Source organism: Equus caballus, chromosome 24 (genome assembly GCF_041296265.1).
Source record: "Equus caballus isolate H_3958 breed thoroughbred chromosome 24, TB-T2T, whole genome shotgun sequence".
NCBI lineage: Eukaryota > Metazoa > Chordata > Mammalia > Perissodactyla > Equidae > Equus > Equus caballus.
Genome location: NC_091707.1, coordinates 19,253,357 through 19,325,445, shown reverse-complemented (window position 1 = coordinate 19,325,445; position 72,089 = coordinate 19,253,357). Strand labels below are relative to the sequence as shown.

General features: G+C 43.2%; 2 long non-coding RNA genes across 3 annotated transcripts; one reads left to right on the top strand and one right to left on the bottom strand.

Annotated features, from left to right (window-relative positions):
• Positions 1 to 21,521: 21,521 nt before the first annotated feature.
• Positions 21,522 to 70,648, bottom strand: LOC138920640 (uncharacterized). Of its 2 annotated transcripts, XR_011432151.1 has the most exons (5): positions 70,574 to 70,648; positions 70,347 to 70,482; positions 37,412 to 37,621; positions 37,180 to 37,308; positions 21,522 to 27,316 (listed from the first exon to the last, which is right to left on the bottom strand). It is a non-coding gene; the product is annotated as an uncharacterized lncRNA (long non-coding RNA). The 2 variants fall into 2 exon arrangements; XR_011432150.1 differs by lacking the exons at positions 70,347 to 70,482; positions 70,574 to 70,648 and adding an exon at positions 42,646 to 42,802.
• Positions 32,329 to 38,422, top strand: LOC138920641 (uncharacterized). The gene is made up of 3 exons (XR_011432152.1): positions 32,329 to 33,736; positions 35,553 to 35,632; positions 38,122 to 38,422. It is a non-coding gene; the product is annotated as an uncharacterized lncRNA (long non-coding RNA).
• Positions 70,649 to 72,089: the final 1,441 nt, after the last annotated feature.

Sequence of the window (72,089 nt, the reverse complement as noted above, 5' to 3'; positions counted from 1 at the left end):
GAAAGGCATGGAACAGATTCACCCCTACGGCTTCAGAAAGAATATGGCCCTGCTGATACCACTTTGATCGCAGGCTTCTGGCCTCCAGAGCTGTGAGAGAATATATTTCTGTTGTTAAGCCACCCAGTTTGTGGTGCTGGGTTACAGGAGCCCCAGGAAAGTAAAACAGCCCATGAGGAAAAACGGAGAAGGAGCTGGAGGAGGTGGGAAGAGTCATCAGACTATGGTGCAGGACAGACTCCTGAGAAGAAAAGAGGAAGAGAAGGAAAGAGGGAAGGTGTTTTTGCTTGTCACAGCAGAGGGGGTGCTACTGCCTCTAATGAGCAGAGTCCAGGGATGCTGCTAACATCCTGCAATGCACATGACAATCCCCACCACAAAGAACTATGTGGTCCAAAATGCTCTTAGTGCTGAAGTTGAGAAACTCTGGGCTGGAACAATACACTGAACCTCTCCGTGTCCACAGCTGTAAAATGGGCTCATTTATTTATTGTATAGCTAGTGCATACTGTATGCTGTAAGAGAAAGAAAGGCCCTGCCCTCATGGAGGTTACATTCTAGTGAGGATAATATCACCTACTGTATAGGTCATGAAGCTTAAATGAGTTAATAAATGTAGAGCACTTAGAACAGCACTCAGGGCTCGAGATAATTTTAGTTGTTTGTTTAAAGCAATTGTAACAGTGCCTATAGCACAGTATATGTTTAATAAAAGGCAGTGGATAGTACTATTAAACGTAGATGAGTCAACATTTCTTAGCCAAAAGTTTGCTTCCTGAGTACATTGTGTCTCCTACACCTGTGATTTGTTCTCAACTTCCCATGGGGACTTAGAGGTACCATTTTTTTTCTGAACAAGAAATAGTTTCCTAATGGTCTCAAACAGAAGGGTAAAACTACACACAGGGAAAAGTTACTTGGCAAAGGCAGCGTAACACTTTCTCAGACCAAATTCCAAATTAAAGATACCCTTCCAGAGAGCTCAATACCCATCTAAGGGAAAAGAGTGGTAACAAGAACAAAATCATTTTGCTCCTTTGCACAAATTTCCCCCAAAAGTACAGATGCCAGGCATCATCTCGTACCAGGCATCCATCAGTTGATCTTTGTTTATGTTCTTCTTAGAGATTTGTTTTGTTTTGCAGGCACAGCCATCCCTGGCTTGTGACCAAGAGAGCCCTAAACATTTCATTCTGTGAACTCCTCATTGATTCGAGGGAGAGGCTGACTAAGGTGGCAAATCATGCAGCTCAAAGAACAGAAACTTCAATTCCTCACGGGAGAAGCTCTGACTTTTCACCTGGATCACTCCTAAATTGCTTGCTAGAGAATTTTGGGAGGATGAGTTGCTACTGAGAAAAGAATAGTCAAATAAAACAGCCTGCACGACCTCCCTGCATCCCCGTCAGTATAAGAGGCTGTGTCCAAAATTTGCTGAGGGACTGATAAACATGAAGAGCTCATTAGAGGAAGAAAAATGCAGAATTCATTGTTCTCCAACAGATCAGAGCTAATTAAATCAGCATCAGATTTTGGGGTAATTCTGAAATTGCAAAGAATCACCATTGAAATGATTTTCTGCTGTTTATGTTTCTCATGGAATTGTTTCTAGAAATGAAAAATGGATACTCTCTTACATATGCCCAAGAGAAAAGAATGACTATTTAGAAGATTTGTATGTTTAATAAGGACTTGATTAGGATTGATGTTCTTTCCAGCTGTGACTCTGAGTTGGGTCCAGAATGTGGAAGATTTGCATTCATTCACAGAGATGAAAGTTAACAATGGGCACAATGGAAAATAAGGAGGAAGTTCTGTGGATGCTAAGGGACATGGTCTGTCTCAATATGACTACGGAGTTGTGATTTCTATCATCTCTTCTAGAGCATCAGAAAAAAAAAATAGGGCTTCTGGCAGATTCCAACAAGGATTACAATAGAATTTTTTTTCCGGAAGACAGGTATGCTTTATTACCTACAATCAGTTCCCACAGAAGATTGTCCCATGATAGAATCTTAATTCTTTTGTTTCAAGATCCAAGAATGAAATTGTATTCCCTATTTTCTTCACTTAATTTTATAAAATATTTCATTATACTTGAAATAAGAACATTTATCCTCATTACCTTTACGGTATGACTTTACCTTATAAATGTCAGAGATTTGTAATTCTGTTATCTGAAAAATTATATGCCAAAAATGAGTCTTTACTTCATTTTTCTTAAACAGCACAGTTTTGCAATTCACTCCACCCTTCCTTAGAGGCATATGAGCTAACACAGCTCAAGGCCATTCTCCTTGACCATGTCTCCTCAAGGGATTGGGCTAGAGTGATTTACATAATTTTAAATGCTTTAGAGTATTTTCTGAAATTGCACATTTGATTGATAAACTTCTTCTGCCCTAAAGCTAGCAGAGTAATTTGCACATACATGAATATTTGAGTGGAGTTTAAATGAACCCTCACTTAGCAAAAATTTTTGCAGACCTGCCTCTTTGACAAAAGATAAAAATGACAGACGCCTTTTTGATTCTGGCACCAAATTTCCGGTCTTCCAGAGTTGTGAACGGCACAATCAGGATACTTTGAAAGTCAGGCTCTGAAAAACAACACAAGGGGCTTTTTAGCTATGCCACTTTTCTTTTCATGAGAAGTGTCAGAAAAAAACAACATACTGCACCAGAAACTTTGTTACAAGTAACCTAGCTGGTAGACGTGAGTCTGGATGTTTTCACAAGTTTCAAACTCTTTCCCTGTTTGATACTATGTAGAACTAAGCTTTTTTCTAGAGAATACAGAAAAATTGTTGCAATATGAATGGTCAAGAACATTTCATCATAATTTTCTTACAGATGGTTTATTTTAGTTATGTTCTCTAGGACACAACAAAGCTATATATGCTATGAGTGGCACAAATTTGAGGCCAATATACAACATGAAAAAGGAATATTAGCCGCCTCAGTTCTCATGTCACTTTCTGCAGACCTCTGTTAAGGCACACATAGTGTGATATTTGTCTACATTACATCATTACATTCCCACTAAGCACAGCTCTGGGAGAACAGAGAGCAAGCCTTGTTCTTCTTTGTTTTCCTAGGACCAAGCTCTTAGTAGGTGTTCAAATATTTATTAAGTAAATAAGAATCAAGTAATTCACTTTCTTTGTTACTTAGTAGCCAAACAAGGACTAAATTGAAAAAATTATAAATAAGTTAAATACACGTTTCTTGTCTAGTAACAACCTGAATAAAAATAATCTCAGGGAAATATCTAGACCAGCCCTTCGCAACCAGGGCTCCTCAAGAGAATTAAGCCCTACAGAAAGTGAGTTGAGTAGCTGTTTTCTCAATTCCCCCAAGGATGGTACGTTCCGGATGCATAGAAGAGAAGTTAATCCATCACACACAACAGGTGCGTTCGGGCGCTAGGGCTTAATTCTTTCGAGCTCCCGTTGAGAAGGGCTGGTGTTGACTGTTGTTGCACAAATTTAAACTATGAATATGAAAAAGACTTAAGTGAGTTTTCAGTCTGACCTTAAGAAAAATAGTGTCATATATTGATTAGGCCAATCTGTTAACGAACTGGTTCAATATTTACTGATTAACCTGGTGTCCAAAGCCCGGGTACACAAGAAAGCAGAGCCTAAGACAGGGACTTAAGGTGCTATCACTTTATTTGGGAGCTCTAAGCCCAGGGCAGTAAGGGAAAGAAGAAAAGGAGTTAAGGAACGATGCACAGCAATATGATACACTGTGCTACCCACCCTCCCCACATCACTCCCCCACAGGACCCAGGAAGAGCCCGAGCGGACCCCTCGGCAGGCAGGTTCACATGGCACGTGGGACTTCTCCAGAGGGCTGCAAGGAGGAATTGTATTCCAGAGCAGTCCATGGAAGATGGAATGGAGGGGGAGTTTATCTGCCCAGCCATCTCTCATGTCCCATCTCCCACTGGTCAAGGCTCACCCCAGGGGAGCTAACACCCACTCACTTCTTGGTTGCATTACCCAGCCCTTCAAGAGTCCCTCGAGACTCCAGATATCATGCTTGCAGAGCAGTGTTTCACTGAAGTCCGAAAGTGAAGGAGCAGCCAGGTAAGGGTGGGGTACCAAGCAAGAGAGGAAGAAAGCAGTTGTCGTGGAAATCTAAGAAATTACACAAGGCATATGCCCCAAGGCAGCTTGACTAAACCTTATTCGGGGTGAAGAAAAAGTAGAATCCACTTTCTCTCTGGAGACCAGAGATTGCTAAGGCATATGTGAAGCGGGATTCCATTACAGTAAGAAAGGATTCTCCCAAGACTCTCTGTCTTGCCTTTGCATCTTCTGGGGAAATGGCTCTGGTCCAAGACACACTCTCCTTTACCTTATCTTAGAGAAGCCTGGGCACTAGTCCAAGCCACTATTTTAGCATGTCTCCCAAAAGCTAAATTGCTCTTTCTGGGTATAGGCTGAGGAGAGCACTTCAGTGGATTGTTTAGCTTGGTTTGTTCTCAAAAATCTTATCCAGCTTAGTCTTTGCACAACTTTCAGGCAATTTGTGTTAAGACCTGGTGTAGCCATTTTCTTCTTTGTTTAGTAACTCTTGGCTAACTCATCTACTATTCTTAATTATTTCAAAGAGCCCTATCCTAACTCCAGATAAACTAAGCCAAATGAGAGTGAGTATGATCTGTCTCTTAAAGTGGGTAGGTGACCACAACTCTTACATACCTCCTGGAATCTGTTCTCCTACATAAAATTGAACACCTAAGAACTAGAGGCTGCACAAATGTCTAGGGGCATTCACTTTTCACCCAGCATAAACCACATTCACCAAATCTTTCCAGGCTTTGGTCCACTTTGGCAATCATATATATCATTCATCAGCCACTTTGTGGAACAAATCCACCTGCAAATCCTGCCACTCATTTGAAAGGCTAAATGTTGAGATCCATTCACCCAAGTCAAATCTTCCACCCAGATCCAATCATGCACAAGATATTGGTAGAAATCATCAGAATTTTGCCAAGGGTTACAAGTGTTGGGATTTACCAGCCAACCTCCTTAATCTCTTGCTATAACATTGACAATCCCTAGAGCAATTATCCACCTTGGAAAATTTAGATTATGAAAATACTTAAGTGTAGCAAAAAAAAAACCCTAAGAACATTTAGTGTTTTCGAGTTAGAGTTAAATAAACTGGAGAAGTGCATTGAACTAAGGTCTTGAGGAGGAGCAAGGCTGCCGGACCCCTGGAGTCAAGGAATAACTCCATCCCTGAGTTCTCACTCAGTGAAGCCATTTTTTTTGGCATCAGGCTTGCTTTTGATCCATTAGCCTTCATCCATTTGAAGGCTCATGACATCATCTGTGCATGCTTGCAGTGCTAAAGATTTCTTTTTGTGGAACACTCAACCATGTCCAGTCATTTATCAAAAGCAGCTGGTCTCCATCTACACCCTGATTTAGTCTGAACTGTGCCTAAGAGCCCTGCAAGCACTACGGAGACCAGCTTCTTACATTTCTGCTGAAATCTCGGCTGGGAGGAGTGATTGATAGCCACAGCTTTCCCCCTTGACCCATTTTTCCCAGTGGCCCCTTCTTCTACAACAGTAACTCTTTCTATTCAGCTGGCCCAAACCCAAAAATGTGTGACCATCTTAATAGGACAAAGAGTATTGTGATGAGACAAACACAAAATATTGGCCTTTGGTGCCAATCCTAGCTGGAAGGCCAAATGAAACTGTGATCTTAGGCAACATGATAGATGCAGTTTCATAGACTATAGCAGAACTCCTAGGACTGACATTCAGCCAATAGAAACTAGTACAGTCATACTGGTTGTCAAAGTATTGAAATACTCATATATGTCTTGGTTAGTAGCTGCTGCCCCAAGCTCCCCACTGCATTCTCATGTCCCCAACACTCCAGCCACCCTGGCCCTTCTCCCTGGATCTTTGATCTTCCTACCAGTCAGCAACTAAAGGCGTAATCCTAGTCCATTCCTTTGCTCTAGCATTAAAGCTGGCATCCACTCTGCCATCTTGACTCATCCATGCCTAAGCAAGACCAGCTGTTTAATCATTTGAACAGCATCCCTGAGAACACGTACTTAGAAGCTATGGCCTTAAAACTCTAGGGCCCTGAAGAATATTGAGAACAATTGAAATGACTACTCTAGAATAGATTTACCCTCCTTCTAAACATCTGTTGTTGATTTCTCTTGTCACTTAGCTGAACAACAGGGACTCTTTCCCCTGCTGTCATTTTGGCCTAGGCCATATTTTCACAGTGCCTATGTGATTTCAATCAGTTTCTCAAGGCAACACATGTGTTAACCATTTTTTGGTTACACAGTCACGTGTCGCTTAACAACAGGAACACGTTCAGCAAAATGTGGCATTAGCAGATTTTGTCACTGTGCGAACACCATAGAGTGTACTTACGCAAACCTAGATGGTATAGCCTGCTACACACCTAGGCTCTATGGTACAAATCTTATAGGACCATTGTTGTATATGTGGTCTGTTGTTGACTGAAATGTCATTATACAGTACATGACTGTAAGAATAAAGCCCTCTCTGAATTGATGTATTAACTCAAGAAACTGCCAAACAAAATTCCTATGACTTCTGGTAAGAGAATTGAATATGGGCAAAATGGAGCAGAGAGAAACTTAAAAGAGCCTGAAACAAAAAAGGTATTGTAAAAGAAAATCTGAGAATTCTCCCCCTAAACTTAGGCTACAGAAAGAAGAAATGGAGAAAGCCAAGATGCGCCGGCCTTCTCAGTAATCCAGAAGCAGAAAACTCCCAATTCCAGGAATGTGCATGGCTAAGCTCTCATGGCTCACCATGTGGGGCTTGCTCTGCCAAGAGGCCCAGTTTCTGAACAGACACAAAAATCAGAGTCACTGTCACCAAGGCGACTCGAGAGCAATATTTTAATAGAGTACATTTTGAAATAAAATAAAAATAGTCTCAGGATCTACAGACTGTTGCACTTCACAGATGTAGGAGAGAGGGGCATGAAGGAAAAAGCTGCTGAAATAGGCAGGCTCTGGGTGACTCTGTAGCTCCATGGGAAAGAAATCAAAGCGACAACCGCAGCCTGTGTGACCACGAGGGGCCACCAGTCCACTTAAACCACTGACTGAGCACTCACCATGGGCAGAGTCCCTAGAGAAAGAGCAGAAGACACTTTCTGGGCTGTGAGGATCTTGTTGGAGAGACCGACTACGTACCCACATAGTAATATAGTCTCAAAGCAGAATACACAATGGCCAATAGCCTAGGACATAAAGGTTGCTGTCTGCTTTTGAGACACTCTAAGATCTAACTTGATGTGCTTTACCGTGGTCCCTCAGGAAAAGGACCTAGATTCTACATCCTGCACTTTACAGAGTTTCCAAAGCAAGCAGTCATTTAAATATAGCTTTGAGGCTTGTTTCCCCCTCCCTCCTTTCGCTATCCAAGAAAAGATTAATTCTAGATGAGCACATTTAAGATCTCTCAAATGCTCTGCTTCTAAGTCATACTGCCAATGGTAGAATGACTCAGATATAATGAAAAACATGATGTGATAATTATAATAACAGCAGCAACTAACAATTATCATTCGTTCAGCAAACATTTATGGAATGCCTCCTGCATGGCAGGCTCTGTTCTAGGCAATGGAGACACAGCACTGAAAAGATGCGGCATTTACACTCTAATGTGGGGGAAACAATAAAACAATTGAGTAAATAAATGAAGGAGGTAGATCAGATTGTAATACATCCTATGAAGTAATTACAGAGAAAGATGTGAAAGACGGTGACAACGTGTCAGGGAGGGAGAGCCTCCCAGAGCTGGAGGACTCTGGGAAGGCCTCTCAGTGGTGGTGACATTTGAGCAGAGACCTAAGGGACAAGGGTGAAGCCTTTGAGGCAGAAGGAACCGCAGATGCAGAAGCCCTGAGAGAGGAAGGAGTTTGCCTTGTTCTAGAATAGGAAAGAGGTCAGTGCAGCTGGAGCACAGTGGCACGAAGTGAGCTCAAGGATATGGGCAGAAGACAGATTACCTAGGGTCTTGAAGGCCATGGAAGGAACTTGAATTTTACTATGTGTAAAATGAAAAGAAATCTCAAAGGACTTAAGCAGCAGCTCTGACTATGGGTAGTGAAGGGAACATAAGGAAGCCAGGCTGGAGGAGGAAGCCTCTTTGGGGACGCTTGCTGTAGGAAGATGGCAATGGAGAAGGAGAGAAGTGAATGAATTCACGATTTTTGAGGTAGAGCTGACAGAAGTGACCGATGAAGAGGTTGCAGGAACTGCGTGGGAAATACCTTACTGAGCGTCACAGCACGCTGGCACTGTGCTCAAAAAGCATTTGCATCCCCTCTCACGGTCAGTTTCCATAGCTACAATGATCCCATCTTAACGATGAGAAAACTTTAGCACAGAGAGGTAGAGTGACTTACCCACCACATCAGTGGGCTATTAAGTGGCAGAGCCAGGATTAAACCCAGTCACTTTGTTTCCAGAGACATCACTCCTCACCCAGATTGTAGAATTTAATTCTAGAAATATTAATACTCTACGACATTCTGAAAGTAGAGTTCCGCTTTAGTATTGGGCACGTTGTTCCTCTCTCCTGCACTTTTCCGGAGTTTAATCCTACAAGTTTCCAGCCACAGGAAGAACTAGTCCCCGTTACCCTGTCCTCTCAGTCAGTTGCGCCACCAAATATAAGTAACCTTTTAATATGAGGTCTTCAAACAGCTGTCTATTCTCTTTGCAGCTGAACTCCCCACTCCCCTTGGTGTCCTTCTCCATGACCTCTTCAGACCAGAATTAGCAAACACAGTCTTCACTTTCTCATCTCATGTTTCCTCCTCAGAAGGACAGCACTCAGTGAATGACTTCCCTGTCACCGTCAACTGCAATGCCAGCCGAGCAGAAGTGGCGGGGATTGTTGTAACATCTATTAAGCAGCTGAGCAGCTCGTGATTTGTCCTAAGCCAGTTCAGTGCTGGCTGGATCTTGGGAAGGTCCATTCTCATCCTCCGTAACCCGAGCCATGCTTGCAAGGGCTGTGTGTCAGAGCTCAGGTCACCAGAACTCTGAAGGCAGGCCCGGGCGGGCCCAAACCCAGCGAGGAATCTGAACCCTGGAGGAAGATGAGAAAACATGAAAAACTGGGTTCTCCTCATAGAGCCCAGACTGAGATGATTAATCCAAACCCCTAAACTGAAAGTAATCAGGTAAAACCGAGCTGACCTCAGATAGAGCACATCTCAAGAAAACCCCTGAATCCTCTATCCTTATTTTTTGCCATCGTTAATGTGTTCCTTTGACTGAGGACTAGCCCCGTTCCATCGAGCAGGGAATAACATCTTCTGCCTTGTTACATTGCTTTTCTGCAGTGAAGATTTAACCACGATCAACAAGGTATCTCCAGGTCATACCGTGACTTAGGAGAGATTTCTATCTGATCGACTAACTGTCACACAGTCGTAAGAATCTTCAAATCCTTGCTCATGTAGAGTTTTGAGCACATTTCAAGTAGTAAGTTTTGTACTGCTGAAAAATTTACTTTTTCACCCCTATTTAGTAATCTCAGGGATATTTCACAAGAATTACATAGCCTGAGGCTTCTATAATTTTGGAATATGTCATCTATTTTTTTCTTCATAACATAATAAGTCACCAATTGGCAATCATATGCATAAAACTAAACTATTTGCAAATTCTATGCCCTCGAAATACTCAAGTCTATCAAATAATTTTTACTTACAAGAGACATGAAATAACCTTCTCTAAACTTTCTTCTTCTTTCTCTTTTATGTGAAATTTCAATTTTCAATCCCAAGATTTAATTTTATTTAGTTGCGGTATTTATATTTCACTAAATGGATCCAGAACTGCAAGTGTAAGAGGTATGTTTCAATATATATAACTACGTAAATATTTCCACCACCACTTGATTCTTCCCAGTCCTTTCTCTTCCCTCTCATTTACTCCCACACAGCAATTCCTTCAACAACTCTTAATTTAATACAGGAAAGTTGATCATTTCTAACACTGAAGTATCCCCAAACACTGACAAACCAATAGCTATTTTAAAACAAAATGCCACAAAGTAGAACACTATGTAAGAAATTAAAGAATCAAAATAACCATTCATATCCTCACAGTCCCCAATCTACCTCAAAAAAAAGGAAATAATGAGGGGCAGGCCTCATGGCCAAATGGTTAAAGTTCCCTGCGTTCCACTTCAGTGGCCCAGGTACGCAGGTTCAGATCTCAGGCACGGACGTACTCCACCCATCAGCCGTGCTCCAGAGGCGTCCGACATACAACATAGAGAAAGACTGGCAATGGATGTTAGCTCAGGGTGAAACTTCCTCACCAAAAATATAAAAGGGCAATAATGTGAGTCTCTAAGACTATCTTCCTAATTGGCGCAAGAAGAATATGCCCATGCAGACATCTTGGTCGTCCATCATTTCAGCATCGATTTATTCATTAGTCCAAAGTTATTTGTGTGCCTTCTCTTTTGCACTAGTGATGCTTCGTTTTTAAAATGGAGATAATAGGTGAACATTATTATCTTATGAAGATACGGTTTGTGAGGAAAGTGCTGTGTTTAGCACAGAAGACATGCCAAATAAAAGTGAAAAATAGATGACAGTGGTGGGGGATGGCAACGCAAACATAAATATTATTTTATTAACCTCACTTTGCTCAAAATCTGGCAGGGCAGACAAATGTAAGTCTATAACAGGAGTACAAGTGGCATCATAATTACAGAAACAGTATATCCTGGCTTCTCCAGGATAATCCAGATTTCAAATATTCTGCCCTGTTGATAGACCTTGAGTTCAATACATATCTCATTATCTTATGCATGAAATATGGCTTATACAGCAATAATAAAAGACAAATTGAAATAACAAGAGAACATTGAAGGATTAGACTCTTCGGCTTTTAACTAATTTACAGTTTTGTTGAAGAGCATTATGCACATGAAACCATTAAAAAGCAAAGATAAAACAGCATGCAACCAGGCTCACTACTCAGACCAGACAATAAGTGCTAAAAGGGCTATAAAAATTCAGAGGAACTTTAGGGAGAAGTTGGACTTTGTGGAGAAACTGGGACTTGAGTTCAATCTTAAAAATGGGTAGGAGTTTTATAGCAAGAGACGAGGTTACAGGGAAGAGGCTGAGCATCACGACATTGAAGAGGACAGTAAAGGAACAGGTCCACCTTTGGATTCTAAAATCACTCCCTCGGAGACGGAAAAGCAGCGTGTTGTGTACAGTGGGGGAAGACAGCTCCGCTGTGGGTACAGTGGTCAGGAACGACGTCTTCAGATAACATATTTCCTAAAGCAGCTTGAGAAAAGGAATTCACTGGTTCCTGGGCAGCTTGGTGGAAACTGAAGTTATGAAAACATTTTATTTAGCTGCAAATCCTCTTGCATTTATATAGTACTTCCGTCTTTGCAAAGTCCTTGCTATATGGTCTTGCTTGAGTCTCACATGTGGCTGCAGCTAGTGACTGCGTACAAAGCAAGCTCCCCTTCCGGCCCTGGGCTGTGTCTGCCGTTCAGTGTTCACAGGCCTAAAATACTGGCCAAGTAATGCATGTCTCTGCCTCGCTGAATAAGAAAGCAGTGCTCTAGGAATTGGCCCCTAGGAACTGTAAACTCTACCTTGATTTAGGAAAGACGTTTGGCTAATGTCGTACAATCACTGATTAATTGATTGGTTTCCTTCTTAAGTTTTGGATCTGACTTGAGACCCTATGGAAGCCAAATAGAGTCCCACATCATGGATTCCCTCACGTAGTGAGTAGTAGGCATGTAGCTATGTTCCAGAAGTATCCAGAGGAAAAGAACTGCAAAGCACTGAGAGCTTTCTATTGTCCAATGCTATAAAATAGTAAAGGCTGCCTTTCGATTATGGAAATAGATGTACCGTTGTATACGCAGCTCTCCACAAATAGGTCCTCCTATTCCTACTTGTTAGAGAAGTAGAATGTCCCCCTCTACCAGGGCTAGGAAGTGTTCGGAAATGACGCAGGTCAAGCAAATTTATAGTATCCCCAACTGCTCCTTAGCACTTTAGTCTGTAGTAGCTACTCTTGGCAAACCAAGAAGTCTGGCTTTAAGTGGCGTTAACAGCACCACATAGACCCAACAGAGCCCTCATGACCATAAGCCTGTGCCTTTCCCTTCTGGCAGAAAACAGTGCCTTGAATTTCAAGAACAGCTTGACCCTGTTCTCTCCAAGTATATTTGCAGTTAAGGCATTGGCTCTTTTTGTAAATCCTTCCAACTTCCTCATCCCTGCTTTTTGAAAAGCTAACTTAAATATTTATAAGCTAAGTAATTTGCCCCAAACCAGCTGAGAAGCCAAGACTTGACTAAAATAGTCATTGTTGGAAGCCACAGTCAGGAGCTCATAGAACTTATAAAGATGGGAAAAGGCCTCTTTAGAGTAAGAATCAATATGCGTGGAGTTTAGACTGCTATAGAAGCGGACACCCCTATGAAATAGCTTACAAGTATATTGTTCCTGAAACTGGGGAAAGCAGCAAATATCCTCAGGAAGATAGCTGAAATGTATTTGATAGAAAAGAAAACTCGTTGAAACCTCCCTAGCATGGGGCTAGGATGGCTTTGGTGAAAAGTTTTAAAGACGATGTAATGGTGAGAATTTCTTCATTTATCAAGCTCTTTTGAAGGAGAAACAATACCAATTCAATATAATAATTCAAACAACAATTTGAGGAAACCATCCCTCATAAACGTCCATTCTCATTCTGTGTTGACTAAGACACATTTAGGCCCCTAACTTATATACCTGCCTGGAGGTACTCACCAGGAGGAAGACCCCTAAAACCAGGTATAACTACAAAGACTTATTCTGACAAATGTTGTTCATCATCCCATAATTTAATACATAGGAATTTCTGGTTTGTACATCAATGTTTTATGAGTTTCATTAGTAACACCCTGTCTCCTGTGGGCTGGTCATCTCTATGTAATTGACAAAATTGCTTCTACACCTGTGAAGCTGAGGACCAGTTCATCATGTGTGAGGCCCTCTCTTTCCATGACTCGTGGAGTTCATAGCAGTATTTTAGACATCTTGGGAAAGAGAAAAACTTCTTTGAAATGAAAACAAGCCGCCTAGATTCCCAATATTCAGTATCTGTGAGTGTATTTGTATATGTCTATAATAGAAACAGCTGTTAAGCCCAGACCTTTGAAAGTTCAGATTTTCTCTAGGGAAGTTCCAAAAAATAGCACATACCTCTGGCTCATTGCCTCTGCCAGAGTGGTACCACAGCCTCATCTGTGTGATCAAGGGTGAAGGGATGTGTCTATCACACTGCCAGAGTTTCTAGGAGTTGCTCTTAAACAAATTAGTTAAATTTTAATGAGACATGGAAGAGATCCAGGTAAAACATGAGGCAGTTATGAAAAGATGGAGAGAAGTTCCTCTTTCCTTCCTGAACTCCTCTTGCCCTTATTCAATTTAATGCATATTAAGATCTGGTAGAACAAGTCACCTAAATGTGTAATGTTAAGGTATATCCATTTGACGGGGTGTTGTATAGCCATCAAAATTGTTTATGAAAAATCTATAGTAACAATGTGGAATACTCACATTCCAAGGAAACAGAAATATGAGATGAAAATTTTCACAGCTATTAACATATATGCATGGGGAGGGGGGAAATGGAGTGAAAATAGCCTTAAAAGAGTAACCTGTTTTTGAAGAAAGTCCACAGGTGCAATGTTCCTGAATTTTCCAAGTTTACTACAATAAGCATGTATTTATATTGCTTTTACAAAAGGAAATAAATTACAAAGAAAAACGTAATATATTTGATTTAAATGAATGTTTGCCTTGTTATTTATAGAAATAATTTAAAAGATTAAGGTAAACTGCAAGTGTGGATTCACCTATAATCTCAGGACATGGCGACATGACCATTTTACTTTTAGTGTATTATCACAAGTATATTTGGAAGCTTGAAATAAAGGAGTGACTGCCCCTTCTAGAGGGAAAACAGTCTGTGGCTGAAGTGTTAGGGTGTAATACTCAAAGGAAGCTGTAAGAATTTATAATTAAGAAAAGAATTATGTTAATTCAAAACCCATCTTCACATAAGCTCAGGACTTCAAAAAATAGAGCAAAGAATATGCTAGTAGCCAGAAGACTATGCCCACTTCTGACTGGAAAAGAACTGGTGCAAGGGATTCAAACTGCGGTGATTCCACAAATTATTATAACATCTTTTTTCCAGTTTTAGGCCAGCTGCATGGAACAAAAAGCCAATCTTTCCAATGTGTGAAAAGACCTCATAATGATGATAATATGAATAACAATGACTGAGCACCTTCCCATTTACAAAGCACTTCAGTTGATTTTAACTTATTCTTCTCAACAACCCTGGGAAGTTGGTATAGTTATGCCCACTTCACAGATTCAGACACTGAGGCTCAGAGACATTAACTGACTGGTCCAAGATCACATAGTTAGAATGAGATTCAAATCCAGCTCCCTGCAATCCAATTCTCAAGCATTTCCATTACTGCTACTTGTAGAAAACTGAATGTTTTGAAAATAAACTCTTCCCTGCCTGTCAGAATAAGAAAGTTCGTGCCATCGGGAGCCTCCCAGGAAAGCACAGTGATTCTCAGAGGAGCACAGAGGCTTAGCAGAATCATTTGGAGCGGACTTTTCCAATGGCACCCCACACCCCACGGGGTTCTCTTATCCTTCCTCAAGGCACCATGTTCCCTTCTCCCGGAGAGAATCACTCCTCGGCTGCACTCCAGCGTTACTGCCGTGTGCCAGCGTGTCCCGGTGCTGTGTTCTGTCATTCACATGTGTTGAGACAGGAAAAAGGTTTTAAAAATACTGTTTGGGTAGAAGAAAAACTCTCGGGAATGAGAAGGCAAGTGTAGCTGAGAGTCTTAAAGGTCTTAGAGCCTTAGACAGAGCCTGGATACCCCAGGAAAGCTTCCGAAATGGAGTAGCTTTTCTTAAGGAAGGGTCAAAATTCACTAGAATGAGACGCTCGTTCTCTTCCATTTACACCAGCCCAGGCCCCTTCTCTGTGCTCCTCTGGCCACCTGTGTCCCAGGGACCTGATGCTTACAGATAGTATTATCTAGCTTCACTGGGCTCTGGTGCCCTGTAAGGTTCAGCTAATGAAAGGCAAACAGCAGGGGATCAGAGGGAGGGAAAAGAGAGCCATGAGGGTATTTCTCCCCTGCTTGCTCCCTACTTAGCACCATGGTTCTGGCAGTGGCTGGGTCCCTGTCTGACTACAGCTCCTCAGTGGGCCCCAGAAATACTGTTCCTTCCCTCCCTTCTTCAGTCCCAGGAAACAGTTTCTCATTGTGCTGGGCCCTGGGGGCTTCAACATTCCCTCTTTGTTCCCTTAATCCTGCCACAGCCCTGTAAATTGTCCCTTTACTAAACTCTCTTCAAACTTTCAATTGAGTAGGCCAAAGAATTGACACTAGGCAGAAAGATTGATGTAAAAATTCCTGGTTCTACTTAGTTATTCATATTTCTTTCAATTCTGCTCAAAACTCTCTATAAATGCTATGCTGCTGCGATGAGTTGACATTAATTACTAAAGAATATGTTTATATTTTATAATATGTAATTTAACCTAAATAATCTCCCAGGCCCCATGTGGCTCAGTCTCAGCTAGGCATTATGTTCAAAGGAAGCACAAATCCGACCTCACAGACTCTGAACAACATTGTAGGTACTTACTGTATATAGAGATAATCTCTAAACTTTGGACAACATTGTAGATACTTGCCGTGGACTTTTTAAAATGGGTCATCCAGGGGTTTTAAACATGGTACCAACCAGAAATTTTTCTGGAAATTATGTTTAAACCTCAATCTTTATCCCCCCAAATTCCTCAACCAGTACAGCTGCTGAACTTTTTCCTGTTCTCTCTCGTTTTTGATGTTGCCTCACCACACTTCTGCTCTCTCTCTTCACTTCCTCCACTTGCCTGTGAACCCTTTCCCTGGCTAACTAGCCAGGTGTGACCTCCAGGACTGACCCACTCCCGGCCACCTGTCTGGAAAACTCACTGAGTGACCCCATGTCACCAGATCCTTCTCCAATCCTCTGAGAAGGAAACATGCAGCCTTTTGGGAATTATTCTGATTTGTTGTTGTTGTTGTTGTTAAGTAATTTCACGGACAATTTCTGGTGAATAAAGTTCTTCCTTTCACTTTGGTGAGAAATATGCTATACACTCAGGTACCCTCCCCTAAGAGGAAAGCTTTGTTCTTTGGCCCTTGAGTCCATAGCCTGAACAACATGGAGCCACCTGAATACAAACATACTATACCCAGGAGGAAATGAATTCTCTCCCTTAGGGGGAGGACCCCAATGCTGAAGACAGAGCAAAAGTCCCCCCAGTGGAAAAACCACACTGATGAATGGCATCAAACTCAATATTTATATTTCAAAGAATAGTTTGTCCACTAAGAAAAAATAAAGATGTTTTCTTTTCCTTTCTAGAAAGAAAGAAGCAGGCATAAATTTTTCGAAGGAGCAGAAAGCATCTCACTAAATCAAAGAAATTTGGTAAATTTGTGGCCCAATCTGTGATGAAAGAGCCAAAAAGAATATCAAAATCATTCGGTCTCCTTCTATAAGAAATCCAGGCTGCAAGTCATTAATTCCTGTAGATTTACCTGAAAACTTCGGTTCTGTTGCACAGAATTTGGAACAATTATATGAAATTATGGGATAGACTCTAGCCAAGAATAATCTCATCAATTTTCAATGTTACTGCCACAGCACAGAGCAAAAGGAAAGGAAAATTCATAAATTGCACATACTTTTCCTCAAGTTTAAGTCCCTTTCTCACATATAAAATATGCCCTAACATTGCTTGCCAAGAGCTAGCCCAAAACCAAGCGAGTGGAGGGGTGGATGAGAACAGCAGGCCAAGGTACCAAGCATTTGGTAAGACAGCCTGACCCAGGTAGCACTCACACGGGACTGACTGATAAGGAAAATTGCTCCTTTTTCCTTCTGAGTCAACATAAAATTCTGGCATATCTTCCTTTGTCTACTCAATGGCGGCTAGAGAATTAGTCTATTTGGGCTGCTGGAACAAAATACCACAGGTTGGGTGGCTTAGAAACAGCAGAAATTTATGGAGGCTGGCAGTCCCAGATGAGGGTGCCAGCATGGTCGGGTGAGAGTCCTTTTCTGGGTGGCAGACTTCTCATTGTATTGTGCACGACCAGAAGGGCTGGGGGTCCCTAGCCTCCATGGGATCTCTTTTATAAGGTCAGCAATTCCATTCTTGAGGGTTCTACCCTCATGACCTAATCACCTCCAGAAGGCCCCACCTTCAAACACCATCACAATGGGCATTAGGAGTCCGACATGTGAATGTAGAGGGGACGCAAACATTCAGACCATAGCAACTACTGTAATCCTCAATAATTCACAGAGAACTCACTTTATGAGCAAGTATCTGGACCAAGAGGTCCAGTGACTCACTGTGCTAAGAATCTCCAGCAAATAGAACGATGCTCAGAGGAGGCCGTCCATGGCCCACGTCTTTAACGTCTATAAACACTTCCCACGTAAGAGAACCCTATAAATAGGAAGACCTGCCCTTTTCAAGTCCCCAGGGCTTTGGAGGAGGCGTACAGGGGAAGGGTAATATTGAAGTGATGGGGTGGTGGAGAATATGGGTTGACAATAAGAGCTCCTATCAGACTAAGGGAGGGGTCACCTCACAGTTGGCACTCACTGCCCACTGGGAAATCCAGGAAACCATGGAAGTAGAGCAGGGCTGAGGTATCCTTCTGAAGGGGTCTTTGAATGCTTCTCCAACTAGAACCTTACATTAGCAGGAAAGCCCAGAGGGAGGGAGAGCCGGATGAGTGCTTAAGAGCCTGGTCTCTGGCCTCAGAAAATCTCAGGCTTGAATCCCAGCTCCCTCACTGACATTTCATCCTTGTCCTTCCTGACCTCAGTTGTCTCATCTGCAAAATGGGGTTATTGTGAGGATCGAATGAAGTAACACATCTAAAGTGCTTAGCACAGTTCCTTAGTGCTCAGTAGAATTTTGGCTCTGGCGCCATGACCCACACAGTCACTTACACGTTTCTCTCCCTTTTTGTATTTGGAAGTTGCTCTCCAGAAGGCTTTCTTAGGCTCTGAAAGAGCCTCGCTGGGAGAGTTCTGTCCTTTGCTCTCCTGAGCTACTTTACCATGATGTTAGCCTCAAAAGCAATCATTTGACACCCTCCCCCACTTTCTCCTCCAAACCACCTCCCCTTATGCTTCACATGACAAGCCAAAGTCAGACCTAGCTGGAAAACTAGGTAAAATGTAAAAATCCATGAAGTCAGCTGTTCTCTATTATAAACATGATGCAATAATCATACCCACAACCTCCTTTGTAGGGAGCAAAGGACTGAAGGAGAAAATTGCTTGTAAAAATATTTAAACGTGTAACAACAAGAATTAACTGTTATGCTCCATTTTTACAAAAAAAAAGAAGAAGAAGAGGATCATATATCCCCCAACCATAGGAATTGTGGCACAACCAAGCTAGCATGAGCTGGAGTGGAATTCTGAGATGCCAGCGCACGGCTTGTTTGGAAAACTGAACACCATTCTGCAAATCAGGACCAGCTGGAAGATTCGATCTAAAGCAGATCTGGCCACAGAAAAGGAAAATCTTGAACTGCCCCAAACTGACTCTGTCAGCCTGGCCTTGGCCTAGTGGAAGACATAGGGTGGACCCTTCGGTTTTAGTCTTTTTTTATTTTTAATTTTTATAACTGGGTTAACTTTGGAGGCCTAGGTACCAGAGCTCAGCACAAGACATAGATGAAGCCTGTGGACCTAGTTCCCCAGCTTTGCTGCAGTTTGGCACTAACAGTCAGTGGCAATCCTGGGATAAGAGCTCAGCTTTGGCGTCAGGCTAAGGTGGGACTGAATCCCGGCTGTGCCACGTGGTCGGCTTATTTCACTTCTGTTTCTAGGCTTCCTCATCTCTAAACATAGTGATGCTGTGAGGATGGAATGGCTTAATGCACATAAAATAGTTCTTGGCACCTAGTAAGCACTTGATAAGCGTTAGCTATTGTTATTTCAACTCTCTGTTCTTCTTGATCTCATTATTTCAAAGCTTTTTTTTTTTAATTAACAAAGAACAATAGAAAAATACAATGTTTGAGTTCTAGCCTCATCCAAAAATCAGGACCCTGAATCTGAGCATGGTCTCCCCACACGTTAGGAGCACCAGCTTCCAGTGAACGACTCTCCAAACGCCTCCTCGACTCCAGTGTGTGCGCTACGACAGGCAAATGAGGGCCAGCATCAGCAGTTCTCAGCGAACGGAGAGTCTCCTCCCTGTGTTCTCAGGACTCTGGCCAAGCCTGCGCAGAGACATCTCCTCGCCCTCTGAACTTGAGGATGTTTTCCGACATTGTTCTGTCTAAAGCATCAGGCTGTGTTTTTCTTCATACCATAATGCAAACGGCAAAAATTTATTCACAGCCAAATTATAATCAAAAGCAACCAGCAGAAATTCAAAGATGTTCTCACTGCCAAATTGCTTCATTTTCACTTCTTATTTTCTGATATAAAATTACCAGCGCTCTTGGGATTTATGGAAGCAGTCAGCAAAATGTGTTATAAACACCTTCTTCAAAGAGGCCCCAGGAGCCTGACTGCAAAATCACTCGCTCTGATAATCCTCTCCGTGCCAGTTCTGAATAATCCTGGGGCTGGTCTGACAGAGAAATTATTTTCCATCCTCCCAGAATCTCAGATGGTGGGCTAGCATGGAGATGTGCCTAGAATGTTTCCCAGGGAGTCTGTCAACTATTTTGAGCTCTGGATAAATGCAACAGCTGTTTGATAAGCATACGCAGAGCACTGGGGCGGTGATGGGGTACACAATGACCAGGGCACGACCCTTGTCTGCAAGGCACTTGCATCCGATGTGAAAGCATAATCATCTCTTCCGACACAACCACTGAAACCAGCCGCTGAAACTGCAAGGTTTGCTTCACGCTTATTCTCCCACAAGCCTCTCTGAATCTTACTCCCTTTCCTGCTGATGAGCTCTTCTTCCTCTAGCCGCCATCTCGTGTCTTTGGTCTCTGTTCTCTCTACCCTGTATGGGAGACGCTGCTTCTTACTTCTCTATCGTTAGGCCTTCCCGAGGCTCCAAAGTGTTATGAGTGTGCTGGGGGCGGGAGAGTGTTTGTATGTTTGTGTGGGGGGGGCAGTTTGCACACGTGAGGGAGGGGCTGTTTGTTGAGGTACGGGTATACCACTGAGCTCTTTTTCAGAGAGTTCTTCACCCTCCCTGAGGCCAGAGTTATTTCCCATCTCAGGCTTGAGACATGCCAGGAAACAAGGAGAACAGGTCGGTTCGACTCCCCAACCAACCCTCATACCAACTTCAAGCCTCCAAGTTCCTAAGGTGCTCTAGGAGATTATCAAGCTATCCATCTGGCTTCAGAATATCTGGGCATTTGAGAAAAGCTGACGAGGACATCACCAGGTGCCCCTCAACTGTTAGGAGCTTTTCTTGAGGCTAGGAGTCCTGGCCTTGTCCACCTGTGTGCCTTGGGAAAGATGCAAGTGGGCTGAGCTAAGGACAGGAAGAAAGAGGGGAGGGAAATAGGAAACAATATGCTGTCAGCATCGGGACCTCCGAGTCCCTGAGGAGGCTCCAGCTGAGAGGAGATGCACAGAGAGGGTGGGAATGGGAGAGGAGGAGCAGCCACAGCCATCCCAGGGCTTGGGTGCTGAGCTGTGACCTCCCTTTGCTGAGCAGGGCTGTTCTCTGATCACTAAGTCCTGCCTACCACTTTCTCCAGCATACATTGACCAATATGATGCTCAAATGAACCAACCCAACCGCTAGTGCTGTGCCACCCTAACTGGTGATGGTTTCCTGACTAGATATACCTTTTCCTCTCAGAGAAGTTCATAAGCCAGTGAGAAGCCACAAAGATCCAGAAACCCTAGTCAAAACCAGGCATCCTTTAAGGAAGAAGGCTGCTACAAAGGGGCTTGCGCTAGGGTAGTGGTGGAAGATACGGACAGTCTAAAGATACGTTTTGGAGGTTGATCAACAGGACTTGCAATTGGATTGGATGTGAGGAATAACATCCAGAAGGCATCAAGAATGTCTCTCAGGTTTTTGCAGTTTGGCAAGTGGGTGGGTGGTGTGGCTACTGAGATAGAGAAGAATGAGGAAGGACCAGTTAGGATATATTAACTTTGGGAAACCTATTAGGTCTCTAAGTGGTTACGTCAAGTTGTAGTTGAATATATGGTTCTGGGTTTCAGAGGAGAGGAATCTTTCCCAAGTATGTCTTCCAAATTACTGCTCAAACCAGAGGGTAGTGGGGCCTGTCGGGGCCTGAGGGTCATTGTGTTCCCTGAGAATAGGAACCATAATGACACATCAGCACATCCACAGCGAAGCATCCTGAGGCTGCAACTACGCTTCATTTCACTTTTTATTCATTATTTTAGTAAATGTATGCTATATGCCAGGATCATGCCAGGTTCCAGGGGAAGAATATTGAATAAAACAGACATAGTCCCTGCCCTCTTGGAACATCAATCTAATGGAAGAAAAATGATTAAAAAAAAAAAAAATTTAAGTAAATAAAACAGAGCACAGGTTCTGAAGTCAAACTGACCTAGAATCAAATCCTGATTCAGCTGTTCATTAGCTATGAAACCTTGACATATTTCTTAACCTCTCTGTGCATTTGCAAATTCTTCTCTGTGCAGTCTTCATCTGTAAACTGGAGATAATAGTTCCTACTTCATAGCTGCAAGAATTAAATGAGATAATCATATACAGACTCAGCAGGATCTGGTGCAGAGTCAGCACCTGATAGATGTTAGCCACTATCACAGGTGCCTTGGAAGTCACGGGAGGGGTCTATTTCCAGAAAGAGCATTTGTGAGGGCCCTGAGAAGGAAGGAGCTGGATGGGTCTAGAATGAGCTAGGGTAGAAAGGCTGGATTGTACATTAAGCATGACAAGAAGTCATTGAACAGATTGGTGTAGGGGCTGGGATTGTCCCTTGTGTGCCCTTCCTGTCCCCACTGCTCATCTCTACCTGTACTTACGTTCTGGGTCTAGCCCCTCCCATGCCCAACACATGCAAGGACGGGCTTTTCTTCCAGACAATTCCTTTCCTATCTGTGAAAACTCTGCACTTTAAGGAGTGATGACAGGATGTGAAGGAGGTTAAAATAGGAGCTGAAAGCATCTGCTTTGTTCAATGGACTATTGTCTTCTCACCAGTCCCTCTCAACATGGACTGCTCAGGAGGTGGATTTCTCATGAATAGTGCCAGTGTAAGTGTGGGCTGGAAGGACTCAAGAGCATCCCTTGCTCTGGAGAAGACGTTTTCTCCATAGACATTGTTTTCTGAGATCTACAGCTTGTGGGGAGAGCAGAGCTGCCCTGCCCTACAACAGCAAAAAGGCTCAGGCTCCTGATGCCAATGGCGACACCTCTGGGAGGCTCCTTTCATCACTGCCTCCCAGGACTCAGCGCGGCGAGATCATCCATCACCCTTGCTCTTCCCTTCCCCGTTGCTCCTGTGACTTCTCCAGCTCAGACAAACAGCCTCTATCTCACACCCTCAACAAAATCAAGTCAGAGGAGTCAGGGCCGTTTGAACGAGAGCTCACTGTGGAGGATTAGCAGTGAGTGACTGAAGGCCCAGGTTTGACTTCAGTGAGTGAGGCTGCAGTGATGGGTAGAGCATGCTGCTCTTTGCTCTGCAGCCAGCTCAGTCCCATTTCTTTCTTTCTTTCAGCTTTATCGAGTTCATAATTGACAAATGAAATTGTGAGATATTGAAAGTATACAACACGATGATTTGATACACATATACATTGTGAAAGGATTTCCCCATCTAGTTAATTAACACATCCATCACCTGACATATTTACCCTTTCTTTTTCTTGGTGAAAACATTTAGGCTCTACTTTCTTAGCAAATTTCAATTACACAATGCAGCATTATTAACTATTGTCACCACGTTCTACACTGGATCCTCTGACCTTATTCACCTTATAGCTGAAAGTTTGTACCCCTTTACCAACCTCTCCCTATTTCCCCCTCCCCTGAGCCCCTGGCCACCACTTTCTATGAGTCTGATTCTTTCTTTTTAGATTCTGTATACGATACCATGTAGTATTTGTCTTTCTGTGTCTGGCTTATTTCACTGTGCATGATGCCTTCCAGGGTCATTCCTGTTGTCACAAATGACAGGATTTCCTTCTTTCTTAAGACTGAATAATATTCTGGGAGGGTGTGTGTGTGTGTGTGTGTGTGTGTATCACAACTTCTTTTTCCATTCACCTGTCAATGAACACTTAGGTCGTTTCCATACCTTGGCAATTGCGAATAAGGCTGCACGGAACATGGGAGAGCAGCTATCGCGTCAAGATACTGGCTTCGTTTCCTTCAGATGTATACCCAGAAGTGGGGTTGCTAGACCATATGGTTGCTCTATTTTTAATTTCTTGAGGAACCACCATACTGTTCTCCATAGAGGCTGCACCTCAGTCCCATTTCTAACACTTGGAAAGGGCACAAGTTAAAAGCAGGCTGGGTTTCAGGAAAGAAATCTTGAATAGCACAAACGCAAGAAACATCTGATATGGTAAGAAAATGTATACTTCCAAGTCATACAAAAAAACATGCATACAAGGGTTTGGCTGCCTTGGGCACACAGTACTAGAAGAAAAGTTTAAGGACAGTTGGAAGGATCAGCGGGGCACTTTTATGATTTTCGACTTTTGATCCCAGGACAATAACAGAAGGCCGTTTCTGTGATTCCAATTTTGTATTACCGCCTGTTGGACACTGTGTGTCAAGACGTGGTACGTGTGAGAGGAAACTTTTGCAAGATCATCATTGTTTAATGGAAAATTTCAGTTAATTTGGGAGAAAGATACATATTAAGCCTCAGAAAGACAGAGGGCCATTTCCAAGTGATGTACCCGTGACTCTAAGTTCACAGAACAGGGATATCAGTGCCGCTTAAACAGAACGTCTTACTTGGAACAAACATTTTCAGAGGGCTTTCAAAAGAAAGGAAGGCTTTCTCGTCATTCTTAAGTCTATCACTAAATAAATGCAAGAGTGGATCTCTACCTCAACAATATAAATAAATGTCCACTTTATTTATTCCTCAAGTTTCCTGGGAACTAGAGGATCCACACACTAGGAAAACAAATTAATGGGGCAATTTGATGACAGAGGTGCCAGCATTGAGACCCCTTCTGTGCATATACAGCCAAGGAACATTCCAGACACAACTGAAGGGCTCCTGCTACTTGAGGAACCAAATTCTTGGCTGGGCTGGAAAAAGAAAATGACTAGATGCCGGGGGTCAGGAGTAGGGAATGGTGATATGTCAGCCCCGTCAGCCACTGGGGACCAAGGACTATCCTATAATCACATGCTTTCTGGGCTTATCTCTCCTGTGTCTGGATGGGAGAGAAGCTTGGGGCACGTGACTGCGGCAGCGGTATACTACACAGGGTCATAGGGGAGGGCCTTTGGATGAAATGACATTTCTGTCCCATTAACTTTGCGCAAGTTTCAGAGTGTGCTCTGTGGCTTAATGTAGACAAACAACTACCAACAGTGACACGTATCTTCTCCATTCATTTTTCATTAAGAGTCCATCAGTGATTGGTCACTGTCTCCCTCTGCCATCATCCAACAAAACTCCAGTGTTTAGCCTATTCCACATAGTAACTAAGCATGGCCAGAAAAAAGTGTAAACCACACTGACATGTCTTGCTTCAAATTCTCAAGTAAGACCTTGGCTCTGCCTCAAATTCACTATGTTTTCTTTGTCAATGGACTTTGCCACTCTTCCAGACAACTATTTCATTCCTTCTCACCTCTCTTCAAATTTCCAACAGCACTCCTCATTCTCTTTCTTAGCCCCTGAGCTTGCTTCTCACTTCACTAACAGAAGAGTCAAAAGAGGACTTGGGCACACTCCCGTCACTTAGTCAGCCATCTTATCTGCATCTGTGCCCATATACTGCCTTCTCTCGCGCGGTAATGAGTAAGTCATCCACGCCCTAGCCTTCCGCTTATGCACAGAATCCCAGCCCCTCTCATCTGCTCAGTGACACAGTTCCTACAGTTATGTCATCTCCCTCCTGCTCCATCAATTTTTTCTGCTCTACTGGATCATCCCACTATCATACAAACACTCTGTTGCACCCACAACTTTATTTTTAAAAACTTCCCTGGACCCTATATCTCCACCTCTAGCTACGTCTTTCTGTCCCTTTTGACAACAAAACTACCACAAAGGCTTGTGTGTACTTGCATTTCTACTTCTCCTTCGATTCTTTCTTGAATTCCCCCCCAGTTTGGCTTTCAATCCCACAGTCCGTCAAGATTGCTTAAGGTCTCCAATGATCTTCCATTGCCGAAACCAGTATTCATTTCTAAGTCTTCATCTAACCTAACCCATCAGGAGTATTTGACTCAATTGATCATTCCTCCTTAAATACTTTCTTCACTTTATTTGCAAGAAGACCTCAGTGGTCACTCTTTCTCACTCTCTTCTGACCTCTAAGCATCAAAGGGCTTCAGACTCCATCCTTAGACCGCATCTTCTTCATCTGCACTCCCTCTGACTTCGTTTAGTACCTGGCTTGAAATATTCTTTGTATGCTGTGCCCCCAAATGTATCTCTCCAACCCCAAATCTTCCCTTATGCCAACCCCACATTTCCAACCACTTACTCAGCATTTTATACGTCAAAATGGAACACTTGTTTTACCACCCAAACCTAATCCTCCTTCAGTTGTCTCCACCTCAGTAAACGACTTTTCCATTTTAACCAATTGCTAAAGCCAAAATCTTTAGAGTCATCCTCTCTGTCTCTCACACTCATATTCAAACCGTCACAAATTCTGTTAACCCTTCCTTCTAAATATACCCAGAATTTGACCATTGCTCAGCACAGCCACCATTATCACCCTATTACAAGCCGTCCCCATCCCTCCCCTTGACAAGTGCAGTGGCCTCCTAACTGGTAGCACTGCTTCTACCCTCGCCCCTCACCCGCTACAGTCTGTTCTCCACACAGCCGTCAGATGTTGTTAAACTAGAAGTCAGATCATCTCCCTCATCTGCTCAGAACCCTTCAGTGCTCCCTGTCTCACTCAGAGTGAGACTCAAAGGAACAACTCAATGGAACAACATGGCCTATAAGGTCCCATGTGACCTGCCCACACTAGCTCCTACTCTCCCCTCCCTCCGTTATTCCCTTCCATCTCTACTGGCCTTCTTGCTGTTCCTTAAATATGTCAAGCCTGCTTGTATTCCTTTGAACTTGCCATCTCTTTGCCTGGAATGCTCTTTCTTCAGATATCCACACGGCTCACTCCCTCGCTTCCTCCAAATCTCTGCTCAAATATCACCTTCTCTGTATTAAATAGCACTCACTCCACCGCTGCTCTACACCCCTTTTCTTGCCTTACTCTCCTTTGTAGCACATGTCATCACCTGACTTGTACTGACTTGTTCATAGAGCATCTCTTTCTCTCACTAGATTATAAGCACCATGAGAGGAGGGACTGGATCTGCTTTGTTTGGAGCCATAATCCTACAACCTAGAGCAATGCTTAGCACATAATAGGCATTCAATTTAAGTGTTTGTTGAATGAATGAATGAGGCCATTGCTGTGAAATATTGAGAACTCCCCTCCATCGAGATGAAAAAGACAAGAGCAGTATGTGTCGTGAGCGGTTGCTCTACCATTAGCATTTTCCATGGAAAGTCAGGTAACTATGTAGAATGTGGAGAAAGACAGCAATTTTCTAGATGCCACAGAGTCCCTCCCCCAAACCTCTCCTGCCTGGAACCCAAAGGGGGAATTTAAAGAAGTCTGAGGTTTCTGCAGTTCTTTATGAAGAGAGCCGAGCCTGAAAAATACTGCTCTGTTCCTATTTGGGGACCCTAAAGTACCTCCAGCTGGCAGCCTGGGAGGCACCTGTTACATTTATAGTGATAAATGGTGTATGTGTTTATACAGGTCAATAAACAATTCCATAATAATGCTCTAAATGACCACAATTTCAGATACTCCACAAAGGGATGGAGTCCATTAACAGGCTCAGTCATTCTGAGTTTCTCCAGAGGTGGCTCAGATTCCACAGGGCAGCTCGAGGTCAAAGGTTCTGCGTCTTCTGGGGCTAGGGTCTTAATCCACAGGGCTGCTTCTGCCTTCTTCCTGGAAAGAGGAACCAGGATGATAATTCTGGTTGATGACGATATCTAAAGGGGCCGTAAACCAACCAAACCACATCCTAGGACTAAATCAACAAAACTACAGGAATGGGGAGTGGGGTACAGCTGACTCATAAACTCTACTGAATAAAGCTAGACTTACCACTCAGAACACACTGGGATCTCAAGGCACTGGTTCTACTCGAAAAAGGAAGTCACCAGAGAAAGCTGAAACAGGCCCATTTAATTCTAAGTGACCTCAGTAAGAAAAGATGAGGGATGCACCCAAGTCACATTCATGGTCTCAAAATCCAGTAATGACTAACAAACAGCCCTCCCATACACTTTTGCATCACTTAGCATGTTTAGCAGATTACAAAGCAAAATAAAAGCCTTTTGGATTTTAGAGACATACACCATCCCTCCTCTGGGAATGTCAAATGTTCAGCATATGAGGAACATTTCTATCCTGGTAAAATCAAACAAATATCTATTTTTCTAATACAGATTTAATCCATTAATGCTCTACTAATCCGACTTCTCTAAATTTTTCTCTGCCTTTTGAAGACTGAATCAGAGGCTACACAGTATATTTAATCTAGTTGCTTAAGACAGCCCCCATTCGTGTATTCATTCTTCCACACACGCTTGCTAAGCGTGGTAAATTGGTGGCACATTACTTGGTTCCCCTTCAGAACCAAGGCACTCACTTCCTGAGCTACCCAAAGTGTTTTGGGTACTGCAGGCTCATAGCTAAGTTCTCTTCCAGAACCACTGTAGGTGCCACCTAAAGGATGCCCCATCTTGGGGCAGCCCACATCTAATGACTGGTACACACTGGATGACAGAGGCCTGACCCCATGCCTCAATGAGGAGCAAATCCAAAGGACAGTCACATTCCCAGAGCTCCTCATGGACCAGCTGAGGCTCCTGCAGTAACTGCACTAAGCTCAGTCCTCCTCTGCCCGATTCTGCTCCCTCCCTTCCTCCCAGGTGCTGTTCTCAGTGTCCGTTTCCCAAGGAACCCCACCTAAGAGATCAAGTAACCAGGATTTTCCCAGTTCCCAGGCTAACTTCTAGGAGTACGAGATGAGTAAAACAAGGTCCCGTCCCTGTCTCAAGTAACTCACAGGCTGGACCACCAAAACATCTGAGCCATAGAAAAACAGCACTGGGAGCAGGCAACAGCACTGTTTCAGAGCCTTCACAGGGGAAGTGGCACGTGGCTTCATCCTTGACAGACGAGGTCAACGGATAGAAAACGGAGCCAAGGGAGCAACTCATCTAGGCAGATGCAATAGCATCTGCCAAGTCAAAAAGGTATGAAGGAGCCTGGCTTGCTTCAAGTTACAGTAAATCTGTCAGCGTGGCTGAGCCCAGAGTGAGGCAAGAGAGGACAGAGGAAGTGTTAGAACTGACACTCGGAGAGCAGGGTGAGGTGACGTCACTAAGGAACAATACAGAACGTAAAGGCTTAGATTCTGGTGTCAGACTGCTGGGTTTGAATATCAACTCCACAACTTACCTGCAACGTGACCACAGGGGAGTTGCTTAATCTTCTAAGCCTCAGTTCCCTTATCTAAAAATGAACACAAAACTATGACCTACCTCATAGATGTTGTTGTGGAAATTTAATGGGATAATGCACACGAAGGGCTCAGTACAGAACCAGGCTTAGCATTTCAAAAATTTGTCTCAAGAAAATCGTTAGCTATTACAGGCTTTCTCTCACAGGTGATGGGAATTATGAAATAATCATAATCAGAGTTGCACTCTTAGAAAATAGCTCTGGTGAGGTGTCACCTTTCTAGAGAAGACAGGCTTGAAGCCAAGAGCCGGGCCTTGAAACACAGGCAGTGCACACAGAGTAGGAGGAGGGCCTGTTTAAGGGGCGGCCTGAGCAGCAGCAGCAAGAAAGGCAGGACAGAAGTCAGGACAGGCTGCTCGGAGAGGAGGAGCAGAGGCCCATTCTGAGTAGTTCAGACCAAGGATAGAAGCAAAAGCTCCGAGAGCTCAGTGTGTGGCATTCCAAGTGCCGCCACAAGACAAGCCGTGCAAAAATTCCTAAAAACTGAAATGCTTGTTGACTTTATTCATTCAAAGACTACATCCCCAAGATTCTATATTTTCAAATCCTATTCTCAAAAGTATGTCCCTTACTTACTCCCTAAGATACACCTCCCACCACCCCCAAAAAACTGTTAACATTGAGATTCTCAGACCAGGAGAGTATTAATGGACAGTGATCATAAGAATCTGAAAAAATATATGTTTAACTCAGCCTCTGGATAATTTAAGGCAAGTACCTATATCCTCCAACCCACTTCTAGAAAATGAAAATTAAAGTTGAAAGCCAGGCCAGGAATACTGATCAATCGGGTCTCAGAATATAGAACAAGGACTAAATTAAAGCTTTATTAAAACCATGAGGAGCCGGCCTGGTGACGCAGCAGTTAAGTGCGCACGTTCCGCTTCTCTGCGGCCCAGGGTTCACCGGTTCAGATCCCGGGTGCAGACATGGCACCGCTTGGCACACCATGCTGAGGTAGGCGTCCCACATATAAAACAGAGGAAGATGGACACGATGTTAGCTCAGGGTCAGGCTTCCTCAGCAAAAAAGAGGAGGACTGGCAGTAGTTAGCTCAGGGCTAATCTTTCAAAAAAAAAACATAATGAGATACTACTATACATCCACCAGAATGGCTAAAATTAAACATACTAACAACACCAAATGTTGACAAGGATGCGAAGCAAGCAGAACTCGCATACTTTGTTGGTGGAGTGTAAAATGTTAAAATCACTTTGGAAAAAACGTCTGGCGGTTTCTTACAAAATCAAGTCTACACATACTCCGTAAGCTACAGATTCTAATTCTAGACATTTATACAAGAGAGATAAAAACGTATGGCCACAACATGACTTAAACAAGAATATTCATAGTAAGTTTTTGAAGACTATCCAACAACAGGAAACAGCCCAAGCTCAAAAATGGAAGAATGGAAGAACGCACTGTGGAACATTCTTCCATATCTATACAGTGGAATCCTACTTGGCAATAAGAAGCAACAAACTACTGATAGAGACGACAACATGGAAGAACCTCAAGAACATGCTGAGTGAAAGACAACTTACAGAAACGGAGTTTAATGTGTGAGTCTGTTTAGACGAAGTTCTGGAACAGGCAAATCAAATCTAAGGTGGGAGATGATCAGAGCAGTAGTCTCTTCTGAGGGCACAGAGGTGGTTGTCGACTAGGTAGGGACGTGAGGGAACTTTCTGGATGATGCCAAAGTGTCCTATCTTGATAGGGGTTTGGGTTACACATGAATGCATTTGTCAACTCAACGAACATATGCTAAAGATACGTGCATTTCATTATATGTAAGTCTTACGTTTTAAAAAACTGTTTGATGCACCCAACACAGGAGCACCTAAATAAATAAAGCAAATATTTTTTTAAAAAAGAAAAAACTAAGGCCGATACCGTGGCCTAGCGGTTAAATTTGGCGTGCTCCGCTTTGGTGGCCCAGGTTTGGTTCCTGGGTGCAGACCTGCACCACTCATTGTCAGCCATGTTGAGGCAGTGACCTGTGTACAAAATAGAAGAAGACTGGCACAGATGTTAGCTCAGAGAGAATCTTCCTAACCAAAGAAGAAAAGAAAAGGAAAGGAAAAATTGAAAACAAATATTGGAGTCTGGTTAGTGGTACACATAACAAAGTAATTAGGGGAAAGGGTACAGATATCTGCAATTAACTTCAAAATGTGTCAAAGACACGGCAGACTGATGGATAGCCATCTGATAAAGCAAGAATCCCAACATGTTAATAGCGGAAACTAAGTCTGGGTATACAAGTGTTCACTGTAAAAATCATTCCACTTTAATGTATGTTTTGAAATTTTCGTAATAAAATGTTGGAAAAGTGCTTTTATTTATAAGAGGTGAATTCAAGTCAAAGGAAGGAGTGGTCAGCCTCACAGCTGGCACAGCCTGTTTATCTGTGTGGGTCAGATGCTGACTGGAAAGTGAGGACCCTGGATAGAAGTGTAGGGAGGAGGTGGCAGGGATGCGTGGAGGCACGAGGTGTGAATAAGTCAGTACAAGGTTTCCCTTTCTTGCTCCATCAAATATTCGGCAAACCGAGTAAAATCCACCCCAACGTTCTGTGCTAGACCGCGTGCTTCGCCGTTAGCTTGGAAACTTAGATCTCGCAGACAGTCTATGTGCAGCTAAAATGAATACACGAGCCCGCAGGTCAGTGGGCCGCGCTACTGTCACGCCCTTTGCGGCGGTGAGCAGTAAGTGGTCTGCACATGCAGAGCAGAGGGGGCTGGGGCATCTCCCTCCTTCCTGTGGCACAGACAGGCAATGCCACTGTGAAAACAAACAAACGGATCCGTGGGGCTGGGGCCTGTTTGCCTAGTGCCTGGCTAAGCCCCCTGCCCTCTGATCCCCGATGTTTGTGGAGCCTGCACTGCTGTCTAGCAGCAAGGTCTATTTTTCTCTCCCATGGCGTAAGTGGACACAGCTGTCCGGGGCTGATTTATAGGAGGAAGTCACCAGTAGGAGCCCCGGAGGCTCTCACAGCCTCATGGCTTCACTTCCACTTCCCAGTTCACCGCAGCCAAGAGAACTCTGGGCGGGGGTGGTGGGGTGCCCAGTAAGCTGGATGGTGCCGGGCTTTATCCTTCTGGGAGACGCGCCCCAAAGAAGCCCCCGAAGGCTGCCAGGCTGGTTGTTTTCTCCACCGCTGATTGAATTTAGATCCTGTTTGGCGAGCACATTTCCATCCCTCTTAGTTCTGAGCTCTAGAAAAGCTATTTCTAGGCTTTTTCAAGGGAGGGTGGAAGGGTGGGGTTTGGGATAAAAACGGAAATTTTTTCTTCGGTTTATTGAAGTAACACTCTTACACGTTTCTGTGTTTTAGTGGGATCAGCCCTGACTGTAAACACACACAGAAGGGTACAGAGTATCTGTGTCTACACAGAAGGTACTTTCCGTCCATTATTGCGTGCAATGCTGGCCGTGGCCTGCAGAATAGGAAGTATCATTTCCGGTTTACTGATGCCAAAGCTGATGCCCAGACAGGTTACGTGATCTTCGCAGACTGTCAGCTGGAACGCCGTGGAGCTCTCCGTGTGACTCCAAGTCCGCAGCGCTGGGAGAGACGGCCCACCATTCAGTCTAGGAGACTCACCACTTTCACCTGGGCTGTTTATTTCGTACCCATGTTAGAAGCCAGTACAGGCAATCCTCACTATGGCCAGCTCCCTGAGGTTTCTCTCTCAGGCTGAGCTTAAAGAGCCAATAACCTTAATAGCAGCGCTGGGGCAGGCTTCAGAGAAATTCTTGTGAAAGTAGGGTCATAGACCCTTATTCTACCTGGTGTATTTATTTTCTTAGACACATCGCGGTTTATCAGCATCTTCAGAAAACCAGAATGTGCATGCGCACGTGTGTGCAAACACACACACACACACCAGGGTAACTCCAGGCGCAGTGAAATATTACCACCCTGGGGTGTCTTCCGTGTACTGAATTCTATCTCCACAACTTAGACAAAGTTTTTAACTTTCTCCTCTCTTCAACATGCCCCAGAGGAATACATGAAAGAGACCCCTCCAACTTTCCCAAAACACACCGCTCTCAAACGCCAGCCACCTCTTTGTCATCGTATGTCATGAACTACGCAGCCAGTCTGAAACGCAGAGAAAGCTGGCCATGACTGTTTTTTACCTCCGTAGTTTCAGCAGCATTCTGATCACAGATTAAAATAACACCGAGAAAACTTGAGGCCATCATGAAGCTAGCCCAAATTGTGAATGAGCTGCAATTTATCTCCCAAGTTTGCCCCCGCTAAAGCTTGTCAATGTGTCCTTAATCCCCATTGCCGCACTGCTGTCCCTCAAATCCCAGGACAAATCCAAGGCCAGCCCTATCTAGGTCACGACCCTGGAAGGCCTAAGTAGCTCTCCAGCACTTCCTTGAGCACCAAATAAGGGGATTATATATGTTTTAATCTTTCTTTTTTTTCCGAGGAAGATTAGCCCTGAGCTAACATCTGCTGTCAATCCTCCTCTTTTTGCTGAGGAAGACTGGTCCTGAGCTAACTTCCATGCCCATCTTCGTCTAGTTTATATATCAGACGCCTGCCACAGCATGGCTTGATGAGCAGTGCATAGTGCCCAGGATCTGAACCAGCAAACCCCGGGCCACTGAAGCAGAATGCGTGAACTTAACTGCTACGCCACTGGGCCAGGCCCTGTTTTAATTTTTTCATATATAATTTATAGCCTTAATATATAATTTCTTACCACCACCCTGCAAGGCAGATATCATGATCATTTTATAGATGAAATCCCTGAGGCCCAGAGAAGTGAAGTCATATATGCAGGAGCTGGTGGTGCCAAGATTCACACCCAGGTCTGTCCCTGTCCTAAATGAATGGAGTAACCACAGTGCAACACTCCACACCCAGGCTCCTCACTGCCACACTTTGCTTCTTCCTAGAGATTTCCTTTCCCCTCTGCTATGTATGAGTGTTCACTGGAGAATGTGGGAGGAGCTGAAAGGACAGGCAGGTGATAAGCATGTCTCTGCAACAGACAGGGGCCAGGAGGTGACTGCTTGACTCAAGCGGATGGAGAGAAGGAGGAGTCTGTGAGCTAACACAGATTTCTAGTGATGGCCTGTGACAGCCCATCTCTTCACAAACACTGCCAAGTGGTAAACCCCTACCAACAGAAACACTTTAACTGACAGTGTGCTCTTCATCTGGCCCACAGGTGTATTTTCTTGAGTTTTCTAATTGAATTAAATTTCAAAATTTAAAAATGAGATTTCTCATTAAAATTCCAATTTCCAGTTTCTCTTAGGAATCAGAAGATTTGGCAAGACAGGGCTCACGTTCCCAGATAGCTACATCCCACTGAAGTGACAGTAATGGCTGTTGGCCAGTACCCACATTCTCCAGTTTCCCAAAGTCTCCACCACTCCCTAGTGTTTCCCAGATACTCAGCCCACTTAACTTATTTTCTGTTCCCAAGAGCTTTTGAATTGGTGATCTCTGCATATATACCGAGAAGCATATATGGTCATGTGTTGCTTAACGATGAGGCTACGTTTTGGGAAATGCATTGTTAGGTAATTTCGTTGTTGTGTGATCATCACAGAGTGTACTTACACAAACGTAGGTTGTGTAGCCTACCACACACCTAGGCCACGTGGTACTAATCTTATGGGACCACTGTCCTATATGCAGTCCATCATTGACGGAAATGTCAGCATGCGTGCATGACTGGATTCACTTGACAAGAATTTTAGCCCCTTTACCTGCAAGGCATAAGCTGCTACAAGGGATCCGAGAATATGATATGGCTCCTGCTTCCCAGAGAGGATGGTCCGGCAGGAGGGTAAGTGAACATGCCCACTAGGACGTCAGCTCCACAGGGCAGGGACTATGCCTGTTTTGTTCACAATTGTCTCCAGCATCTAGAAGTACTGGGCATACAGGTACCCAATATATACTGTTGAACGGAAGGAAGGAAAGAACAAAGGAAGGAGGGAAGAAGGGAGCGAGGGAGAGCGGCAGTCAGGCTGCTTCAGTCCCTTTTAGAACATTACGTGAGAGATGAGAGGGAGTTCGGCACACAGGGCAGCCAATGATTCAGGCCACAGAGAGGAAAGGACACCAAGTGCTCTAGAAACACAGAGGAAAGATATTTCCAGGTGGGATGACCAGGGCAGGCTTTTTGGAAGAAAAGAAGTTTGCTGAGTGTTTAGAACATTCCTAATATAGAAACACTTTCGCTGTCTTTGGTAACCTGGACTGCCTTGTTGAGATTGCCTCATCCCAGAAGAGGAACCCCAGGTCTAAACCCCATGCCCTTCCCGGAGAAGCCACCTCGTCAGAACAGACTCTGGCTGGAGGGAACATTGGGTCAGACGGAGGGTCACAGGGGCAGCCAGACCATGAGCCACCGCAGTGGCAGTCTGTGCAGAGGAGCCCACTCTGGTCCTAGACTCCAGAGGCGGGAGCAGGAGCTGCCTTTATTTCAAAGTGGGGCTGCACAAAGCTCCCAATTTAGTCCAGTGAAGTACACTGATCCCAGACTTTCAGTGGGCAATTACCCTGTGTCACCCTGAGCCACTCAGTGACCGACACGGCCCTGTAACCCCGCTCCCTGCAGCCTGGCCCGCTATAGCTTTCTCTCACAGAGCCTTACTCTCTCTCCCCAAGGTAGGAGAGCAGCAGTCTGTTCAATCTCTGAGATCCTGATTCAACTCTAGCAACACACTGGGCTTTCCTGAGGCCTCCTGGTAAGAAGACACTGCTTATCTCCATTAACCTCTGACCCAGCTAAGATGAAACAGCTCCCATCTGCTGGCCTGCTGCCCTCCTCCCTGAACTAAAGCTAAATAAAGTGTGGGGGTGGGGGCAGGGACCTGGAGTGGCCCCATCCCCAGGGAATGACTGTCTCCTCCCCCCTGGGTATATACAGCCCTGAGCCTGTTAATAGATGATGCTTTGGGAACCCCTCCAGGTGGCCTCTGGGTTAAGAACTACATCTGGAGGAAGCAGTGCCTCCTAGGAAGATGGAAGGGCCATAAACCCTCAAAGACTGTCCATTTGATTTATGTGATAATAATGGGAATGTTAATCTCCAAAGGCAAAGCCATTCATCCAAAATTCCAACCTCCTGGGTCCCCGCACCTGACTTAAGGAGAACGGCCACCCCTCACCGGCTGCTCCCGTGGGCCAGGCAGTTTACACAGGCTCCATTTAATCCTCATCGCCAGCTAGAGAGCTCTGTGCTGTTAGGATGCTTGTTTTAAAGATGGGGAAACAGAAGCTCGGAGACACCAAGTGAGCTGCCCAAAGTCACAGCTAACAGGCGATGAGTTGTTTACTAGCGAGAGTGGCCCAGCTGAGGAGGCACCCCGTGTCCCCTCACGCCGTTCACGCCCCCAACAGTTACACTGGGGGGTGCCTATTCGGAAAACAAGTCCAGTTCACCCAGAGGCTGCAAATGATACTGCTCTTGGGTTCTTTGATTCGAATCTTAATTTACAGAGCAGCAGAATGGCAGATGCTGCCTTGTCTGCTCTCTGAGAACTATGCTCTACTCCACTTAATACTAGGTGCCTACTAAGTTTCAGGCCATGTTAATCAATGCAATGCCAACTGTATACAATACTACAGGAGGCATTACCAAGTGTTAGACAGATGGGGGTATGTTTGTATCTTTCCCTGGAATCTGTGGATTTTAATTCCCGCAAGCAATAATTGTCTTTGAAGATGATAAGCGGTGATAGTATGAATTAAATTAACTCAAATAAAGAGAAATCATAGTCTTTTTTTTTTAATGGTCTGCTGGTCAGTGCAGTTGGCCAGTCAATGGACTCCAAATGAAAGGAAACAGCCGATTCAGGTGGCAGGCCAGAAATTTGAGACCATAAAAGAAGCCTTTGTAAAAGACAATGATTTAGATAAATGTAGTGAGGGGTCCCTGAAGAGTCCCTCAGGAGTAAACTGTGTCGTAGCTGTTTTTATATTCCTAATGCCTGATATGTAATATATGCTGAATGAACGAGCAAATGAATGAATGAATGATTTACAGGCTTTTCCACAGGGAGGTATCTCCTGAGACATGCCACAGCTGGGGTGGGGGGTTATTGTGCCAACTGCAGAGGATATAGCAACCTTAAATAACTCATCAGGAAAAAATAACCTGGGAGGACTTTCTTTGTAGCTCCGTAGGTAGGTTGACATATGTTCTCTCATTTAATACAACAAGCCTGTGAAATCTGTATTGTGCACATTTTACAACGAGGAAACGGGGGTTCATAGAGTTTAAGTGACTTACCAAAACAGAGCAAGAAAGCGGTGAAGCCCCGATCCAGACCCAGATGTCTGGCTCCTCAGCCACTCCCTTTCCTCCCCCGCACCCTGAAGGAGGCCGTGTTTCCCAGGATGCTGCAGCCGACCTCCAACTCTGGGGAAGAAAGACGAATGGCAAATAACTTTGCACAGACAAGAACTATAACCACTTAAAATGACGGTGAGGACACTTGGTGTCTAAACTGGAAGTTCCTCACCTTGTTTTGAAGATTTCAAGGCAGCAGAGAGAGGGCTGGGCACATCCCTGTTCTGCAGGCTGCCCATTAAGCGCACAATATCTGGAAAAGCAGAGACGAGGCGCCCAGGTAACCTCCTCACTCCCAGATTCTCGCCTCTAAAGCCGGTGAGCAGATCCCCTCATCATTCTGCACACTGGCCCCTCCACCGGAGGCCCTCTCCACAGGAGGCTACACAGAAGAAATAAATGCAAACTGGCATTATTGCTGTTTGTTTATGTGTTTAAAGAACTGAGGACTATTAGGAGGGTACGGATGGGGAAAAAGGTTGAAAGGACATTGTTTAAAAAGATGCCTGTAATTTTCCTTAAATTCAGATCAACTACACTATCTTTAAATTCCTTCTTCTAGCTAATCTAAGTTGACTATAAAAGCAGACAAGTTTGAACTATTAGTCTTGAACGTAAATTAATGAAAATATTTAATCGTGTGGACTTTATTGACTGATGCCTAATTCACTGATTGCATAATTTGTTTGTAAAAATCTCCAACGTCCAATGCAAATGGAGTTTTAATTGGCCTATAATTGAGCTTTGCAGATAACCAAATTCTTCTGGGGCAGGGTGAAATAAAGGGGATGCCAGAGGGGCAAAGTTTCCTAAAAATCTTTCCGTGTGCATAAATTTTTCCCAGTCTGGTGTGCTTTCTGAACCATTTCCTACCCTTTCCAGGTGGAGCAAAGACTCATCTGAAGAAGGAAACAAGGTGTCAAGACTCCTCACTGAGAGTCAGCTCTTCCACCGTCTGCTCTCTGCTTCCCCTGTGGTGAACATATTTGCTGGACCAGAAATCGAGACACATGGTCTGGCCATGAAAAAATGAAATTGAGACTGTTCCAGAAAATCTAGGACATATGTTCTCCAGAGCTGTGGCAACATGGGACTATGTACACAGTATATGCCTAATAAATGCCTGCACTGAAAATCACAGCAGCATTCCAAAGGCATTCTGAATTTTCTTCAAAAATCTTATCCGCAGCTAGGTTTTCTCTAAATCCTGAATTCTTTTTTTTTTTTCTGCTTTATCTTCCCAAACTCCCCGTACATAGTTGTATATCTTAGTTGCAGGTCCTTCTAGTTGTGGGATGTGGGTCGCCGCCTCAACGTGGCCTGACGAGCAGTGCCATGTCCGTGCCCAGGATCCAAACCCTGGGCCGCTGCAGCGGAGCACGCGAACTTAACCACTCGGCCTGGAGCCAGCCCCCAAATCCTGAATTCTTACGTGCCCCAGGACTATGCTGATTTGCTATGTGCCTTTTCCTGGTCCATTTAACTTCACACGATTTTCTTTTTAAGATTAAAACTAAATTTAAAACCAAAACCTGAGAGCTCTGAGTTAAGTCCTGGGAACTTTAAAATATGGTTAAAGATGTAATATATTCTTTTCCACTTGAAAAGTAAATAAGCAATTTGATAAGTAAAGTGCTACTCCAAACCCATCACAACAGTAGAATGCTCCCAATGAAGGATTAACTGTTGGTTTGTTTAGATAAGAAATGCATCTAGTCGAAATCAAGCTGCAATTACAGGACTTCAAAGCAAACGATTTGGCTCAGCGATGTTGGTTCTAATCTCACATCAAAAGCAGCTGTATCATAGTTGGCTTATGAAAAGAAAACAATTCTTTTCAACCAATATGAAGCATGGGAAAACAAGGATAATATTTCTTGAAAACTTCAGAGAAACAAAGAGTGTCACTCTGTGAAACACACATGGCATTTCAGAATTTTTTTTAAATGTAAGCTGTCTGGAGACATTGCACTCCATGAAACGAGAACAGGTGTGAAACCCAAAGGAGAACACCCATTTTCATTTTAAGACTTACACAAAAGCATATTAATGAGAGAAATTACCGAAGCAAAGATCTGTCCTGGACACTTGGGGATGGGGGGACAGAAGAGAAACAACGTGAAGCAGCTAAAATCCTAAAATTAACCCAAACAATCCCATTCTCTCGCCTGCAAAGTAACAGCACTTCTCAGACCTTAATGCAAAACCAGTCACATGCAGATTCTGGTTCTGTAAGTCTGGGCTGGAGCCTGAGAGTCTGCGTTTCTAACGAGCTTCCAGGTGATGCCGCTGGTGCTGGTCCCTGGACCACAATCTGAGCAGCAAGGATGAGAACTTTTGACCTCTGAATCCCATACATCCATCGCTGCTTGCCAAAAGCCAGCAGCCTAACTTGATAAAACGTGGCACAGACTGCAGCTCTGAAGGGGGTAAGGGGTATTTTCATGTGTTAAATGACCTCCCTTAGAGACAACACAACAATATAAAACAAAACAAAACCAGAATTTCAATGGCAAAGATCAGCTCATCAGGAGCATATCATTAGAGAGATTTAGATAAAAGGCAGTTGAAGCAGGGTGAAGAGTGTGTGGGGCTTTTAACTGAAGCTTTGATTTCCCTGCAAGTTTGATGCAGAGTCACAGAGGAAGGGTGGTGGAACCAGTTGGTGGCCAAAGTCATTATCAGTTCTGACTTTGAGAGATTGAAAGCTCAGTGTGAGTTTGTGCCTCAAACAACTGACTTGGGGTTGGGTTCAGCATACTTGGTGAAGATTTGGGAATGAAATGAGGAATTATTGAGTTATTGCTGAACTAAAGGTGATGTTTTAACATCCTGGTCCTTAGCCTTCTCCCACAGCCTCCTCATCTGTATAATAACACACTTTCCAAGTATTATTGTGAGAATTAAAATGAGTTCTCTTAAAACAGTTGAAACAGTTCCTAACCCACAGCAAGCACCGCATAAGTGTAAGTTATTATTATTATTAGGCTTACATTACATTGATTTGGGATATCTGGGAATCTAGTTTCCACACAACAGGGTCATCAGCCATAAAAATATATGGTACCTCACTGGGAAAGTCGACCATTGAAAACAGTATATTAATTTAAAACTGGTGACTGTCACTCAGCAAGTAGATGCTACTTTTCAGGGATTGACATTTATAGGGGGAAACAATGTTAGTACCTCATTCCTCGCTTAACACAGAAATAGTAAAATGAAAAAAATAATCTGACAAGAAGACATTAGGCCTAGATGACTTTCAGAGAAATAGATGATTTTTCAACCTCCAATGGACACACTCTTACTCTAAGAACAATAAACAAAAACAGCCATTAAAAACAAAAAATCAACATTTTGTTGCTGATACAATAAAAGAAAACAAACAGCAATAATAAAATCAAATGTTCCCAACAATCCCCAGTTAACACCCACACTACCCAGTGCTGGGAGTCAAAAGAGAGCATGGCTTTGCCATGGCAGTAATATTCCATTTTTCAAGAGAAGAATTGTTTGTTAATTAAGGAAAATGTTGGCATCACTTTACTATAGAAGATTCTCCCGGGTATTTGCCTTGGTCATTGTAACTCTGAGCTCCAAATTTCAGAAAAGTCATTGATCAAAATAATGCCTTCTTGCCTCAAGGAGAACTCCTTTCCAGTGAGAAGAGAGATCTGGAAAGTGAATATGACATAAAAGAGAACTGGGCTAGGAAACTTTGGAGACCCTCTAGCATGACCTCAACGAGGGCAGGAGTTTCATCTGTTTGGATCTCCACAGTGGCGACAGCACCTAGGACAGTGAATGAATGAGGGAGCCTAGTACGTAAGTCTGACCACTGGCTTCACCTCCCTCATTGGCCAATAGGGAGCTAGAACCAAGCATGGTCATTAACCTCCTTCCACCATTAGCATTCCAGGATTCTGATTGCTATTCCATGTGGAAGAAATTTCACTGGATATGCCTTCATAAAGCCTAAATAAATACTAGATTACTCTAGAGATTGGCTTCCTGTACATGGTACAAGCAAGACAAACAGTGCTGGTCCCTATGATGACCACTTTCCACACACAAGAGATATTCAGGTCCATTTTTAGGCTGGACAAGTGGGAGCCTCCTGCTGCTGGGCTTTCTATGCTAACTTGTGCCTGAGCATATGAAATGTTTGGCTGACTTTCTGAACCAGACTGGACTTCTCAAAACCTTGAGCATCTTTTTCTCCGGGCCAAAGAGGCTGACCCCAAGTAAAAGCCCTAATCCAAGGAATTTCTCAAAGGGTGCTCCTCTGCTGAGAGCCGAAGACAGCATCCCAACCAGTCATGGAAACTCTCCGTGCGCACATCGCTCCTGCAGCGAGTCCCAGAAAGCCTTCCCCAGCCCCTCTGACTACCCAGGTCCCCACCTCATGAACGCCCACACCCTGTACTCCTCCTGCACAGCGCTTAGCCCAAGGGAAATTTCACAATTTTGTCATTATTTGATTACGCTAGACTCACGGGCCCACAGTCTACGTCTGCTGTTGTTTACCGTTGCCTCTTCAGCATTTAGCACAGTACCAGGGACATACCAGACACCTAGTAAATATCAAATGAATGAATGAATGAGTGAATGACTTAAGTGGTCAGCTTGACTAAGACAAAATGGGAAATTCCTGGGACATCTAAAGATTCCTCCTAATTTTAATACCAGGAACAAAGCCCTGTGGACTTTGTAAAGAACACTAATAAGAAAGGCAATTTCAAAATCAGTGGGGCATCCTCACTGAAATAGAATCCCACATGCTGTGTACCATGTACAGATGCGCGGCCCACACCATGCAGAGTAACAGTGAAAACAGGCGCCTTAGATCCTTTCCGATCTGGGTTCAAACCTTGGCTTTTCCACATAACAGTTCTGTGACCTTGGAGAAATCACTGAATCTCCCTAAGCCTCAATCTTCTCATCTATAAAACAGGATGGATTCATGGGGTTGTTGGAAAGATGAAATGAGAATTCATATAAAGTGTTTTGCAAAGTGTGGGGAAAATGAGGAGTGTTCAGAAAATGTTCATCCTTCTTAAATATGATTTATCATGTCCTAAAATAGACGGTGGCATCCATGTGGCCCACAGGAAACACTCAAAAGGAATGATTCTCAAATATTTTCAATCCTATGACCATTTCCACACCACAAGCTCATCACATCTGGAGCTTGCTGTTTTGGTTTTGATAATCCTGCAATTAAGCGAGGAGTATCTTAAATGAAATATCACAAATAAATCGTTAGCTTACACTAGAAAGAGAAACTGAGACATTCTAAGAGGAGGCATGAGCCCCCAGCCAAGGCCGCCTGAGCACCCTAGTCTGTGAGCTGCACCCTAGAAGAACAGTGAGGCGATCCGATCCAGAGGTCAGAAGGCCACTTACCTGTACTCCGGCTTCCCCAGCAGGCCCCAGGGCCCCCACAGATACTGCTCTCCTGATATCACACCTCCCAGTGTTCATTTGCATCTGTTTCTGGGACAATGTGACAGCTCAAACCGGATCCCATCTCTATCGACTAGAATGCAGCGAGTTTGAGGGTGACAAGATCAGCCAACTTCAAAGGTTAAGAGAACTTGATAAGCCAAGGGCAGGGGTGGGAATATTTATTTAAAAGCTTACAGTGCCTGAAACATTCCATTTGAGCTCCCTCATCCCCCACCTTCCTTTCCCTTGACCTTTCTGCGACCCTCTCTCAGTTCTTGAAGCTTCTTGTCTTGGGTCAGCTGCATTCCCAACCAGAATACCATTTTTTGCCTAGTTAAGGTTCCAGAGATACATCCCGCTCCTCCAGGTCCCTTGAGGGTTTAAAAAAAGGAGATCAACATTTACATTGGTAAAATACACTCAGCTGTGGGGAGGGTTTAATCTTTTTTACAACCGTCCCCTGCAGCTGTGCTGTCTGCCTTCCCCCCCCCCCCCGCCCCCCCACTGGCCCTCTGCCTTCCTGGAAATAGCTCTCCCCAAGAGCTGGGACACATGAGCCCAGCCTTGCTAAATATAGTTAAACTGAGATCTTGGACGTCCCATAACCAGATGGGATAACTTCAGTGAGGTTCATGGATCCAGGAAAGGAGAGGAAGGAGTGGAAGAGGGGACCTCACGGAGATAGAGCCACAGTGAAGGAGCCGTGTGCTCAGGGCGGTGCCCACACGGGGAGGCGCTGGGTCAGGCAGAATGGGAAGTTTCTTTGGCGGGGGCGGTGGAGCCGGAAAGAGTTGTTCCTGACCTTCCTCCCGGGAACGACCAAACTAACCTCCTACAGGCTTCCCCCTCCTTTTTATTGATTCTTTAAGAACATGCAGTAAATAAAGGATGAATCAGCCCAAAGTTCCTGGGCAACCATTCAGGTCCAACTGGGCCCCCTTCACAAGTAGAAAGAAGAAAACAAGAACAAGAGAGAGAAATGGTTTGTTTAAGAAAAAAAATCCCTTAAAAATACAACCTTAAAGTCACTCAGAGGTCTGCTTTGAATACGCTTCAGGAGGAAAGGAAACCTAGCATTACAAAAACAAATTTTCTTTCACGAAGCTTAGAGGTGGCCCTCACATTATCCGGAACAGAATTCCACATTATTACCATTCAAAACCCTACGTGCTCGCCTTTAGATTCTGCATCATGACCTGTATTCTCCTGTTCTAACAGTGAGGTGTGGTTTGCTGTGTAACCCCGAAGGAGTCACACAGTGATGGAGGAAAGATTAAAGCACAATGTGCAGATGATGAGACAGGTGAGCAACAGAAAGACGGATAAATATGCAGTGGCATATCCATACAATGTAAATTACAGCAGTTGAAATATTACGGACTACATTTTTCAACATGAATAAATCCCCAAACATGATGTTGAACAAAATCATCAAGATATGGGAACTGTACTGTCGCTGCTATTTATATAAACTACAAAAGCATGCAAAACTTGACTATGTACTATTTATGGATAAGAGTATACGTTTATGGATACATATGTCAAGTACAAAATATGCAAAAAAGTGATGAATGCCGAATTCAGAGTAGTGGTTTCCTCAAGGGAAGAAGGAAGCGGAAGGAGTACTCAGGGCACTTCCACTGAACCTGTATTGTTTTATTCCTTTTAAAAGTGGTGTAAAAGGAAAAATAAAGATTAGAGGAGCTGCAATGAGTAACAGTGTTCATTACAGTTTTTTAATGCTTTACTGCATGCTTGAAACCTTTCATCATAGAAACGGTCAGGATCTCAGACAAGAGTCTGCATATGAAAGCCAGTGTACAACTTTGGACGCCCACTGAATTCGTCACAGGGCTCCCCACACTTCCTCAAATATCTGGAAGGACTGCACGCAGGGCCTCAGGCCCAAGAGACTATCTCCATCCCAGCACAGTCCTAACCAGCCTTCAGTGGGGAGTGTTGAGGCCAGAAGACTGACTCCATTTTTTTTTGTGTGTGAGGAAGATTGGCCCTGAGCTAACATCTGTCACCAATCTTCCTCTTTTCGCTTGAGGAAGATTGTTGCTGAGCTAACCTCTGTGCCAATCTTCCTCTATTTTATGAGGGATGCTGCCACAGCATGGCTTGACGAGTGGTGCTGGGTCCATGCCGGGGATCTGAACCTGTGAACCCAGGGCTGCTGAAGTGGAGCGCACGGATTTAACCACTGCACCACCAGGCCAGCCCCCCTGACTCCCTTTTTAAGGCTCTTGTGAGATCATTTCACCCAGAGGATTCACAAAAAAGCAAGCATAAGGTATCTAAAAGCTTCCATTAGGAACTCTGAGGAAGAAATGGAATTTAACATACCTCCTTCAGACTAAACATGGACGCTCGCAATCCTGGTCTTTAACTACCAATTCCACTCCTGGGAGAGAGGACATCTGGCTCTTGCCCCAGCTCTGATGCTGGTGAGCTACGTACTCTCGGGCAAGACCCTTTGCCTCTCGGGGCCTAAGTTACGTCACTTGGGCCTAGAAGACCTCTAAAATCTGAGCTTTCAGAGTCTATGGTCCTAATCTGAGAATGAGGAAGACAGGGCAGATGTGGATGGATGACAATAACTACCTCCCCATCACAATTTACTCTAGGGGTGCTGGCAGCCCTGTACCCAGCTCCAGCCCCCAAACAGACACCCTGTCTCCCTCATAAGGCTTCTCTCACTCAAATCCCCACATCCAACACTCCTTCAGATTAAATGCTGCATTAAAATGCAAATGACACCTGGGACCAAAATCACACTCTAGCCTCAGCAACAGTCATTGTCTCTCAATTCACACACAACCACTTGTAACATAGATAAGAAAACTTAAGTGATTTGCTCAAGATAACACAGTTCTTAAGTGGGAAACCCAGGTTTCAAGGCCAAATCTTCAAAATTTCAAGTTTACACAGATTAGCCTTACAGGGAAGAGAATCCCAAAAGAAAGCAAGAGTTAGTGGGCAGGGAGGTAAGTTAAGGGGAAATAGGTCTGCAGGCCAGGCAACAGCAAGGGGAACTGGAGAATCCTTCGTCTTACTTTGTCATTTGCATAAGGCTAGTTCGCTTCATGAATTTATGGGTTTTGATATTATAAAGATTGACATGGGGCTGAAAACAAGCTAGAGGTGGGCAAGACTGTTATTGCACACCAACCCTTTTCCTCTCCAAAGCTTCCTGCCACAGGCCAGCTGGAATGAAAGTGTGCAGCCAGGAGATATGATTTGTGACCATCAACGAGCGCAGTCCTTGGCGCCATAAGTGATCAGCGAATGATAGTAATGATGAAAATGATGATGACAGTGATGATGAGGACCGAATCAAGAAATGATCCAGGTCACTCCAAAACATCATATAGAAAACTGGCTCATGCAACCCGACAAGCCCACCACAGGGGTTTCATTATTCACGGATATTTTTAACAATTACAACGGTTTTACTGCGATCCAATTTTTTCCTCTGTCCAAAGTGCTAGATTTGAAAGGGTTTGCTCAGCAGACATAATCCTCTTTTGTCTCTTTTTAAAGGGGATTTTTGAGTGAACCCGTATGAGAAAACAACAGCAAGTTGCAGAGAGGCCTTCTCCACATTTCTTCCCACTGGTTTATCAAACTCAACTGTAAGTAGAAAGTAAGAGAAGGAAACGGATTAACAAGTACTTCCACATATTAGGCAAATTAAATGGACACTTTAAATAAAAAAGTAGAATTCTTGTAGACCTCCTATCTCTGGTGATAGACTCACTTTGTTACAATGCAAATGCCCTTTGTAAGGCAAACGTTTTCTTCTACCTCCCAGCGGCCATCCCTTAAAAAACGGGTTGTCTTTCCTTAGATTCCTTACAAAATCTCACAACTAACAAGGCGTTTTCTCAATTATTTTATTTTGAACTTCAAAGTGCTTTGGGAGAAAGGCACAAAAGCCTTAAAACAACCTCAATCCATGCTTGTTTAGGGTAGTTAGAGATGTCAGTGTGCAATTGGTAAAAAAGGAAACAAAAGAAATTTAACCCGGATTTAGTCATTTGTTCCTGTAGGTTAAGATTTATATCTGCAACTATTGAATGTAGTTAAAAATAAACCAACGAGCCTTTAAAAATAACTTTTAAAAGCAATATAGCAAGTGGTTACATTGGGAGATCACAAATACTTATCAACATGACAATGAAAAACCAACTACCTAATGTTAGCCAGTTTGTGGTTTGGCACAGTGGTTCTTGTGATTCCATTTACACAGGCATTCAAAAGTGCTATTTTTCAAACAACTTAGAAGGGAGAATGGTGAGCTCTGGGAAGCTGTGTTGTCACTTAAGCAGAAGTCATAAAAAAAATTACATATAAAGAGTTTGAATAAAATTGTTTTGGGAAACTGGGAGTGGAAAAAAGTAATATTTCTATATTAATATATTATTTTCGTTATGTCATTTTAAATGTAGATGAGTACCTGTATTAATAAATTAAATATCAGTTAACATTTGACTAGCTTATCTATATTCATAAAAGTGTATAAAGAATTTTCAAATTGACCAAACACTTTTTTTGTCTCTTAATTGTGCTTATTCATAGACTCAGCTGTATATGGCATGTAGTAGTTAAGTATAATGGGACTTCACTTAAAAAGCAAAGACAAATAAATCATACATCGCCTTTGAGGGAAAAAAAGACAGAGGCAACCTGAGAAGACGGCAGGAGGAGACAAAAGCAATAGCCCATTTGCTGGAGCATCCGTGTGAGAGCAGCATAGTGCCTGGGATCTCAAGCTGTCCTGGTGCCAACACCCACCCCCACCCCCTACCCCGACCCGGGACTCCCCTTTGGAACATGTTATACGATAAGATGTTGTTCCACCACTCTTAAAGGTAGCTGGCTCTGAATTAAATCACCTTTCTCCCAAATCAGGCCGGTGAGAACCTAAAGAGACCAATGAGGCCTGCAGAGAACATTTTGTTGTGTCTTGTTTTGTTTCTAACATCCCTGAAGTTTAAAGAGGGAACACCTAATAATCATCAAAGACCGGAGACGCCAGAAGGAGGACAAGAGCCTCTCAAGATTCTGACTCTAAATGTCACAAAAAGACTCAATTCTGCACAGAATCCTAGAACTGGGGCAAGAAGAAGTTCTACAGCTATCTAGGGAATCACCTCTGATTCAAAGCAGAAAAATAAGACAATGTCCCTTTACACATCTTGCGTGTGCTCACAATACAGGGTTCCCAGAAAAGCTTATCAGACGTTTTTCCCCAGGCTGAGTAGAACCAAACCTCCTATTCCTAGTGATGTTAAAATAAAATGAAGTCTAAAGCTCTTAATGCTTGGTAGATCTTTTCAAGTGAACTGTTAGTTTTGATTTATGGAAAGAGTAGACACATTTTCACACAGCCTTCGCTGGCATCACTGCCTCCACGAGAGACACCCGCAGGCTCCTCCCTGACTCCCCGTCATCTGGTCACCATTAGAGGTCACCACAGTAGAAAACCCATTTCTAGAAACTGAGAAGGCTACTAAAGTATCTAGGAGAGGAGAGCTGTCAGGACTGAGAACATCGCCCTGACAGGCTCGGGTCCCCTACAATCAAGTGGGTAGTGTGCTATCCACAAGCACAAATTTTCTTCCTTTTAGTTCTGTTATTTTTTAAACCACAAATATATTAATAGTTCCTAAATAACATTCTGCATGAGATTCTTAAACTAAAAGAATTTCTAATTTTGCTATTTTAAGTCAATAATTTGAGCGTGTGTGTGTCATACTAGCAGCTGGGGAGTTTCCGTGTGATCAGAACTTCTTCGGTCCAGCTTTCAACTAATAAGAAGGCAGCCGAAAGTGAAGCCAGACTGCAGAACCACTAACGCAACATTCTTGAAGACAGAAAAGGCAAAGAAGCAAAGGATGAATGATCCCATACATAACCCACATCCCATCCCTTTGGAGCGATACTCAAATTTGGGTAATTATTGTAGATAAAACTCTAACCTTAACCACTTTGGCAACATTCAGAGCAATAGACACATGTAGAAACCTGGAAGTACCAATTTTTAATGAAACAAGCTGGTTAAGATGAGATACAGCAAAGGCGAAGAAAACATATTGAGACTTCTCCAACGGTGCTGAGAGAGGAAAATGAATCAAGAGAGGTGCCTAGAAAAGCACAGGCTGAGGAAAGAAGGAGTAGGAAGATTACTTCAGTCAACGAAAAGGAATGAAGTCGGGGGAAAGAAAGGTGTATCTAAGAAAGGATTCCAAATGATTTGGAATCTGGAACCCCAGATGTTAAACAACTAACTTGCCTATGGAAATCAGTTTTGACTTGAACTCAGTATCCAAGAAGTGGATCCAAGAAAACGTATTCTCCTCAAGGACAAGGGAACCAATCCACAAACTAAATGGGGGCGGGGCGTGTTAGGTCTTGAAGCTCTGTAACCGTGAGATGTCTCCGTGTGAATTCGTGAGGCTTTGGCTCCTGCCCTGGGAATCCTCACACTCTGGAAAAGCGGATTTTTCATTGTAAATGTCTGGCTGGTGAATGACATGCTGATGTGGCACCAGCCTTGTTCTTGTTCATTGGGAAAAGGAACAACAGAGAATAGAAAATTGACCAGTGGGATTCTGATTCAGGCTGGAAGGTAAGTGTAAATCAAAATCTCCTGTGGCAAGAGCATTTTTGTCCTTCCCTTCTGGGCTGGTCAAATCACGGAAGTGCACCATTGCTCTGATTTAGATGACAGGAATGCATCTGCTTCTCCCTCCAGGCTCCATGCACCGTGAGGCCAGCTCCAGCTCCTCTCCGAAAACTGTAATATGGATTCCTGCCAAGTGTTAAAAAGTTTCTTTTTTTTGTTGTTTCTTTTTTTCTTTTTCTTTTTCTTTTGTTTCTTGTTTTTCACTTTTGGAGTCAAGTAAATATTTTTCATTGCTTGATGGAGAAAGGGAGAAATGGTGCCCCCAAGTTAGATGAATAAAATTTTTGTCGTATTTTCTTTCTTATTACTTTGTGTATTATTTAATCATCATTAATGTCTTGCATTTTCTTCATAGTTCAACCTCTGCCTCAAATCGCCATCTCAGCTCACATTCTGGGTCAGGCAGGAAAAATTAAATACGTGCGTGTGAAAGTCAGGGAGATCTCTGTTCAAATCTACATTCTGCTACTTATTAGCTCTCTGACCCTTGGCAAGTTAATTAAGCTCTCTGAGGGGGATAGTATCTACTTCACATGGTTGTAGTTAAGATTAAAATGAGAGAAAAAAACGCAAAGCATTTAGCACAATGCCTGACACACAGTAAATATTCAATAAATGGTGTTCAAAAATATTGCTATCTTTTCATCACCAGATTGGCAAATAGTTTAAAGTTTGACAATACTAAGTGTTTACAAGGATGTGTAGCAACAGGACCTCCCGTCTCGGACTACAGGAAATGTATGGCAGATTAAAGATGGTGGCAACAAATTATTGCTGTCTAGTATATTTCTCCCCCAAATATTTGGGGGACCTATGCCCTCTCCCTTTGATTCTGGGCGGGCTGTGTGACTTTGACCCATGGCATGTGGCAGAAATGATGTTATGCTAGTTTCTAGGTCCAGGCCTTAAGAGACTGCCAGCTGCCACTTCCAAACTCTTGAAACATATGTTCTTAGAACCCTGAGCCACCATATAAGAAGTCAGAGTATCCTGACGCTACCAGTTTGTGAGAACCTCAAGCCATGTGGAAAAGCCCTGGAGGGGGAGATGCTGTGTGGAGAGAGAGACGGAAGAGCATCAAGATGTAGATATGTGAACAAAGAAGGCATCCGAGAGGCAGACCCTCCAGCCCCAGCAGCCTCGGCTTACACCACCTGGAGCAGAGACAACTTACTCAACCAAGTTCTTCCCAAATTCTTGACTCACAAAACCACGAGCAAAATAATATTGTTGTGTTAAGCCACTCAACTTGGGGTGGTATGTTACACAGCATTAGTGAACTGCAATAGAATGAAATTGGTGCAATCACTTTGGAAAGCCATTTGGCATCATTTTGTACAGCTGAAGATACATATACCAATGCCCAACGATTCCATTTCTATGGACTCTCTTGCACATATAGACCATGAAATAGGGATAAAAATGCTGATAACAAGTGTTTATAAGAGAAAAAAAACAGGGGGGCCAGCCCCAGTGGTGTAGTGGCTAAGTTTGTGCACTCCGCTTCGGCAGCCCAGGGTTCGTGGGTTCAGATCCTGGGGATGGACCTGCACACCGCTTATCAAGCCATGCTGTGGTGGCATCCCACATACAAAATAGAGGAATATTGGCACAAATGTTAACTCAGTGACAATCTTCCTCACCAAAAAAAAAAGAAAAACAGGAAACAACTCAAATGTCCATCAGGAGTAGAACAGATAAATATGCATGGTATCTGCACACACAAAGATGCTAAAAGCAGGAAAAATTAACAAACTACAGCTGCATACATCTACCTGGATGACTCTCAAAACTTAATGTTAAAAAAAAAGATAATATTAAGAGAATATGGCATGTAATGGAAAAAATAGAGAGTATTATTTCATTTATACAGAGGGCAAAAAAACCCAAAATAAACAATGTCTTGCATATTTATATATATGTTTATATTTTAAAAATTTTAAGCAAAGGAATGAATAACATAAAATTCAGAAGAGCAGTTAGCTCTGGGGGAGAGCCTTGGAGGCGGTCAGGAAGGGGTGCTCACAAGTTTCAGTGATGTTAGCGACGTTCTGTTTCATAAGACAGATGGAGGTGGAGGAGGGGTGATTTATTATTATTCTTTAAACCGGAGGTTGATGTACTTTTTCTGTTAAGGTCAAGATAGTAAACATTTTAGGGCCATCTACCATCTTTCTTATATCTTGTTCTTTGGGGTTTTTTTTACAACCTTTAAGAATGTAAAATCATTCTTAGCTCATAGGTCCTATAAAAAGAGGTCATAGCCAAATTTGGTTCACAGGCTATAGTTTGCCAACTTCTGCTTTAAACTGTTTATATATGTTATAAATAGTTTATATATGTTACAAAAGATAGTGTCTTTTGTGTACATGATATATTTCTCCCCCACAAAAAAATATGAAATAAAGAGAAAAACATGAAACAAGAAGATGGTGGCCACAAATTATGATTATTTACTATCTATTATCTCTTTACAGAGAAAATAGACATATTCTTCCTAACCCAGATCAAAAACTCATCCAGCAAGCCTCCAGTCTGCTGACAGCTCCTCTGCACCGTTTCAACTCAAAAAACAGAATTTTCCTTTTTCTGTTTCTAAAAGGGAAAAAGTAATGAAATGTTCCATTACTCTTGTCCACTCTGGACTTTAAGCACATTCTAAATGCGAAAGTCAAAACACTAGCTGCAGTTCAGACTGTTGCTTGGGCAGGAGAGTGGGAAAAATAGACGAAATTCCAATTTGGCCGAATGATAATGATCACTGAATACAATCATCCGACGAGCCTCTCTCTCAGTTCAGAGCTAACACTTCCTGCCCCTCACTCTGTGCCAAGCTCTGATCTCACCCTGTACATGTAACTTTATTTATTTCTCACAACAATCCCCCGTGGTAGGTACTGTTTTGAACCTGATTTGACCGTGGTGGAAACTGAGGCACTGAGAAATTAAGTCACTTGCTCAAGGTCACGTGGCTCAGAAGTCACGGAGCCGGTATCCACGCCCAGGCAGCTGGATCCTGAGCCCACACTCAGCCACGATGCTATCTGAATTGTTAAATACATTTGTCTCCTCACCGCAAATGAAGTGGTATTTTTGTCCCCATCCTACAGATAAAGTGTGCCTGCACCTGGCCTTGGTCCAAGAAGCTTGGTGGGAGGCTGGGACTGGAGCTGACCCTGCTGGTGTTGGTGACACTCTGGCTTATTCAAGGAGCATTTTCCAAGCCTCAGCTTGTCAGTGGTGGGTGAAGAACTGTTAAGAAAAAACAGGTAAAATGAAAAGTCAGACTTGTAGCCACGTGTCTCCACGGTGACAGGCTGCAATCCTTCATTAAAGCCATACGGCGATAGTTACAGTCCACCTCCAAGGGCCCAGACTTGGACTTTCAGGGGAATGGGAGGGCATGAAGGCTGCTGCTGAGATAAGGAGGAAAGCTTGCCAGCTAAGAAATGCAAAAATAATCAGGCTTAATTTGCCCAGAACCAGAATGTGGAATGTTCATTACCATTTATTCAACAAAGTTTTGTTTTGTTTTGTTTTTCTTTTTCCGAGGAAGATTAGCCCTGAGCTAACATCTGCCAATCCTCCTCTTTTTGCTGAGGAAGACTGGCCCTGAGCTAACACCGGTGCCCATCTTCCTCTACTTTATATGTGGGATGCCTACCACAGCATGGCTTGCCAAGCGGTGCCATGTCTGCACCTGGGATCCAAACTGGGGCACCCCGGGCTGCCAAAGCAGAAGGAGCACACTTAACCACTGCGCCACCGGCCAGCCCCTCAACAAAGATTTTAAAGTACTCACTATGTGCCAAGACCCACAGGATACAGTGACAAACATGCCACAGTCCCCCTCCAAGGGTTCAGGATGTGTCCCTGGGCCCTCCGAGGGATGTGTTTTTTAAAAGCACAGATGGAAGGACACCAGTTCTTCAGACAGTGGCAGAAGAGTGGCGGAAGTATGACATCTCTGAGGCCACTCGGCTAGCCACACTGACACCCCCACCTGGCAGGCAGCTGGGGCAGAAGGCAGAACCGCTCTGGCTCTCCTGAACTTGCCCTGGGGGAATTCCCCCTTGGCGCAAGTTTATAATCGCCTCTTCTCCTGAGGCCTGGGGTGGGGATGGGGTCGCAGAGGAAGGAAGGTGGTTGTCAGGAAAACAGACCCTCAGAGGCACAGTTCCAGGACCCGAGTGATTCACAAGTTTCCCTTTGGTACCTCAAGCTTAGGTTACCTAAGGAGAGCACATCTGCTCTAAATCAGGATCCTTTCCTCCGTCTACACCCAGCCTGCGCAAACCCTCCAAACTATAATGATCCAGAGAGAGGGCTGAGCCTGTCCTAGTTTTTGCTGCATGGATATTGTGGGGGAAATGAAAGGAGCAAGGCAGTGAACAGCCCATCCCCAGGGAGATTACCGAATAACTTGGTTCAAGACTCCCTTCCCCCACCAAGTGTTTCTACGCAGGGGAAATTTATTTCTATACTGGAGAAACCTGGGGACCACAAGCCTCAAAGAAGCCCTGATGAAAGGACCAACGTACAAACAGCAGGCACAACAGTCACTGGGTAGGAGGTGTGACAAAAGGCGCCAAAGCTGCTGGTTTTTAGGTACCGATGTATTTACACACCGACGCTAATTTCGGGGCCAGCTGCCAGCCGCTGGCTCCTCCTCTCCCCAGCTGCTCTGCACAGCGCAGAGCCTAAATATCACTCAGCTTGGCACACCCAAAGGAGGCCTCCAAAGTGGTAAGAAATCTCCGCCTATCCATAATGGCAGCAGAAATTATCCCGCAGGTGAGTAGCCCACACTGGCCAGAAACTCTCTATAAAGACAGCTCCCGTTTTCACACAGAGCTCCATCTCAAAACAAGCCCCCACTGCTGGATCCCGCCCAGGCCTGTCACCCATTCGGGCTTAGGACCCCCTTTCAAGCAGTCAGCGCAAAGATGCTCTCTGCTAAGGAAAAGCAACACGCTCTAGTCAGCGGCTGCAACACTTCAATGGGGTGTCAGGATCACTTGAGGAGTTTATGAGGCAGATGCCCAGACCACACCCCAGACCTGTCAGACCAGAATTTTGAAGAGTAAGGCCCAAGAATTTGTATTTTTCGGAGTTCCCCAGGTTGAGAGCAATAGCTGAAGGCTAATTCAAAGAACCTTCGTGGCCCCTCCTTGCACTCCTTGGAGCCTGTTTCCCAAGAGCCTAACAGCTCAAAGGATCTGAAACTAATTCGCATTTGGGACTAACTGAAAAATAAGGCTTAACCATATAGGTTCCTACATTTTTTTTTATTGAGTTCATAGTAGTTTACATAATTGTGAGATTTCAGTTGTACGTTATTTCTTGTCTGTTACCACATAGGTGCTCCCCTTCACCCCCTGCGCCCACTCCCCACCCCCTTCCCCTGGTAACCACTGAACTGGTTTCTTTGTCCATGGATTTGTTCATATTCCACATATGAGTGAAATCACCTGGTGTTTGTATTTCTCAGAAGTCATTTTATTTCACTTAGCATAATTCCCTCCAGGTCCTTCCAAGTTATTGCAAATGAGATCATTTTGGCTTTTTTTTAATAGCTGAGTAGTATTCCGTTGTATATATACACCACATCTTCTTTATCCAATCATCAGTCGTTGGGCACTTGGATTGTTTCCATGCCTTGGCTATTGTGAATAGTGCTCCAATGAACATAGGGGTGCATATGTTACTTTGGATTGCTGATTTCAAATTGTTTGCATAGATACCCAGTAGTGGGATAGCTGGGTCATATAGTATTTCTATTTTTAGTTTTTTGAGGAATCTCCATACTGTTTTCCATAGTGGCTGCACCAGTTTGCATTCCCACTAGCAGTGTGTGAGGGTTCTCTTTTCTCCACACCCTCTCCAACATTTGTTATTTTTAGTCTTAGTGATTATAGCCATTTTAACAGGCGTAAGGTGGTATCTTAGTGTAGTTTTGATTTGCATTTCCCTGATGATTGATAGTGATGTGGAACATCTTTTCATGTGTTTATTGGCCGTCTGTATATCTTCTTTGGAAAAATGTCTGTTCATCTCCTCTGCCCGTTTCTGGATTTGGCTGTTTGTTTTTTGTTGTTCAGTTGTGAGAGTTCCTTATAGATTATGAAGATTAACCCCTTGTCAGATATATGATTTGCAAATGTTTTCTCCCACTTGGTGGGTTGTCTCTTTGTTTTCATCCTAGTTTCTTTTGCCTTGCAGAAGCTCTTTAGTCTGATGAAGTCCCACTTGTTTACTTTTTCTTTTGTTTCCCTTGTCCGAGACGACATAGTATTCGAAAAGATCCTTTTAAACTCGATGTCAAAGAGTGTACTGCCTATATTATCTTCCAGAAATTTTATGGTTTCAGGACTTATCTTCAAGTCTTTGTTCCATTTTGAGTTTATTTCTGTGTATGGTGTGAGATAATGGTCTACTTTCATTCTTTTGGAAGTCATTATTCAGATTTGCCAACATCATTTATTGCAGAGACTATCTTTTCTCCATTGTGTGTTCTTGGCACCTTTGTCGAAGATTAGCTGTCCAAAGATGTGCGGTTTTATTTCTGGGTTTTCAGTTCTGTTCCATTGATCTGTGTGGCTGTTTTTGTACCAGTACCATGCTGTTTTGATCACTATGGCTTTGTAGTACATTTTGAAGTTAGGGATTGTGATGCCTACAGCTTTGTTCTTTTTTCTCAGGATTGCTTTATCAATTTGCGGTCTTTGGTTGCCCCATATGAATTTTAGGATTGTTTGTTCTATTTCCATGAAGAATGTCTTTGGGATTCTGATCGGGATTGCATTGACTCTGTACATTGGTTTAGGCGGTATGGACATTTTAGCTAAGTTTATTCTTCCAATCCATGTGCATGGAATCTCTCTCCATCTCTTCATGTTATCATCTATTTCTTTCAGTAATGTCTTATAGTTTTCATTGTATAGCTCCTTCACCTCCTTGGTTAAATTTATTCCTAGATATTTTATTCTTTTTGTTGCAATTGTAAATGGAACTATATTCTTGAGTTCTCTTTCTATGAGTTCGTTATTAGAGTATAGAAATGCAACTGATTTTTGTAAGTTGATTTTGTGCCCTGCAACTTGACTGTAGTTGTGAATTATTTCTAATAGTTTTCTGGTGGACTCTTTAGGGTTTTCTATGTCGTCTGCAAACAGTGAGAGTTTCACTTCTTCACTCCCTATTTGGATTCCTTTTATTCCTTTCTCTTGCCTAACTGCTCTGGCCAAAATCTCCAGTACTATGTTGAATAAGAGTGGTGATAGTGGACATCCTTGTCTTGTTCCTGTTCCCAGAGGGATGGCATTCAGTTTTTGCCCATTGAGTGTGATGTTGGCTATGGGTTTGTCATATATGGCCTTTATCATGTTGAAGTAATTTCCTTCTATCCTCATTTTATTAAGAGTTTTTATCTAAAATGGCTGTTGGATCTTGTCAGATGTTTTCTCTGCATCTATTGAGATGATCATGTGGGTTTTATTCCTCATTTTGTTAAGGTGGTGTATAACATTGATTGATTTGCGGATGTTCAACCATCCCTGTGTCCCTGGTATAAATCCCACTTGATCATGATGTATGATCTTTTTGATGTATTGCTGAATTCTAGTTGCCAATATTTTGTTGAGGATTTTTGCATCTGTGTCCATCAGCAATATTAACCAGTAGTTTTCCTTTTTTCTGTTGTCCTTGTCAGGCTTTGATATCAGAGTGATGTTGGCCTCATAGGATATGTTAGGAAGAATTCTATCTTCCCTGATTTTTCTGAATAGCTTGAGAAGGATAGGTATTAAATCCTCTCTGAAAGTTTGGTAGAATTCTCCAGGGCAGCTGTCTGGTCCTGGCCTTTTATTTTTGGGGATGCTTTTGATTACTGTTTCAATCTCTTTCCTTGTGATTGGTCTATTCACACTTTCTATTTCTTCTTGATTCAGCTTTGGGAGGTTGTAAGAGTCTGAGAATTTATCCGTTTCTTCTAGATTGTCCATTTTGTTGGCGTATAATTCTTCATAGCATTCTCTTATAATCCTTTGTATTTCTGTGGTATCTTTGTTATTCCTCCTCTTTCATTTCTAATTTTATCTGAACTTTCTCTCTTTTTTTCTTTGTAAGTCTGGCTAGGGGTTTGTCAATTTTGTTTATCTTCTCAAAGAACCAGCTCTTTGTTTCATTGATCCTTTCTACTGCCTTTTTTGTTTTAATAGCATTTATTTCTCCTCTGATTTTTATTATTTATCTCCTTCTGCTGACTTTGGGCTTTGTTAGTTTTTCTTTTTCTATTTCAATTAGGTGTAGTTTGAGATTGCTTACTTGGGATTTTTCTTGTTTGTTAAGATTGTGATGAATTATATTGTGATGAATTTCCCTCTTAGTACCACTTTTGCTGCATCCCGTATGAGTTGGTGTGGTATGTTTTCATTTTCATTTGTCTCCAGATATTTTTTGATTTCTCCTTTAATTTCTTCAATGATCCATTGGTTGTTCAATAGCATATTGTTGAGTCTCCACATCTTTGTCCCTTTCTCAGCCTTTTTCTTGTAATTAATTTCTAGCTTCATAGCATTGTGATTGGCAAAGATGCTTGTTATTATTTCAATCTTCTTAGATTTATTGAGGCTTGCCTTGTTTCCCAACATATGGTCTATCCTTGAGAATATTCTCTGCGCACTTGAGAAGAATGTGTATTTTGCTATTTTTGGATGGAGTGTTCTATATATGTCTATTAAGTCCAACAGGTCTAGTTTTTCATTTAATTCCACTGTTTCCTTGTTGATTTTCTGTCTGGATGATCTATCCATTGATGTGAGTCAAGCATTGAGGTCCCCCACTATTATGGTGTTGTTATTAATGTCCCCTTTTAGATTTGTTAGTAGTTGCTTTATGTACTTTGGTGCTCCTGTGTTGGGTGCATAGATATTTATTAGTGTTATGTCTTCTTGGTGGAGTGTCCCTTTGTTCACTATATACTGCCCCTCTTTGTCTCTCTTTACTTGACTTATCTTGAAGTCTACTTTGTCTGACATAAGTATTGCAACACCTGCCTCCTTTTGTTTGCCATTAGCTTGGAGTATCATCTTCCATCCCTTCACTCTGAGCCTGTGTTTGTTGTTGGAGCTGAGATGTGTTTCCTGGAGGCAGCATATTGTTGGGTCTTATTCTTTAATCCATCTTGCCACTCTGTGTCTTTTTACTAGAGACTTCAATCCATTTACCTTTAAGGTGATTATCAATATATGAGAGCTTCATGCTGCCATTTCATCAGTCATTTTCTGGTTCTCCTGCATTTCCTTTGTTTCTTGTCCCACGTGTTTTGGTCTACGAATTCAGTTATGTAGTTTTTTTATGTTGTGTTTCTTTGTTTTCTCTTTATTTACTATTTGTGTCTCTGTTCTGCTTTTTTGTTTAGTGGTTACCATGAGGTTTGTATTCAAAATCTCATAGATAAGATAGTCCATGTTCTGATAGCCTCTTATTTCCTTAGACTAAACCAATTCAGTCCCTTTCCTCTTCTCCTCTTAAGTTGTTTTTCTCACATCTTATTCCATCCTGTGTTGTAAGTTTATGGTTAAAATGACAAGATTATCTTTGTTTTTGGTGTTTTCCTTCCCTTTATCTTTAATGTTATACTTGAGTATTTTCTAACCTGTTCTGATGTATAGCTACAAATTTCTGATTTTGTCTACCTATTTATCTCCTTACTCCATGCTTTGTAACCCCTTTCTCCCTTTTTTTTTTTTTCAGGTATGAGGAGCTTCTTGAGGATTTCTTGGGGGGAGGGGTGTCTTGTGGCTACAAACTCCCTTAGCTTTTGTTTATCTGGGAAAGTTTTTATTTCTCCATCATTTCTGAAGGATATTTTTGCTGGATAGAGGATTCTTGGCTGAAAGTTTTTGTCCTTCAAAGATTTGAATATGTCATTCCAGTCTCTCATAGCCTGTAATGTTTCTGCAGAGAAACCCACTGAAAGCCTGAAGGGGTTCCTACTATATGTTTTGCAGTAGGTCTTTTTACATTGACATATTTAGGAGATCTGATAGCATCTTCCCCATTGGTTTCCATCTCCTTCCCTAGGTTTGGGAAGTTCTCTGCTATTATTTCTTTGAACAAGCTTTCTTCTCCATTCTCCTCCTCTTCTCCCTCTGTAATATCTATAATTCTTATGTTGCATTTCCTAATGGAGTCAGATATTTCTCGGAGACTTTCTTCATTTCTTTTTAGTCTTAGTTCTCTCTCCTCCTCTATCCGGATCATTTCAATACGTCTATCCTCAATTATGCTGATTTACTCCTCTATGATGTCCGCTCAAACATTCAGGGAATCCATATTTTGTTTTATCTCATCAATTGCGTCTTTCGTCTCCAATGTTTCTGATTAATTCTTCTTTATAGTTTCAATCTCTTTTGTGAAGTAGCTCCTGAACTCGTTGAATTGTTTCTCTACATTCTTTTTTAACTTGTTGAGCTTTTTGATGATAGCTATTTTGAATTCTCTGTCATCTAGATTCCATATTTCTCTGTCTTCAGGACTGATTTCTGGGTACTTGTCATTTTCTCTCTGGTCCCATTCAACCTCCTCCACGGGGGGCTCCAGCCTCTCCACCCTCTGACATGTGGCTGCATGCATCTTTTTGCATTGTGTGGATGTCCTCTTTTGGAGTATGAATGTCTTTTCCATTGTATGGTAGAGGGGAGAGATCGCCGGGAGAACTCACTCCACCATGATGCTGATGTCACTCTAAGTTCCTACATTTTAACTGGACTCTGCCCTAAAGGAAAGAAATGACTCTCTAAGAGTGGGAGCTCAGATCCAGTTACAGGGTTCATGGAGATGATAATGTTTTGATGAGAATATTGACATACAGTACATACACATCCAAGATATAACTCAACCATCCCAATTTCAAATATTTTCTTCCATAGTTCCCATAATCATTCACATATTAAAAGCCATGGATCTCATTCTGGGAGTATAGAAAGTATGGTTACCAAACCCATATGTGGCCTCTGTTTACTTAAAGTCCCCCATCAATATTTTTTACTGTGATCAAGATCACAAATAAAACAAACAAACAAAACAAAACAAAAAATAGTGGAATAAATAAATGATAAACTTTTTTTTCAAATGAGGAATCAATCATGAACTAGGTACTGTAATTTGAAAACTAAGACAGATTAATTCTTCAAGAGGATAAACAGTTTACAAAATCTCAAATTAATACAGTCCATGCCTAGGGGAAGGTAGGAGCAGCAAGAAATCTTTGGGGGCAGTGATAAAAGCAAAGTACCCAGCATCTGAGCCAGACAGACTGAAAGGGGCAGAAGGATGGAAGCAGAAAGGGTATTGGCGATGGCTGTGGAAGATCTTCCTAGACTTCCTACACATTCTCCACTGCCAATGTCATGGCCAGAATCAAAAGATAGGGATACTCGTCCCTCTGATTTCTAGCTTGTGCTCTCCTCAATAAAACCTTCTATGTGGGCAAAGCCACAGAGCTCTGGGCTGCTGGGGACCTGCAGAAGGGGCCCAGTGCAGACCAATTTGCTCAGAAACCACAAAGATGGCAATGTGTGCTCTTTCTCAGGGCCCAGATCCACGGTGGGGAGAACAGGAAGCTCTCTAACAGAAATGAAGGGCAAGAAAATGGAGATGTGATACACTACAGCCTCATTAGCAAGATTTCCAGAAAACAACTGGATCTGATTACAAACAATTAACGTTCTCCCACAGCCTTAGCTAAGAAAGCAGGGAAAGTCTTATATAAGCTAGGAAGAGGAAGAAGTGACTGGAAGACTCAACAGGTCTAGGAAGAAAGAAACAGCAGAAGAAGATGAGATAAAATAAACCAGAGGGACCAAAATATAATATAAGTAAGACATTCCTTCAACAAATGTTTATTGAACACTTTCTTCTATTCTTAAATTCCAAATTCCTCATTCTAAGCAGTCCAAACGCTGTGCCATCCCAAGAATGGTCTTCTTCTGCTCTCTAATACAAATCTCTGAGTTCACCAGAGCTTCCCCATCAACATGCCCTGTTTCCTATCCATGATTATTCCCATTTCCATGTCTTTCTCATTTTGCTTGAAATGCTCTCCCCTTTTCCCTTCACCAGTTCAAATCCTAACCATTCCCCAAAGCTTGGCCAAAGCCAAACCTCCTCCGTGAACCTGGCCTCGTGTCTTCATGCCCCTCTGTGCAACATCTCATCGAGCTTATATTGCATTCCACACAGACACTTGATATTTTTCATTTTGAATTGTTCTGTTACTTTTGATTGGAACAACAAAGAGGCCAGAGGAGTTGATTAATTAGATGGAGATTTGATTTACAGGTAGAATGAGGGACTCATTTTCCTCATTACTCCATATTATTATTAGGGTAAGTTTTACTGTATTAATAGTCAATTGAGATTCTAGCTGCCAGTTGTAACATTCTGTGGGAAATGTATTTTTAGTTCCCAACTATCAGTTTACAAATCATCTTTTAGAACAGAAGGTGATTTGTAAACTAAATATTGTTTCTGTGAGGGAGAAACGAAAAGTGTGATTACAGAAGTGTAGAAGACAAGAAGTGTTAGACACTAACAACTGCCTTGGAAAAAAATTCCATGATCGAGATTTTCTAAATTAGCAATTAAAAAGCAAAGCTTCTGGCCTCCTCTCTCTTACAGGTAGTCACATTTGCTCGTAAGAATCTCTGCCTCCTCACAGTTTAAGAGCTCGTTAAACATATTTTTGTTAGTTAAGTCAAGAGCAGGAAGGTTATTCTGTTAAACAGCGACATTTAACAGAAAAACAGGAACTAGTAACACGGTGGGAGCCTCCCTCATAGACATGTGCTGACCTTTCCTCAGAAGACACACAGCGGACTGAGCAAGTGGGGCCCTTCTTTCAGTTTTCTGAACTTCCCTGTGGGACTGTTGCAGTAACGTGGAGCCTGTTCAGCAAAGTTTCTCAAAGGGTCCTGCCGTGGCCTGCCAAACCTGCTATCGTAACACTCTTCTGCTCCTGCCTTTGCACGGAACCGGGTTTTCTACTGTGGCCTGTGCCTGAGCCTTGACCTTGCCAGGAACACTCCTTGATTCATGACACTCGGCTGGAAGTTTGAATAAAACCCAAATGAGTGTGGGCCATTCTCTAAGCTTGGAATAAACACTGGATTCACAATAGTTGTGCGTTTACTAAGGTTTTCTTAAAATATCATATGCTTTCATATATTTAGCTTATAAGAGGTCATTTTTTTTCCTCAAAACACAGTATGTGCTTTAATGTAAGAGGTGTTACCTCGGATTGTTTACGCAGAACAACTATACTTATAAATTAACGGACTTGTTTTACGGAGCGAGACAAAGTATGCCTGATGTGAATTAAGGAGCCGCTGAAGCTGGTCATTTGTGGCTTGAGTAACGGTCTTGGGTTCAGGGTGGGTCCCAGCTGCCAGTGGCAAAAGCTGGAGCTCACATGTCCAGCCTCTGGTAGCTCAAAGGTGAACACGAAGGATGAGCAGTTTCCTTCTCCATCAGCTGGTTCTAGGCCCCTGTTCTTTCTAACAACAGCAAGCCTCTCAGCGGGACCTTTGCCAAGGCAGGCTTTCAGTTAGGTTAATAGATAGCTCTTCCTCTATCCAGACATATAACTTTGGGCAAGGTACTTAACTTTTCTAAGCCTTGGTTTCCTCATCTGAAAAATGGCCGCAATTTTAACATTTTCCTTTTAAGACTTCTGTGAGGGTTTAATTAGATTGTAAGACAATGTGGCTAGAATGAAGAAAGGGAGCCTGGCATGGTGCTGGCTGTTTGTTGGGTGATACTACTGGCCTTAAGCACAGAGAAAATTAGTCATCTACCAATTCCATTTGACAAGTCACACAGCTTTTAAACTCACCCCTCACCCAAAATACTAACAAAATCTGGGTAGATGCTCCATCATTTATTACAGTCTTCAGGCTCACTATTCCATTTCCTTTACGCTCTAAGTAGCAGAGCAGGTCGCAAATAAGTGTGAACAGAATATTGTCTGAATTGGTAGCTGTCTTAGCTAATTGTTTTCTCCCAGCTTCCTCACTAGCAGCCAGAAGACATGAAAGCAAGGAGAGAGGGTAGGAAGAAGGACAGGGAAAGGAGGAAAGCATAGGAGAGGGAAGAAGGCATAGACGAGAGCGGAGGACACCTAAAGATAGTCCTTGGCTTGGCTCAAGGAGGTTCCCAGAGAAGATCATCCAGAGACTCTTAAATATTACAGCTGGAAAAATCAGTAGTCACATTTTTGTTCTTTTGTCTCCCAACAGGATTGTATCTAACCTTAACCCGTCAAAACCAATGGGTGGTCTGTCTCAGACCTTAAGGATCCCTAGGAAGTCAAAGCCAGCAATTCCACTTCCCCTACTAATTCAAGCTTCACTCCAACCCAGCAGCTCCAGGTCCCAACGTAGATGTGGAGTGGCATGCCTTTATTTGAAACTCCATGGGCCACCGGAAGATGTCTATTGTATGGGGAGAAAGCATAAAGAAAAGGAAGAAAGCTGGTTCCCTTCGTTTGACAGCAAATATACAGACCATCGGCCACTGGCCCATGGAAATTTGAAAAAAGACTGAAAGTGTCCTAAAGATGGGTTTTCCATAGGGGACCCCAGGAGAGGGAAAGGTAACTGTCAAGGAGGGAAAGTAGCCTCACCTATCACAAAGGAGGCTGTCATAGATCTAGATATCCCCCTTCCTAACTCAGACCTCTTCCAACCATTCCACAAGCAAAATGAAGACAAATTTGCCATTTCCCCCATGTCATTTTGTCCCTGGTAGGCTGTGAAAACAGCAGCATTGAGAGTCTCTGAAGTTTGGGTGAGAGCAGATGACAAATCTGTGAGCAGCCCTGTGGTTTGACGATAGGAAGTTCAACTACCTGGCGGGAGCAGTCAATGGGGGTGATGAAGCATGCAGAAGCCCTGGCTTCTGACTCTACCCACATCACAATTCCAGCCCTCGTTTTGTCGAAACTTCTGTGTGGATGCACTGCTGATCCCTTTCCATCCAAATCAGTCATCGCAGGCTCCAGAAGATATCAGCTTTGGTCCAAAGGTAAACAGCTCTCTGACTCATTTAAACTCTCAAAATATCTGTTCTGACAAGGCCTCTTTGAAAACGTTGCCAAATTTTCCATATTGCCTTATTTTCCCACCACCATAACCCTCTGAGCCTCAAGATTATTTACAAGTCTCATATCTCAGAAAGAACAGATCTGCTGCATGCTATGTGAAGAATTAAACTAAAATTGTTCTTAAGTAAAAAAAAAAAAAAATGCAACTCCTGGAAGAGCAACTGGCATTACCTTTTAAAGCTGACCACGTTTATACCTTGCAGCTCAGCATCCATCCCTGGATATATACCCTGGAGAAACGCTTACACATATACAGCAGGAGAGAACGTTCATGGCATTGAACAGCATAATACCAAAAAACTGGAAATAACCAAATACTGCTCAGCAGTAGGGTGAATAAATAAATGGTACTATATCCATGTAATGAAACATTATACAGTAGAGAAAATAAACTACAGCTATGTTCAACAACACAAAAAAATTTTAGTATCATAATGTTGAATGAAGAAGGCAAGTTCATATAGTATGGTGCCCTTTATATAAAGTTTACAAGTGAATAAAACTAAATAATATATTGTCATAAACCAAAAATTAAAAAAATCAAGTGACTAAGAAATGCCTCAAGAGGCGAGGGAAGAAGACAGAGTAAGAAAGACTAGTTAAGTTGATGTAAGTTGTTGATTATGTTCTAATTCTGGCATGGGTGAGGGTTTCACGGAGTTCATGTATCAATTAATTTTTAAAAGGGTTATGCATACACAAATGATTATAACGCAAATAATGAGTAAGCGATTACTCCATAAATATTCACTGAGCGTTTGTGTTGAGTATAAATCTAACAATAGCATCTTTGTAGCAGTAGGAGAGAAGGTTAAAAACCCCTGTAGGTGGCTTCCCCATTGTTCCTCTCCCTGGCAGGCTCAGAATTCATTCTTCATAATAAAATCAGGCTACCATTCAGGATAATATTTCACACAGAGAAAAAAAAGTCCCAACAGTTCAGGATCTCTTATTCAGCTGCAATTTTGTCAGCCTCCAACACAGCAAAGTGGAAAATTGGTCTCTCTTTATTATCATGTTTATTTTGCTGGGCTTGTGCATTGCCGAAGCTGGTTTAACAGAACCCGATTATCGCTCAGTAAAACCCAGTCTTCTTGCTTGTTGCAGCAAATACAGTTAGCTTCTGTATCTTCCTTCTGAGCCACTGTGGCTACCCAAGTTCTGAGGAGGTCTGCTCCTGATTGGCCTAGCAGAGTAAGAGCACAGGGTGAGCTAACCCAGAGGGAGCAAAGCGGTGGCTGTGAAGTCCCTCCTCCTCTTGCCCAGCCCCCATGTCTTCCGGGACTGGTCATCAGGGCCTCCGCCTCTGCTCACCTGCGTCCTAGAGATTACTAAATTCATAAACACACTTACAGTACAATGGAGGGAATTGGTTACAAAGAAATAGCGCTGTTTAATTAAGTATTTTCAAATCACTCAAGAAAAACTAAAATTATCATTACTAAAATAAATGCCTGATGTAGGACTATTTAGTCTGTTGTCTGCTGTTTGAAAAATGACCAACTGATCTGACTCTATTTCTTGTACAATTTGAGTGCCAAAAATTGAAATTCTTGCATTCTTCTCCCCTCTACACTGAATATAATTAGTCTCTGCCATTTAGGAGCCAGCTTTCTGTTCAGAAACCTGAGATCTTCTCTCAGTTAACCCCGCTGTGGATAACATGAGCACATTAGCAATCCACATTACCAGTGCAGGACTTGCTATTTTGGAGCTGAGAAGCCTTGTCAGGAAAGTGAGCTTTCCGGAAGTCTATGATTAATAAGAAATGGGCGCAGATCCAGGTTGCCTAGTCCTAGGAACTCCCTTCTCTGCCTTCGTTTCATCTGCAAAACAAGGACATTCCTATGTGCCACCTGCTCGCCAAGATGCTATGCGCATACTGAGAGCTGAGGCTACGAAGTCCTGGGAAGAAAGCCCCTAGGATGCAGTGACAATTGCCTCCTAGAATTCCATTTGCAAACTCAGGTGATACATTTGTAACGTCAGTATGAACCGCATAAGTCTGTCATTTACTATGCATAGAACACATTTCAGGCCATTTCTCTGAGGAAGCCAAATGCAGCAAATCAGACTATACTCTTAGCTATGAGACATAAAATTTCTTCCCAATCTTCCTAAGATCTCTTCTAAGGGATCAATTCATAGGCACAAGGGCCTCTATTTTGGACTGATATCTTGTCATAAATACTCAGATAAGTCTGGGCATTTCCCACTACCCCTCTTCTAGGGGAGGAGGTGTACAAATGATTCCTCGGGATCGTATGACATAACTGCAAGAAAAGAGAGACAGACACAGAGAGATCTCCCACAAGAGCCCTCAGGACGAATCCCACACAAGGGACTTCACCAGAACGGAAGCAGCCTCAGACACGGGCTAGATTCAACACTTTCAGGTGACCTGTCTCAACTTTACCTGGGCCTTCCATAAACGCAATGATGAGACCACACCAAAGCAGCATGCCCTGGGCACGGAGGGTGAGAATGGCACGATTGTCCCAGGGTGAGAGGTTTTGATACAGGCTTGGGTGGGTGCCTTTGGACAAGGCAGGCCGTGGTGTGTCACCATCCTGGGGCCTCTTCACCCTCCCTGGGGATGGGATGAGGAGGGCAGGCCTGCCCGTCAGCTCTGTCCTCTCCTTCTTAGCATTCCTCCCCCCAATCCAGGGTTCCCTACAGTCTCTCCTTATCCCACAAGATGCCCTTCCTCCCCAAAGGACACCCAGCTTCCCCACGAGTCAGGAACCTCGTCTTTGCTTAGCTGGAACCACCACCCCTGCTCAAAGGAGAAAAGGGCAGGAGGCGTTTTGGTTATCTCAGCAGAGGCACAGTAGATTTTGCACTGGGGCCATTTTTATTTGTTCTGTCACTACACAAACCATTATTTTTTGCCATGAAAAGAATCACTCTAGCTCCCCTTTGGACATGAGAGATAGCTAAGCTACAGACCCGTAAATGGAGTCCTGTGTCTCGACGCCGTGTCCCAAAGCAGCACCTGGGAAACAAGCTCCACTCAGGTGTCCCTGTCACACTTCCCACCCCCACCTCCTTGAGGGCGCCAAAATCAGCTCCAAGTGGCCAGGAAGAGCTGTTGGAATTATCTCCCCTAAAATCTGGTGGTTGAAGAGAAGATAATCTAAGAGTGTCTTCTGCCTTCTGAGACTAAGATGGAGGGCTCCGAGTTCTGATCGTTCCGCACCCACCAAGCAGGCTTTTCAAAAGCTCCCTAAGCAAGAACCAGTGGAATGTGGCTGGAAAAGAAGAAATTAACCAAGGCCAGCAGGAACCTGCTTGAGTGTCAGATCAAGTTTTCTAGAAATACATCAGACTGTACAATCAATCCAACAGCCAAAAAGGAAAACCATTGCAGGACCGATTATACTTTCTGATACAAGACGTCTGAGAGCTCACTTCTGTTTTGATCCTTGCTCAATTGCCTCATGATTACCACAGTTTGTACGGCTCCATTTAAACTTAAATCAGTCACACTAGATGCTAGTCACAACCCGGCCTGTGTTTTCAAGCGCACTGAGTGTTTGATGCTGTTGTGCAAATAAAACAAAGCCCTGCGATCCGCTCCCCTCGCCTGCTCCGGGTGTGCAGACGATCAGGATCTCATCGTTTTGCTTCATGTCTCCCGTAAGCAATTCCATATATTCCCTTAAATCCTACAAGTCGTGTAGAGCATTAAATAGAATTGCTTCTGAAATTCAAACGTCTATTTCTCAGCTCTCTGTTAGAATTAAGCTTTTGATGATAGCTAAGACAACCCCAGGTTGGGTCTGTTGGCCTTCAGCTCAGCAGATGAGAGGCTGTCTTGATACATTACCCCCGAGTGTTAGCGAGGCATTTACACAGCCTTGGAGGGTTGAAGGGCATTTCACCCTAAATTTTGAAGGCAATGGTATAAAATTTGAAAAAGAATGAACAGCATTTCCCTGTGCACGTCAAGACATTAAGAAATATACAGTGAAATGGATTATTTTATAAATATACAGTCTCCCTGTCTGGCACGACACAGACAAGGGGAAATGTGGCTTATTTATTTCTGCCCCCTGTAAATCCTTTATTTCCTTTCCTGAAAATACCCAGTGGCATACCAGCTGTGACCCAGCGTCTGATGTGTGTGTATGTTTCAACTGCATGTTGATGGTATTAAGAATCGAAGCATCCCTAAATCCACCTCACAGGAAGCCAGTCCATAGCTGCTAATATTAGATTACATTCTAATTATTTATTCTCTATCCCTCTTCACACCTTTATTCCAAGACCAACAGATCAGGGTTCTTCACTGAATATTAATGCTACCGTTCGTCAGTATTCTCGAGCTGCATTTGTGTGTCTCCCTGGACAGAGAGACCAATCACAGGACAAAATGGAAATCCACACTCTGCTCAATATCACATTAGCATGTCTCTTCCTATTTCGGTCACAAAAGTCATCTCCCAGTTGTCCCACATGAATAGCCCCTTTAGCACGTATCAATATGGATGAAGCCCAAACGACTCACTTCATGCAAAACACTAAAAGCGGATTGTCCTTTCTTAAAAAAATAAAAGCAGGCCAGTAGACCACCTCTGCCCTTTTTCTTTGTAACAGCAGCTGCTTCTGTAGCTTTACCCTGTCTCCTAGAATTTACTGCCTGCCTACCCACATCAGGACCAAACAGGAAACTTCCTGTGGAAATGAGAAACTGGAGTTTAAGATCCCAGGGAAATGTCTCTACAGAAAGGCAACAAAGCAACGAATGACGGAGGAAAACAGAAGCCCTTGCCCTCGTTCTCATGGGAAAGTGCTGCAGCTCAAGTCCAATAGTTGAAGCCCCTGGTGGGAGAGCAGCTGCCTGGGCTGGCGTGGGAGCAGCGGGCAGAGGAGGCAGGGCAGCCCGGGCGAACTGCGAGAAAACGGGCGGCTCAGGCCCACGGCAAATGTTTATTTGAGTCTTTAAAAAATTACCTGCAGTCAGAGGTTCAACCTCAGCTTTTGGATGGGGCCGGATGATAGACTATTAAATTATTGGTTTTGCTACCTGCAGTGTAAACACTCTGGCAGATAAGTGAAAACACCTGGCAAATAGTTTATGTCTACCTGTGAGCCTGAGCTCCCGGTCAACCATCCAGTTAGGTCCTCCGTGAGCACTGATTGATAGAGGTAGGTAACATTTATTGAGCTCCTATTAATTCCAGATCCTCTCCTAACCACTTTTAAACATTACTTCCAATAATTCTCAAACAACCCCATAAGGTAGGTAGAGCCTGTTTGGGATGGTTAATTTTACGTGTCAACTTGCTTGGCCACGGGGTGCCCAGAAGAAATGTTATTTCTGGGTGTGTCTGTGAGGCTGTTTCCAGATGAGACTAGCATTTGGATCAGTGAGCTCACTGAGTAAAGTAGATTGCCCTCCCCGGTGCGAGCGGGCACCATCCAATCCGTTGAGGGACAGAATAGAACAAAGGTGGGGAAGGAGGAATTTGCCCCTTTTTTCCTGCCTCGCTGACTGAGCTGGGACATCTCTCATCTTCTCCAGCTCTCAGCCTAGGCCTGACGCCACCGGCTCCCCTGGCTCTCAGATCTCTGTAGGCAAACTGAATTATACCACTGGCTTTTCTAGCTCTCCAGCGTGCACACAGCAGGCCCTAGGACTTCTCAGCCTCCGTGACTGCATGAGCCAATTCCGCATAATAAATCTCCATATATATGTACATCCCAGAGGTTCTGTTTCCCTGGAGAACCCTGACTAAGACACTTTTATAAACAAAACTGTGGCTCAGAGCAATCATCGAACTTGCCCAGACTTACGGCAAATAAGTGGCAGAGCCGAGCCCACGTGACTCCCAAGTCCATCCGTGCTCTTTCCAACACACCAACAAACACCCACCACTGTCAAGTGTGCCGAGTTCACTGGAATTTCCAGGCTAATAAAAACTGAGGCAAGCTGAAAGTTAAAATTGGGTAAAATGTAAAGTTTATCCCTTTTAGTAAAATGGAAAGTCAGACTCAGAATTACCAGCTGTTAAAACACTTACCATTAAGTATCCTTGCCATAGCTCTGAAGGTCAAAAAGCCAACGATCCAGAAATTAAAGTGCCAGGAACTTCATCTCCAGAGTTTAACATAGAAGACAGTAGAATAAGCTTCCAAATATCTCAAGCCCTAGGTTGGACTCAGGAGATCTGGGTTCTACTGCTAGATCAGTTATGAAGCAACAGTACGTCCCTAAGCAAGTTTGCTTGACTACCCTGGCCTCAGTTCTTGCCTGCAAGAGGAATGGATTTGATTCTACAAGATTTCTAAGTTCCATCCTGATCTAACGCTAAGATTTGTGAGAACTAATGCTAATTCCCCTCAGGACATCCTGAAGAAACAAGACCTACTTTGCAGACAAAAAGTAGAGACTCAGAAAAGTTAGGTCCCTTACTCAGTACTTCATCACAGAGCCAAGGAGTAGCGTCTCTCTCTTTCTCCTATATTGCCATAGCCTACTTCTTCCCCATCCTGCATTGGGATGCTTCACTGACATTGGCTGAAGTGGGACAGAAGAGAACCAGAATGCCCCTCTCCACCCTTCCTTAAGGCTAATCACCATCCCTCACTTTCTACTGTCATGAGGCTTCTTGGAGAAGCCACCATGTCCCTAACTCACCCCACGGTGGCAGCCATCCCGTGATGTAGGGGAGAGGGGGCCTGTGATTTAGTTCCCATCTATTAGACTCACTCAGTCATCTGGCCCCCAAAAAGGGTCTGTTGTTGAGGGCCAGCACTTCCCCTGCCTGTTTACTGACACCTCAACACAACCCCACAGTCTCCCTTTTGGCCACCTGCCTCCCACTCATTCCAGTCACCCGGGCACAAAACCAAACCATGCTGCTCTTCTGTACAAAGATGTCCTTGACTGAAAATTCAAAACACAAGCTTACCATGTTACAAGAGGGCTAAGCCAGCCTCCTGCTGATTCACTTGGGTTTGGCTGTCTCTCTCCATACATCACACACTCACACCTCCCTGCAATATGGAGAAATCTGGACTTCCCCTCCTCCAGATCTTCAGCAGCGTGTGTGCATTTAAGAGCCCTTTACTCCTTGTTTATTTCTCCTTTCCCCACCTCAAAGTATTTCATTCGTAAGCACCTTGTTTTCCATTTCATATTTTCTTGCTCTTACTTGCCAGTTATGTTCATTCCTTCCTCTACCCTTATTATTTTCCTTTCCTCCAGCAAAAAACAGACCAAAAAAAAGAAAAATACACCCTTCTTTTCTAGTACTCTAAAGATTGCGACATTGTTTGTCCCTTCTCTTTATCTGCATTACACGTCATTGGCCCTGGACACAGAGGACCCCTTCTGCCCTCTTGGGATTTACCAAGAATATGAAGCACCTACTAGCACACCTGCATGTAATGGGTGCTCCGTGCATGCTTTCTCATTAAATCCTCACAACCACCCCCATGAAATAGCTCTTGCCCTAAAACACTGCCTCTCAGACTCTAATGTGTATAAATCACTCAGTGATCTTAACACAGAGATTCTCATTCAAAGGCTTTGGG